The following is a 61,854-nucleotide window of genomic DNA, read 5'->3' as shown; positions in this document are numbered from 1 at the left end:
TGTGTGTGTGAGTGTGTGTGACTGAGTGTGACTCTGGGTGTGAGGCTGTGTGTGTGACTTGGTGAGTGTGACTGTGTGAGACTGTGTGTGAGTGTGACTGTGAGTGTGTCACTGTGAGTGTGAGTGTGTGTGAGTGTGCAGCCGTAGGTGCAAGAGCAGGGAGCATGTGACTATATGTGTGTGATTGTGTGAGTGTGTGTGACTGTGTGACTGTGTGTGAGTGTGACTGTGTGAGTGTGTGTGACTGTGTGACTGCGTGTGTATGTGTGTGTGACTGTGTGTGAGTGTGTGTGACTGTGTGACTCTGGGTGTGAGGCTGTGTGTGAGACTGTGTGTGAGTGAGTGTGACTGTGTGACTCTGTGTGTGAGTGTGTGTGACTGAGTGTGACTCTGGGTGTGAGGCTGTGTGTGTGACTTGGTGAGTGTGACTGTGTGAGACTGTGTGTGAGTGAGTGTGACTGTGTGTGAGTGTGTCACTGTGAGTGTGAGTGTGTCACTGTGAGTGTGAATGTGTGTGAGTGTGCAGCCGTAGGTGCGAGAGCAGGGAGCATGTGACTATGTGTGTGTGATTGTGTGAGTGTGTGTGACTGTGTGACTGTGAGTGTGACTGTGTGAGTGTGTGTGTGACTGTGTGACTGCGTGTGTATGTGTGTGTGAGTGTGTGGCCTGGGTGCAAGAGCCAGGGAGCATGTGACTGTGTGAGATTGTGTGTGTGACCGTGTGAGACTGTGTGAGTGTGAGTGTGTGTGACTGTGTGTGAGTGTGTCACTGTGAGTGTGAATGTATGTGAGTGTGCGGCCGTAGGTGCGAGAGCAGGGAGCATGTGACTATGTGTGTGTGACTGTGTGACTGTGTGTGTGTGAGACTGTGTGTGTGACTGTGTGAATGTGTATGTGACTGTGTGTGACTGTGACTATGTGTGTGTGACTGTGTGTGTGTGTGAGTGTGCGGCCGTGGGTGCGAGAGGCAGAGAGCATGTGACTGTGTGTGTGACTGCGTGTGTGAGTGTGACTGTGTGTGTGAGACTGTGTGTGTGACTGTGAGTGTGTGTGTGACTGTGACTGTGTGACTCTGTGTGTGTGTGTGAGAGTGTGCGGCCGTGGGTGTGAGAGCCAGGGAGCATGTGACTGTGTGTGTGACTGTGTGTGTGAGTGTGACTGTGTGAGTGTGACTGTGTGTGTGTGACTGTGTGACTGCGTGTGTATGTGTGTGTGAGTGTGCGGCCGTGGGTGCGAGAGCCAGGGAGCATGTGACTATGTGTGTGTGACTGTGTGACTGTGTGTGTGTGAGACTGTGTGTGTGACTGTGTGTGACTGTGACTGTGTGTGTGTGAGTGTGCGGCCGTGGGTGCGAGAGCCAGGGAGCATGTGACTGTGTGACTGTGTGACTGTGTGACTGTGTGAGTGTGTGGCTCAGTCAGTGTCTGCGTCCTGGAGCCTGAGGGAGGGGACAGAGGAAGCCACGCCCTCCTCCCCGCCCCCTGCACAGCCGCCTTGGCCCCGCCCTGACTTAGGGACACAAATTCTGGCGGAGGTGGGCTCCGGCCTCGCCCCTGAGGACCCAGGTCCCGGGGTTTGAATCCCAGTTCCAGCTGCTGCACCCACGTGGGACACTGGGTGGAGCCGGGGCTCCTGGCGTGGGCCTGGCCCCGTGGGGCCACCGCAGGGGCCTGGGGGTGAACCAGCGATGGGAGTTCTCTCTCCCTCTCTTAAATAAATATTGAAAACTAATTCGCATATCAGAACTGTGAAACGGTGGTGAGGGACCTGTAACGCCGGTGCCGTGCGGCCCCCAGCCCCTTCCTGACCCCACGGACGGACGTGGCCCCTGGCGTGGCACAGGGCGTCCAGGCTCCCCGTGCCCTCTCTGGGCCTCTGCGGCCTGTGGCCCGCTTGCGTTTGGGGGAGAACGAGGAAAACCGCAGCCCTGGGGTAACCCTGCCCCCCCACAGCCAGAGGACTGCATGGCCCAGTGGTCAGCCCGACAGAACCAGGGCCCGGAGCCGCAGGACGAGGGGGACGAGGGGTGTGCCCTCCACCCTGGACGTTTCTGGAATGTCCCAGTGAAGCCACGGGGCACACCTGCCCCCCCAGAGCCCCTGCTCAGTCACACCCCGGGAGTGCCAGACGGACAGAGGTCTTCCATGCGCGGGCTCGCTCCCCAGATGGCCGCAGCGGTGGGAGCCGGGCCAGTCCGAAGCCAGGAGCCCGGAGCTCCGCCGGGGCTCCGCCGGGGGCCAGGGTGCTGGGGCCCAGGCGCCTGTCTGCTGCTTCGGCAGGCCTGGGGCGCAGCCCACGCGCGTCCGGGAGCCCGGGCCCAGCACAGCGCCGGCTCCCATCGCTCAGCAAAATGAAACGCAGACCCCGTGTCAGTGCATGTGGGCAGGGCAGACCAGCACTCCGCCGCAGGCGTCCCGGGCCCCCAAGGAGTCGCCCCCGTCCCAATTTCCTCACCGCCTGGATTTATATTTCAGTAGAAACTGAGCGCCCACCGTGGGCCGGCCGCGGTACGCTCTCGGGTGTCTAGGGGAGCTCCGGGCCGGGCAACCCTGGGCCCCACACCTGGCAGGCAGGCGAGCACCGCACAGGCCAGGGGCAACCCGACGGCGCCTGCACCGCCCCCTCCGCCGCCCGGCGCAGGCGCGGGAAGCGGTGCTGCGCTCAGCTCGCCGGCAGAGGGCGCGCGTGCGCTGCGGGGCTGCTTTCCGGCAGCGTGGCGGAAACACCCTAGCCGTGTGGCGCCCTTTGACGACCGTTCGCGCGTCGCCTGGCGGCAGTGTGGCTATCATGGCGTCGCCCTTTAGCGGGGTCCTGCAACTCACGGATCTAGATGACTTCATCGGGCCGTCTCAGGTGGGCCCGGCGGGCGGCGGCGGGGCCAGGCCCTGAGAAACGAAGTCCGCGCGCCCCCGCCAGTGCCGGCTCCCTACCCGCGGCGGCCGAGGGCGGGGGCCCGGCTTCCCCGCGCGCTCACGGCCGCGGCGTGGGGGCTCCTCCCGCTGCAGGACTGCGTCAAGCCCGTGAAGGTGGACGCGAGGCCGGGGCGCGGCGGGGCCAAGATCCAGGTCGGGGACGACGGCAGCTACTTCCAGGTCCATCAGGTGAGGTGGGCCCGGCGCCGGAGGTGCGCAGGGGGACCCTGGGCGGCCGGCCACTCCTGAGCTATGGCTTCTGCGGCCCCGCGGTCCCAGCCTGGCTCCCCTGGCCTGGCGCGGGCGGGGGGCGCAGGGGGACCCTGGGCGGCCGGCCACTCCTGAGCTATGGCCTCTGCGGCCCCGCGGTCCCAGCCTGGCTCCCCTGGCCTGGCGCGGGCGGGGGGCGCAGGGGGACCCTGGGCGGCCGGCCACTCCTGAGCTATGGCCTCTGCGGCCCCGCGGTCCCAGCCTGGCTCCCCTGGCCTGGCGCGGGCGGGGGGCGCAGGGGGACCCTGGGCGGCCGGCCACTCCTGAGCTATGGCCTCTGCGGCCCCGCGGTCCCAGCCTGGCTCCCCTGGCCTGGCGCGGGCGGGGGGCGCACGGCGGGAGCTCACAGTGAGGGGAGGGTCCCGCTGCCCCGCTCCGGCCGCTCGCTGCTCCGGAGCTTGGTGGCGGGGGCCACGGGAGCAGCGCGGGGCTCAGCCGGGCTGGTCCCGGCGGCGTGTGAGCCGGGCGTGCTGCCCCGCAGGACGGCGGCGCGCGGAGGCTGGAGCGAGCCAGGGTCTCGCTGGACGACTGCCTGGCCTGCAGCGGCTGCGTCACGTCGGCGGAGACCGTGCTCATCGCGCAGCAGAGCCACGAGGAGCTGCGGAAGGTTCTGGACGCCAACCAGGTAGCGGGTCCGGCGGGCGCCCCGCGGGGCCCGGGCGGCGGGGCCCGGCTGACGCGCGCCCCCCGGCCTTGCAGACGGCGGCGCCCGCGAGGCCCAGGCTGGTGGTGGTGTCGCTGTCGCCGCAGTCCACAGCGTCGCTGGCCGCCCGGCTCCAGCTGCCTGCCGCAGACACGGCCAAGAGGCTCGCCTCGTTCTTCCGGAGCATAGGTAGGTGGGCGCCGGGGGCGAGGGGCGTCCACGCGCGGACCCCGAGTGACCGCAGCTCCGAGCGAGCCTGGAGGACGCGCCGTGCCCGGCGTGCTTTCCTGCTTTGTGAGGTTTATTACTTATTTAAAAGGTGGAGTTACAGAGAGGGGGACACAGACAGGTCTTCCGCCCGCGGGTTCGCTGAGTTCAGCTCGGGTTGGAGGGGCCGAGCGGCCGCCACGGTGGGAGGCCGGGTCCCGGGCGCACGGCAGCCGCTGAACGATGCCCCTCGAGGGCCCTGGGAGGCGGGGTCCCTATCAGAGGCGTGGCGGGCCCCGCCCACGTGCCATGAGCTCTGGGAGGCGGGGTCCCGCTCTGGGGGCGTGGCTGGCCCCCAGCCCTGCTGCCCTGGCAGGTGCAGCTCACGCGGGTCGCCCCGCAGGCGTGCACTACGTCTTCGACGCGGCCTTCTCCAGGAGCTTCAGCCTCCTCGAGAGCCAGCGCGAGTTTGTGGAGCGATTCCAAAGCCAGGCGCTGCCCGTGCTCACTTCCGCCTGCCCAGGTGCGTGCGTGGGGGGGGGCGTGGCACCGCGGGGGGTCATCTGTGGTCATTTCCGTTCCCCTGAAGTCATCAGCTGGATTCTGAGAGCCCCTGGGGGGGAGGGCAGGGGGGGTCACTGAGCCCTGGGGGGAAGGCAGGGCAGGGGGGTCACTGAGCTCTGGGGGGGAGGGCAGGGCAGGGGGCTCACTGAGCCTTGGGGGGGAGGGCAGGACGGGGGTCACCCTGAGGGGTGAGGGCAGGACAGGGGGCTCACTGAGCCCTGGGAGGAGGGCAGGACGGGGGTCACCCTGAGGGGTGAGGGCAGGACAGGGGGGTTCACTGAGCTCTGGGGGGAAGGCAGGGCAGGGGGGTCACTGAGCCCTGGGGGGAGGGCAGGGAGGGAGCTCACTGAGCCCTGGGAGGAGGGCAGGGCGGGGGGTCACTGAGCCCTGGGGGGAGGGCAGGGCGGGGGTCACCCTGAGGAGTGAGGGCAGGAGGGGTGAGGGCAGGGCGGGCGACCCCGGCCGGTCCTGCGAGCTGTGTGTCCCGGCTGCCCAGGCTGGATCTGCTACGCCGAGAAGACGCACGGCAGCTTCCTGCTCCCCTACATCAGCACCGCCCGCTCCCCGCAGCAGGTCATGGGCTCCTTGGTCAAGGACTTCTTCGCCCAGCAGCAGGTACTGCGTCCACCAGCCCAGGCTCGGTGAGGGGCGGGGGCCTGGCTCCCAGAGAAGTCTGTGCTGTGCGGGGTCCGCCCTGGGAGACGCCGCCCAAAGCGTGGGTCGGGTGCGACCGTGTGTCCGCGTCTCACAGCACGTGACCCCCGACAAGATCTACCACGTCACCGTGATGCCCTGCTATGACAAGAAGCTGGAGGCGTCCAGGCCCGACTTCTTCAACCAGGAGCACCAGACCCGGGAGGTGGACTGCGTGCTCACCACCGGTGCGCGCCAGGCCCTACCCCGCCCCGGGCTCCACCCCCTCCCAGGCCCCGCCCATGCCCTGTGCAGCACAGGTTGGGGGGTGGACTGCGTGCTCACCAAGGTGCCCGCCCCCACGTCTCCCCAGGCTCCACTCAGCCTCCTCCACCCAGAGGCGCCGGTCCTGCCTCTCGGAGGTCCCGGTTTCTCTGCCTTAAGCAGGTTCTTGTTTTTAATGTGTGCCACTCATTTTTATTTACTTGCAAGGCAGAGTGACGTAGAGAGCTCCCATCCGCTGGTCCACTCCCCCAGTGCCCACAGCAGCCAGGGCTGGGCCAGGCAGAAGCCAGAGCCCAGGAGCCCAGGAGCCGATGCTGGACTCCCAGGCGGTCCCCAGGGTGCTGGGGGTGGAGCTGCCACTCACAGCCGCACTCTGCGTGGGGCGCCAGCCTCCCAAGCAGCACCCTAACCACTGCGCCAAACAGCCGCCCCCGGGTGGAGCAGCCCCTGCCTCTCCCACACGCTCATGCGTGTTCCCCGGCTGGACAGGGCAAGGCACAGCCGAGTCCCCTCCCCGTCGCTGGCCGGGTGGCGGCCGGGGCCTGGGACCCTGGCTCAGGGCGCCGTGTGTGTTGCAGGAGAGGTCTTCAAGCTGTTGGAGGAGGAGGGGGTCTCGCTGCTGGAGCTGGAGCCCACCCCTCTGGACAGCCTGTGAGTCGGAGGGCGAGGGCACCCGGGACCTGCACTCGGGCCTCGGCGCGCTGCCCGCCCCCCGGGGCTTCACAGAGAGGGGGCGAGGCGGGGGTGGGCTGGCGCTGCAGCAGCACTGACCTGCCCCTCCCGCAGGTCCAGTAGCTGCTCCGCCCAGGAGCCCACCAGCCACCCGGGTGGGGGCTCGGGGGGCTACCTGGAGCACGTGTTCCGGCACGCGGCCCGGGAGCTCTTCGGGATCCAGGTCGCCGAGGTCACTTACAGACCCCTGAGGTCAGTGGCTGGGCCTGCCGCCCCCCCCACCCCGAGGCTACAGCTGCACCTCGGGGCCTCCAGCTGAGCTGGGCTCCGGGGAGGGGCGCTCTGGGCATGGGCTGGACCCCCTGGGGGGCCCCTGGCCCGCGACTTCTGCCTCTGCTCGGTCACCGGCCAGCGGGCCTTGTGCGTCCCCAGGAACAAGGACTTCCAGGAGGTGACCCTGGAGCGGGAGGGCCGGGTGCTGCTGCGCTTCGCCCTGGCCTACGGCTTCCGCAACATCCAGAACCTGGTGCAGAAGCTCAAGCGCGGCCGCTGCCCCTACCACTACGTGGAGGTCATGGCCTGCCCCTCAGGTAGCTCCGCCCCCGGCCGGGGTGGGGGCGGGGCGAGGCGAGGCGCCGCCCGCGTGCCGACCCCGCCCCTCTGCTGCAGGCTGCCTGAACGGCGGAGGGCAGCTGCGCGCCCCAGACGGCCACGGCCGGGAGCTGCTGCAACAGGTGGAGCGGCGCTACGGCGAGCTCGGGGCGCAGGCGCCCGAGGACGTGCCCGGCGTGCGGCTCCTGTACGCGCAGTGGCTGCAGGGTCAGGGCTCGGAGCGGGCCGGCCGCCTGCTGCACACGCGGTACCACGCCGTGGAGAAGGCCGGCTCCGGCCTCAGCATCAGGTGGTAGGAGACGCCCGCCCGCACCGGGACCTCCAGGACCGTCCCCGGCGCGAGCCGCGGCGACGGCAGAAGCCGTGCAGCAGCAGGGCCCTGGGCCCCCGCCTCTGCGGAGGCATGAGGGGCCGAAGGGGAGGCCGGAGCTGGCCCAGACCAGGGCCCACATGCGCCGGGCAGGTGTGTGAAGGCTCCGGCTGGGCCTGGGGCGCCGAGGCAGAACCGAGTGGGTTCCCCACCCCTTGTGGAGCGTGCAGGGGGTGGTGGCAGTTGGCGGAGCTGGACCGCGGGCACAGCCGGTGCTGTACCCGGGCCCTCTGAAGGCCCGTGCAGCCCCCTGGGCCGTGCCGGACGCCCTGGGCCGGGAAGCACCCGCTCACCAGCTGGACAGGGCTTCAGAGGCGGGCTCCGAGTCAGCTGACCAGCACGGGAGGGGACGTGGAAGCTGGTCCCTGAGCTATGCCTCCCCCACCCCACACGGTGCCCCCCAGACCTGGCCAGCACTGGCCTGGCCCCTCTCCCAGGGAGTCAGTGACTGCCCGAGGTTGGGAGGGCACTGGCTGGAAGGCCCCCAAGGACCTGCCTGGACCACACAAGGCCCCACAGATATTCCAGCGGGGCTGGCGCTGTGGCTTAGCAGGTAAAGCCGCCACCGGAGATGCTGGCTGGAGACCCGGCTGCTCCTCTCTGCTATGGCCTGGGAAGCAGTGGAATATGGCCCAAGTCCTTGGGTCCCTGTACTGGCATAGGAGACCTGGAGGAGGCTCCTGGCTTCAGATCTGCCCAGCTCCGGCCATTGCAGCCATTGGAAGTGAACCAGTGGGTGGAAGACCTGTTTGTGCCTCTGTAACTCTGCCTTTCAAATAAATAAATATCAAAACAAACCAAACCCACTCCGGAGCCACCTCCCAGCCTCCCAGGTGCCGGAGCTCCACAGGCCAGGGCCCTGGGCAACGCGCACAGCTGTGCAGGGGCTCCTGGGCCTCCCTGGGCAGCAGGGCCAGTGGCCCGCGAGTACTGACCCCTTGGCCCAAACCACAACCGCCGCCGTCGCACGCGGCAGGGCTCACGCGAGCTCCACTCCCCCGAACCCCAGGAAACGAGGCGCTCACCTGGCCTGGCCGCCCTGCACGGCGCCGCGGCACGCCATGCCGGCGCTCCTCCTCCCGGGAGCCTCCCGCAGACCCGAACGCCCCCTGTTGGGCAGGCTTGCGAAGTCCGGCCGGTGAGCCCACCTGCCCCGGGCAGCGCACGACGCGAGCCCACGCCAAGCATACACGAAGCGTGCATGGGCTTGCGGCCCAGGAAGGACGTGGGGCCCTCGAGGGCGGGGCCCGGGAGTCTCCTGGGACAACAGTGGCCTTGGCAATGCCACACAGCGTCGTGACAACAGCCGCCGAGCAGGCGGGGAGCCGGGCCTTCCTCCGAGTCATGGAGTCGAGTTCAACCACAGGCCCCCCGCCAGGGGTCCCGCCTCGGGCCACGGACACTGTGAGTGCCCCCAGGGTCCCCACATACTGGGTGGGTGCATGGCTGCTGAAGCCATGGGAGCCGGCACCCACCTGGAGGATGGGTGGCCGTGCCTCCCCAGGTCGCCCCAGGAGCTGAGGGCTGGCCGCCAGGAGTCCCTGGGGGCGCCCCCACCTGGGCGTCCCCCCTCCAGCCAGAGCCCCCACCAGACCTGCAGCTCGGCGAGGAGCAGTGGCTGCAGGTGGGTGCCGGGCCTGGGGTGCGGGCAGGAGGAGGGTCCTGGCAGGGCCCAGCTGCCTGCCCCCGCCCCCCCAGATTTCCAAGGACCTGGTCGGCCTCGAGGTCAGGATCCTTGGCCTGCGGGAGCAGCACGAGGCCGAAGTCTTCCAGCTGCGGAGTGAGGTGGGCAGTCCCAGAGCCCACGCGTGCCAGCCAGAGTGCACGCCGGGGACAGTGTGGCAGCGTGGCCCCGTGCCCACAGGTCCTGCGGCTGGAGAGCCGGGTGCTGCAGCTGGAGCTGCATGGAGACAGCGCCCACCAGGGACGCGCCGGCCCAGAGCAGCCCCAGGGGCCCGGACCGTCTGGCTGCCACAGACTCCAGGTCACATTGAGCCCATGCAGGGCCTGGCTAGGGACCTCAGCCAAGTGACATTGGGACCTGCTCACCTGGTCCCCTTCCTGCAGGTGCAGCCCGGGGACGTCCAGAGAACAAGCAGTCAGCAGGGGAGCGGCGGGAACACCACCTGGCCTGGGGGCCCTGTCCGTCCAGCCCCGTGTACCCCACAGGGGGGCAGTGTGACCCCACCTGGCCTGGGGTCCTGTCCGTCCAGCCCCGTGTACCCCACAGGGGGGCAGTGTGACCCCACCTGGCCTGGGGGTCCTGTCTGCCCAGCCCTGTGCACCCCACAGGGGGGCAGTGTGACCCCACCTGACCTGGGGGTCCTGTCCGCCCAGCCCTGTGCACCCCACAAGGGGGCAGTGTGACCCCACCTGGTCTGGGGGCCCCGTCCATCCAGCCCCGTGCACCCCACAGGGGGGCAGTGTGACCCCACCTGGCCTGGGGGTCCTGTCTGCCCAGCCCCGTGCACCCCACAGGGGGGCACTGTGACCCCACCTGGCCTGGGGGCCCCGTCCATCCAGCCCCGTGCACCCCACAGGGGGGCAGTGTGACCCCACCTGGCCTGGGGGTCCTGTCTGCCCAGCCCCGTGCACCCCACAGGGGGGCAGTGTGACCCCACCTGGCCTGGGGGCCCCGTCCATCCAGCCCCGTGCACCCCACAGGGGGGCAGTGTGACCCCACCTGGCCTGGGGGTCCTGTCCGCCCAGCCCCGTGCACCCCACAGGGGGGCAGTGTGACCCCACCTGGTCTGGGGTCCTGTCTGTGCAGCCCCGTGTACCCCACAGCTCCTGGGCGGCCCGGAGCAGCTGCAGGGAGCAGCGGGGCAGGCGCTGGAGCAGCACGGGGCCCGGCAGCAGGCACTGGAGAGCCGTGTGTGAGTGGCGCCTGGGCCAGTCCTCAGCAGCTGTGCCCTCGCCCTGGCCCGGGCTCAGCCGCGCACCCGTGTCCACAGGGCAGCCCTGGGCCAACAGCTACAGGAAGCCCGCGAGGAAGCCCGGGCAGCTGGGCAGCACCTGGCCACGCAAGCTGTGGTGAGCTCCCCCCCCGCGTCACCATCGGCTGGTGAGCCTCCCGAGAGCGGAGTGCGAGGGCCACCTCCCCCGCAGGCGCTGCGGCAGGCCCAGGCCGAGAACGCGCGGCTGCAGCTGCAGCTGAAGCAGCAGACGGAGGAGCACGTGGCCCGGCTGCAGCGCTGCGCCCGGCAGGCGGTGGTGGGTGCGGGCGGGGGGGGGGGGCAGAGCCCGCCTCCCTGTCCCATCTGCTGGGGGCCAGGGCCCAACCAAGCCCCAGCTGCCTCGCCCCGCAGGCAGGCCCCGAGCCTGAGGCCGTGGCCCTGCGCCCGTTCCTGGAGGCCACTCTGCAGGACATCCGGGCGGCGCACCGAAGCCGAGAGCAGCAGCTGGCCCGGGCCGCCCGCACCTTCCAGAAACGCCTGGCAGACCTGAGCCACAGGCACGAGGAGCTGCTGGCCACCCACAGGTGGGCCACGCCGACTCAGGACCCGGAACAGTGACCCTCGCTGGCCTGGGGCAGCAGGGGCAGCCCCTCCCACCTGGAGCCCCACAAGGCACCTCAGGCCCCTAGCACAGCCCCAGGCCAGAGGCCTCTGAGCAGGCAATGGAGGAAAACCTTCCACGCTTTACAAAGTGGGCTTGGGGTGCAGCTGCTGAGCCCCAGCAGGTGCCTGGGGGCGCGCGGGGGGCTGGGGAGACTTAGCTCCTGCCAAGTGCCCAGCAAGTGGGGACCCCACCTTGGCCGGGGAGGGCCGGGGAGCCTGCGGGGCCGGCCGATGGAGGTGGCCCGCTGACCGGGGCCTCCCAGTTCCCAGCTCTGGGGTCTGCCCCTACGGACACTGGCCTGGTGGCGTAGCCCCCACGGCCAGACGGCGGCACACGTCGAGGCCGGGAGTCACGGGTCAGCCCCTGGGCTGCCAGCCAGGCCTTCCAGACCACAGCTCCCTCCCACAGGGGCATGGATGCCGCGTCCTGGGCCCAGACCTACCAGAAGCTCTGGGACTTCTCCCATGGCACCCAGGTAGTGGACAGAGCCGGCCAGGGATCCCCCACACTGTACCCTGGCGCATGCCCCCACAGGGCCCCCCCCCCCGCACCCTAGCGCACGCCCCCCCACAGAGCCCCCCCCCGCACCCTGGCGCACGCCCCCCCCAGAGACCCCCCCACATGGCCCCCCCTGGCGCACCCCCGCCGCACCCTGGCACATGCCCCCCACTGCGCCCTGGCGCCCCCCCACAGGGCCCCCCCTGGCGCACCGCCCCCCCGCAGGCGGAGCTGGAGCGGGAGCGGGCGCAGCTGCTGGGCCGGGCCGGAGTCGCGGAGCAGCAGCTTTCTTGGCTGCAGGAGTACGTGGACCAGCACCTGGGCAGGTGGGCGCCGCAGGGTCTGAGCCGGCCGAGCACCGCCTGTCCCTGGCCGGGCGGTGCCTTCACCCTGGGCCCTCCCCGCAGGTACAAGCAGGAAATCCTGAGGCTGAGGCAGCTGCTGGGCGCGGGGCAGCCCCGTGAAGCGGGGGCCGCACTTGGGGCTGAGCTCCAAGGCCCCGGGACCCGCAGCCGCTGGCCGGCCTGGCCAGCACAGAGCCTGCCGCACGGGCTGCCCCGGCGGGAGCCGCCCCCCTGAGCTCTGCGCCAAACAGGAGTCGGGACAGAGCCCCTGCGTCTTTATTGCGCCCCACTGTCAGCCGGGCCGGGGCCGGGGGCTCCAGGGACGTCATAGGCCCAGACGCGGTCCGGGCCCTCCCCTAGCACGGCCACAGGCTGCCAGGTGGGGAGGGGGAACCGTCCAGACACCACGCGGGCCCCGGCGGGCAGCTCCGCCTGCAGCTTCTCCTCCAGCAGGGCGAGCTGTGGGGGCGGCAGGAGCAGGTGTGGGCGGGCCCGGCGCCCCCACCCCGGTGGCGCTCCCCCCCCCCCCGGGTGGCGCCGCCAAACCTACCACGCTGGGGGCCAGGAACACCGACACGTTGTGGCAGTCGCTGAGGCTCACCTGCGGGAGGGAGAGCGCCCAGCGGGCGAGTGGGCGAGTGGGCGGGAGTGGGCGGGCGTGCGCGGCGTGCGCGGCGTGCGCGGCGGGGCCGGGCCGCGGTTACCTTCCAGAGGTCCTCCCGGCGGTAGCGGACGGCGCCGGCGCAGCCCGCCCTCCACGCGTGCAGCCGCGACAGCCCCAGCAGCCACGGGTTCAGCTCATAGCCCACGGCCGGGCGCAGGCCGCACCTGTGCGCCGCCAGCACCTGTGGACAGCGAGCAGCGGGCCGGGCTGCGGCGGGGGAACGCGCGGCCGCCCGCGCCCCGCGCCCGCGCCCGCCGGGGCCTTACGATCCTGCCGTCGCCGGAACCCAGGTCCACCGTCTTCCCGGGGCGGCCCCGCAGCAGCGACAGCACGTGCTCCACCTGGCGCGCGCTCGCGCCCACGTACGGCACCTGCGGGGGCGCGGGGCGGTCAGGGCGGCCGGGGCGGCCAGGGCGCGGGGCGGTCAGGGCGGCCGGGGCGGCCAGGGCGCGGGGCGGTCAGGGCGGCCGGGGCGGTCAGGGCGGCCAGGGCGCGGGGCGGTCAGGGCGCGGGGCGGTCAGGGCGGCCAGGGCGCGGGGCGGCCGGGGCGGTCAGGGCGGCCGGGGTTGCCAGGGCGCGGGGCGGTCAGGGCGGCCAGGGCGCGGGGCGGCCGGGGCGGTCAGGGCGCGGGGCGGCCAGGGCGGCCAGGGCGCTCGCGGGCCCGGCCGCTCCCCGCACCTGCAGCCGCAGCGGGACGCGGCGGAAGCCGGGCTGCAGCAGCAGCGCCCACACGGCGTAGGCCGCCAGCCCCGAGCCCGCCGCCGCCTGCAGCAGCTCCCGCGCGCTCAGCCGCCGCTGCCGCAGCTCCGCCAGCGCCTCGGCCGCGTCGTCCGGCTCCATGGCGCTCGGAGGCTGCGGGGCGGGCCCTCGGCGGCGCCGGAAGTGGCTCGCGGAGCCGGTCCGTCGCGGTTTCCGCTCCGGCCGGGCCCCGCGGACGGCCACCAGGGGTCCGCGGGAGGACCTCGCCCCGTGGGACGCACGGCCCGGCGCGGGGCCCCGGGCGCCCCCCTGAGCATGGGGCCTGGCCCAGACGCCCCTGGGGGGAGGGGAGCCCAGCATGGCTGAGCCCAGGGAGCCCGCAGTTGGGATCCCGGCGGGGAAGGGGCTCAGCAGGGGTGGGGCGGCGTGCAGACCCTGGGGGTCTTGGGTCCCCCCGCGGGGCAGCCCTGCAGCGGGGGACATGGGGGGTGTGCGGCCTGGGCCGAGGCTTGTCTGCACAGGGGACCCTGGCCCCGCCCCTTCTGGGGTGTTCGTGTCCCTGGTGCGGCAGGGATGGTGGCTGCTCCTAGACCAAGGGGTGTCCAAGGCCACTGCCTGCAGAGGGACTCCCGTGCCTGCCACACATGGGCCCCAGCCTGACCAGCCCCGGAAGACAGGTGCGGGGGCCTAAGTCACACCTGTGTTCCCCTCAGCGTCGACAACAGGGCACCTGAAAGGCACGCAGTACGCTCACGTTGAAGGAACAGGCGCAGTGGTCCCAGTGCCCCCCCACACCCGGTGGCCAGTGCACACCTGCGCGAGTCGGCACACACAGGACCCCCAGCCCCAATGCCCAGCCCCTGTCCCCAGCAGAGCCGGAGGCCCCAGGCCCAAGCCCCCAGGACACATCACGAGGGGCTCCCGTGACCGTGCTAGCCACAAGCAGTTTTGCCCCAGGAGGGTGTGTGGGTGGGAGGCCGGGCACTGCCCAGGACAGGTGAGTTGGGGCTAGGGGGTGGCCTAGTGTGGCTGGAGAGGTGGACCAGCAGGCAGCAGGGCCCCCACTGGCTATGGCCGACAGGAGAGGCCGGGGCCGCTCAGAGAACCAGCGGTGACTGGGGACCTGTCTGGACAGAGGGGGGCTCCCCAGACAGCAGGAATGGGGACGCACCAGAGGCTGACCGTCGAGGGCCCTCTGAGTGCTGCTGGGGACTCGGGGGGGGGGGGCGTGTTCGTAAGTAGAGGTGAGGATTCGCCCCGTGTTTGGGAGTTGGGAGAGATGAGAGGCAGGAGCCAGAGGCGGCCCAGGGGCTGCTGTCCATGGAAGGCTGTGCCCCAACTTGTCCCTCCCAACCGCCCCCACGGACACCCTGGGCAGCCCCGGAGGTGACCCGTCACAGGCCTGCGCTGGGCACCCACGGCAGCTCAGCTGGGAGGGAGGCCCTCTCCCACTCCCACCTGAAGGATGAGGGGGGCTGTTTGCCTCCACTCCCAACCCTGTCCCCTCCCGCTAAGGGCAGCCAGACAAGGGCCCTGCCCAGGCCTCGGGCTGGGGTGACGGCCATCGGCCGCCCGGCTGGCCCTTTGTGCAGCTGCAGGAGGGAGGCAGGGCAGCGACCGTGGGGCCTTGGCGACAGACGGTCCTTAGAGCCCCCACGCGGGAAACGGGAGCCTGCAGCGGGGACCCCACTGCCCGCGGGCCCTGGCCAGTGTGCATGCTCACCACGTCCAGGCCCTCCGGACACAGTGGCCCATCCTTCCCAGAGGGCAGGCTGGGGCTCCGGCGAACCCAGAGGAGCTGGCACAGAGCCGAGCAGGGCACCAGCTACCCCCACCCGTCCAGGGGACCCCCCCACCTTGGGCTCCGGAATGACGGCCCCTTCCGCTCCCGCTCTGAGTCCCAGAAGCACCTGGCACGGGGTGGGGGGCAAAGAGGAGCCAGAGAGGAAGCAGGGGAGTGGCGCGGGGTAGCAGGGGCCTCAGCCCCCCCCCCCCCCCCCGGGCCCTGTGGAGGGAGCCCGGGCTGGGGAGGGTGCGGGAGGGAGGCGGGCCCAGGGCAGGACACCAGGTGCGCGGCAGCCAGTGTAGTCCTCGTCCTTCATGACGGCCCCGCCTCAGAAGCAGGGGTGCCAGGGTGTGGCTCCGCCCACCCCAGGCCCCTCAGTCCAGCGCCCGCCCACAGGGGAGGAGGTGGGCGGCACAGGCGGCAGGAAGGCTGGGAGCAACTCCTGCAGGCGGAGGGCGCAGCCCAGCCAGGCCCCCGGGACGGTGCAGCCCAGGAAGAGGAAGGGGCCGGGGCCGGGGCCGGGGCGGACGCCGCAGCGCAGGGCTGTTGGATGGAGGCTGGCCCGGCCCCGCACCCCGAGCAGGGGCAGCGTCTGGCGGAGGATGTCGGTGATGCCAGACTCCTGCAGCTCCATGTCGTGGGCGACCCCGCGGATGGTCCCCCGATCACTGGGGAGACACGGGGGCCAGTGGTGGGCGCTGGGTGGACAGGGTCCAGGCTGTCCCACTCCAGGCCGGCTGGCAGGGCACTCACCCAAGTCACTGGTGCAGGCGGCCAGGGGGAGCTCGGCCTCACTGCCGGGTCTGCAGGCATGGCACGGGGGGGGGGGGGCGTGAGACCTGTGGGGCTCCCAGCAGCAGCAGGAGCTGCACAGCCCCTCCCCCCAGCCCTCCCATCGCTGCCTCCTGGGACCCAAGAACAGCAGCCAGGCTAGGATGGCAGGAGGCCGCCGTGGGCTCAGGGGTCACTGGTGGGGTCACCGGCCACAGAGCAAGAGCCATCCGTGGGGTCAGGCTCCCAGCATGGTGCATGGTGAGCATGCACACTTGGGCCTGGTGCCCTGCGGGGAGCGGGGGCAGTGGCCATGGAAACTGGCAGGCACAGTGGACTTTTGTTGGTTGGGCTGGGGAGGGGGGAGAGAGGTCACTGCTGGGCCAGGGGGCTCTGGGCAGCTTGGGCCTCAGGCTTTGATCTCCTGCCCAGCCCCTCCCCTAAGGCTTCAGGGACGAGGCTGGCCTCCCCTTTTCTCCCTCTGCCCTGCTGGTGCTTGCCCTTAGCGCGCCGGCCCCCGTGTGTCCCGCCCCATCTGTGCTCACTCCCCACCGGCCCCTGTCCGGCCCCTGCCCAGCGCAGCCCTCACTGTCCACGCCAGGGCCGAGGGCCTGGGAGGCAGCTCTGGGCGCGCAGCTCCAAGCGGAAAGCGGCCACGCGGCGGCTGATGTCGCGGTGCGGGGTGGCCCGCAGGAAGAGGGCCTGGCGCTCGCGGGGCCCCGGCGCACGCAGCGGCTGCCGGCCGGGCGCGCACCCTCGGCCAGAAGCAACTCCAGGGTGCCGCCCGCGCGTTCCGCGAAGACCCGGCGGCCCGCGCAGGCCGGGGCCGCCCAGGCTGAGCGCAGCGCCCCGGCCGGGTACAGCCACTCGACCGCGCTGTCGGCGCAGGCCGGGGCCAGCTGCCCCACGCTGCCGGGCTCCTGCGACAGGCGCTGGGGACCGACGGGCGACGCTAAGCGGACGGGCGGCGGGCTGGGCCCGCGCCGCTACCCTGCCGCCGCCGCCGCCGCCACGGCTGTGCCCACTCGGAGGAGGGGGAAATGGAGGCCCTGCTCTCGCCACCCTTCCCGGCTCGCAGCGGCGCCCCCAGCCCCACCGGGCGCGTACCTGCCCCTCCGGCTGCAGCGGGGCGGGCGCCGGCGGCCGCCGCCAGGAACGCGCAGCCGAGCGCGAAGAGCAGTGCGGCCCGCATGGAGCGCCCGGGGCGCCCGGGCCTCGCGCCGGATGTCGGTGCTGCCCCGGCGGGGAGCGGGGCCGGGCGGCGGCGACAGCAGCCCAGGGCGCCGCCCGCCGCCCGCTCAGCCCCGCGCCCGGGTGAGGCGGGGCCGGCGCTCCCGGCCAATCGCGGCGCGGCCCCGGAACTTTCTTCCAATCGCAGCGGCGGCGGCGGGGCCGGCGGCGGGAGCGGCTCGGAGGCCGCAGGTGCCGGGGTCTCCGCCCGCGCCGCGCGTCCGCGGGAGCTGAGAGCCCTCTGCCCGGTGGGCGGCCCGCGTTGCGGAGCTGCGGGGTCTGGCCCCTTCTTGGCCTTCGAGGTCCTGTGCCCCTCCCCGGAGGCAGCTGGGATCCCGGCAAGACGCAGGGCGACCCAGGGCAGGGACAAGGGTCGAGCCCCCTGCGGTGAGGGTCGGTGGGGGCCCGAGCGGCCCGGGCGGTCCTGGACCCGTTCTGCAGCGCCCTTTCTCTCGGACCTGCGACGTGCACCCCGCGGTCGCCGCGGCGTGTGAATGCGGGAGACGCAGAGGCCCCCGCACGTATCCAGAGCCGCCAGGGCCGAAGGCAGGACTAGGGTGCTCTCGCCGAGGGGACTTGGCAGCTGTCCCTTGGGGGAAGTGTGGGGAGAGGCCGCGTACCCCCGACCGCAGCGCCTGCCCAGGCCGCACAGCGACCAGGCGGGCTCTGAGCGGTGCGCAGCCCCGTGCCCCGCCCTGCGGCAGGGTCTCCAGGGAAACAGGTGGGCTGCAAAGAGGAATGCGTGACCCCCTGTGGGTTTCCGAGGCGGGGAGGTGAGGACAGGGGCTGCGGCCAGGAGCCAGGGTTTGATGGGCATAGTTTGCTTGGTGGCACAAGGGTGCGGGTGTCCCCAATTAAAACCATGAGCTGCACACGGATGGTGCCCGTGCTCTCTTCTGTTATGCGCGTGCTACCGTCATTAAAAGGTTAAAAAAGCGAGTAGGGTGGACATGGCCTTGTGGGCACAGGCCGGCAAGCGAGCTTGGGGGCCGTGGGGGTCCTGGCCAGAGGCCTTGGAGGCAGACGTGGCCCTGGTGGTTGTGGGGAGGACCCACCCCAGCCCTTCCCTGGGGAGCTGGGGCCACTGACTTCCACCCTGACCGTCCCCCAGAAAAGCAGCAGGGCCCTGGGCTGGGGGAGGGTCCCACAGGACCTCGCCGCAGGAGAGACCAGCACAGAAGCCGCCCACAGCTCCTGGATCGGCCAGGGCCCCACTGGTCATCACAGCTCTGTGGTCCCCATACCAGGATCCCCGAGGCCCAGTCTGGGCTCTTGCCTGTGTCCAGGCCCCGCCACACCTGGGTGCAAGTGCTGGCTGCTCGTTACCTGGTTGTCAGCCAGTGGGTGGGGGTGGAGGGACGAGGAGCCGGCCTCCGGCGACCCCAAAGGAGCCCCTGTCTCACCAGGCCAGAGAGGAGCAGCAGGAGCCGCTCCCGTCAGACTGCGGGACTTCCTTCCAGGGGGCTGGGCCGCTCTGGGAGAGAATGTTTGTTCCCGAGAGGCCTTGGAGGTGCAGCGCGGGCCCTGGGGCTGGGGCAGTGGAGGCCTCACCTCTCAGGCCACCTCCTCTGGCCATTGCCAAGACATAGGTGTGGCCCGCTGAGGGTGCTGGTGCTGCACCGCGCCGAGCTGGGCCTGGACCGTGCCTGCAGCCAGCCACCAGACAGCAAGGGAGGAGGTGGACAGGCGGCGGCCCCTGGGGTGAGGGGCACAGCCTATATACTGGTGGCTGGTCCTGCTCCCAGGGGCGTGGCCTGGAGGGGCACAGAGAGTAGATGGGGCTCCCAGGAACCAGGAGCCACAGATGGTGGAAGGGGGCGGGGCCAGAGCCCGGCAGAAGACACAGGTCTCCCAATCACCAAGACTTCTGGCCTGGGTCTCAGCGTTCACCAGCAGTAGGGGGGCAGGGCAGCTATCCCCTCCAGTGTCCACCCAGAGCCCTGCAGCCAGCAATGGCCACAGGCGCTGGTCTGGCCCTGGCAGGGTGGCGCTGGGGGGGAGGGGCGGGACTGGACAGAGAGGGGTCCTTCCCACAACTGGGGGCACCGAGGCACAGGGAACCCACCACGCCCTGGGCCAGCCGGGGCTCTCACGGTGCCCACGCTGAGCCCTGGTGCTCAGACCTGGGGCTTCAGGGTGCAGGCAGGGGCGCCCAGGGGCTCAGGCAAGGAGGGGTCCCAGCTGCCAGCTCCCCCTCCCCTCTGCCCCGCCTCCCCTGGCGGCACCTAGGGCCAAGGCCCCCTCTGTCGCTGCCATGTTTTTCATCCACGCCCCACCCCCGCCTTGCAACTCCTCCTCCAGGAGCAGAAAATGCAGCCGAGCGCTAAAAATAACCGCCAGCTCCAGCCGGGAAAACATCCCATTGCTAGGAGACAACCGTTGCCAGGAGACCACATTGCTAGGTGACTCCGTTGCCATGGTGACAGCTGGGCCCTGAGTCATCCTCAGCCGGGAGGGGGGAGCGGGGAGAGAGAGCCCCCGCCCACGGCCCCCCAGGGCGAGGTGCCCGGGCTGGCCCTGGAGTGGCCAGAGCAGTCGGGCACCTGCTGACCCACGTGCCTCTCCCCAGGAGCCCGCAGCCTCTGCCTTGGAGGGGGGGCGGGGCTGGGGCAGAGGCGGGCCAGCACCCCTTCAGACCTGCCCCCTCCCCAGGAGGGGCCGGCACCCACCCCCCAGGGCTGGGGAGCTGCATGGCAGGACTAGGGGAAGGGCCGGGGGGCACAGGACGATACTTCTACCCCCTCAGGTCTCTGGCAAGACGCGCCGGCAGCCTCCGGTCCCCAGGGCCCCCAAATCAGCTCCAGCAGCCCACGCTTAGGAGACAGCTCCAGGCGCCCCGGAGCCTTCCCCTTGGCTCCCCAGGGCTGCCGGGGTGGGGGGGAGCAAGCCTCCTCACTGGCCAGGCAGCTCTGCATCCCGCAGGTGCGCGGGGGCCTGCCGACACCCACAGAGCCGGTTTCCAAAGGTGTCCTCCAGGGGGCGCCCTGCCGATCTGCTTGCTCCCCCCCCCCCCCCCCCACCTTGGTCAAGTTCCCACTACAGGCGGGCTCTGGGTGAGGTGCAGGCAGCCCGACCCTGGCCCTCAGCTCAGTCCAAGCACCCTGGAACACAGGCTGAGACGGGAGGCCCCTGGAGCCGCGGTGAGGACACGGACTGTGGTCCTCTTACCGGGAGACCAGCTGAGCCAGCACTGAGGGGCAGGCGGAGCCACCAGTGCAGGTGGTGAGGGCGCTTCAAGTGCGGGACTCCAGGTGGGGGCGTGAGGAAGGCCCATGTGACCACGGCTCCTGGGGCAGGCAAGGGCGAGGCCGCGGCCGCAGAGCGACACCTGGGGCCCGCAGTCCGCAGCCACGGGTGGGCAGAGCCCTGGGGGGCACTGGGCGTGGGGGAGTGAGAGCCCAGGAGGGTGGGTGATGGGGAGACGCGGGTGGGCCCCGGCGCCAGCGTCCGTCCGAGCAGCCCTCTCGGGTGTTCTGATCCTGCAAAGGCAGCGCACAACCCAGCGCCACTGTGTCTCGGCCTCCCCATGCCCAGCACGGGAACTGCGGCCTCCCCACGCTGTCAGGGTGGACCTCGAACCGAGGCCACAGCAGCCCCGCCTGGGGCTCAGCCTGTCCACTCCGCTCCCGGCCACCTCTGGTCACTCTCGGAACAAGACCCCTGTCCATCCCACGCGTGAACCACACTCCTCCAGCTGCAGGAGGCTGGACCCAGTGCCCACTCCCATGCCCCTGTGCCCGCTGAAACCCACCAGTGTCCAGCCAGCCTCACCCTGGCCGCGGAGGTGGGGCGTTTGCCATCCAAACGCAGCCAACGCCAGCTGCTCCTGTCTAAGACGACCTGGACCCGGGTCCCACTCTGCTCCCCACACCTGGCCTCTCCTGCAGCCCCCTTCTTCTCGCGGAACCCCCACGCCCCATCTTTGCCCGGCCTCCAGTCCACTTGGCAGGGAAACCGCGCCTCCTTCAGGCCCTTGGACCGTGGCGCCACCCGCGTGCGGCCACTTCTCCCTCTCACCCTTGTCAGCCCGGGGGACGTCCGCGGGTCCTGCACTCGGCGCCGCGCTCTGAGCGCTCTGTTTAGCTCTGCAGCTGCGCGAGCGCATCCCGGGCCTGCATCGCAGCAGGTGCACTCGGCCTGCGCGGGCCGGGCGGGAGGGTCCTGGCGCTGGGACCGTCTCCCCTGCTACGGCCCAGCCTCGCTGCCCTGCCCGCGGCACGCGCGGGGCCGGCCCCCGGGCCGACCGCACGCGCCAGGGGCCCGGGTCCTCGTGCGGCCGCGGGGTCGGCGCGCCCCGGGCCCGCCCGGCAGCTGCACGCCTTGGCCCCCGCCCGCCAGCCCTCCGGGATCCGCCGGGCGCCGGGCTTCGTGGAGGTGCGCGAGCCCAGGCCCAGGCGGGGCGCGTGCCCGGCGGCGCCGCGCGGGGGGCGGGCCGGGGCGGGGCTCCGCGTCCTCCGCGCCTCCGCCGGGCTCGCTGCCCCGGATTGGTTCCCGCGCCGGGAGCGCGCGAGGGCGCGGCGCTCAGGGCCGGGCGGGGGGCGCGCGCGGCGCCGCCGGCTCCCTGCACAGCGGCCTTATTTATCCGGGCTCAGCCTCGGCCTCCCCGCTGGGAGGCTCGGGGAGGCCGACCCTCCCCCACCGGGAGCTCGCATTCGGGCGCCGCCGCGGGGGCCCGGCCCGGCCAGGGAGCGGGGCGCGGCCGGGCCCTGCCGGCCAGTGCAGCCCCTGCCCGCCTCCGCGCTCGCCGGCGCCCTGCTGGGCTCCCCATGACGCGAGGCCGCCCGGCGGACAGCGTGGCATGAGCCAGGAGCCCGGGCCGAGGTAGGGCGGATGCGCGGGGCCCGGGGCGGGGAGGGGCCTGGCCCGCCGCGACGGCGGCCACAATGAGGAGGGGGCTGGGGGGGGGGCTTGGGACCGCGCCGCCGCCGAAGAGCGGCTTACGTAACGGCCGCCCCTTCCCCTCCTCGGCCTGCAGCCCTGCTGCCCGGGCGGCCGCTCCCGCTGGCAGCTCTGCCGGCGCTGTGGTTCGGTGGCCCCCGAACCGCCGACGCGAAGCGCTGTGTCCCCGGGCAAGGCAAAGGCAGCCCCCAGCTTCGGGTCGGCCTGGCGAAGCCGGGGCTCCCCACTGCAGCTCCTGGGGCCCCTGGGCGAACGTCACAGGTGTGAGACGATTATCAACTCCAGGGGGAGCCCCGTGGTTCGGTGGCCTGGCTCTGGCCCTCCCTCGGACCCCTTCTGGGCAGGAGCTGGGGCCCTGCCACCCCAGGGAGAGTGGGCATGGCCCTAGTGGGCCTCAGAAGGGGCCTGGCCATTCGGACACCTGCTGGGAGTCTGGGTGGTGGGCAGAGTGCCCCAGGAGGAGGGGCCCAGCTAGTGGAGTCTGGGGCCCAGCGGCGGCCTCTCCCCTCCCCTGCAGGCCTCTGAGCGGGCGGCCTGACCGCCACAGGGGGAGCAGGTGGCAGCAGCAGCAGTGTGGCCTCACTGGCCCTCCCGAGCCCCTCCTCCACACCCACAGTACCCCGGGGCCTGCTCTCCCAGCTCAGCCCTGGGCTGGGAGCCTGAGGGACCCCCACGACTTGGTTGCCTCCCCCCACACGTGGGCAAGGCCAGGAGCCCAGCACTGTCACCTGGGGATGGACGTGCAGGACCTGTGCGGCCGAGCGGGAGGACGCCTCCCGGGGGGGGGCAGCTGGGGCTGTTCTGCCACCTGCAGACCCCATCCCTCCCCTGTGGGAGACGGCCGCCTCACTGCTGGCCTGCCAGGGCTGGTGCCCAGGGAACCAGGCTCTGTGGGCTGGGCAGGAGGCCCAGGAAGACGGACAGGGGGGTGGGTGCTTGGCAGAAGGCGGGCTGCGAGACAACTCCCCCAGAGCACAGGTCCCAAGACCTCATGTCCTTCAGCCCAACGTCCACTCCCCAGGGTGCCCAGCGCACTTGGCTGGGCCGGCACAGGGTGGCCACAGGGCTTCTGTCTGCTGGGACATCAGCCCGGGGCTCCCCCAGTAGCACCTCCAGCTGGGGTGGGAAGGGAGCCTGTCTCTGTGACACGTGCAGGTGGCAGGGACGTGAGTGTGCCTGAGTCACGGGCCTGTCACGGCACGCGGCAGCCTCAGCCCCGGGGGCTGCCACTCGGGCTGAGCCTGCGTGAGGTCCCCCGGCACCAAGGCCCTCAGCAGGCAGGTCCCTGCAAGGCCAAGACCCCCACCCCTCCCTGTCCCAGGCACTCTGTCCTGGTCTGACGTTCAGAAATGGCACCAGCCGAGGTGAGTGATGAGGGAGATGTGAGAGGCCAGGGCCTGGTGGCACGGCGGGGTAAGGGCAGTGCCCAGTCCCCCAGCCTGGCCTGGGCCTACCTACATAGGCCACCTCTGGATCACTGTGCCCGGCCCAGCCCTGGGGACCGGATGAGCTAGGGTGCAGGGGTCAGTCACGCCGAGCTCAGGGAGCCCTGAGCCCTGCTGCTGGTCAGGCGGCCAGTGGCCAGCAATAGAGGACGAGGCGTGTGCTCGCTCTGGTGGCTCCTGGGCTCCTCCTCAGGGGCCAGGCCAGGGCACGGGGCGCTGCAGTGGGGGGCGCCGAGCCAGAAGAGACACAGCGCCTCTTCCCCACGACCTGCACATTCCAAGGCCCAGGCCACTCCCCAGGTCTCGGGAGCCCGCCCAGTGTTTGTGGCCTCGATCCTGAGGCCCCCCTCTCCTGTGGGCGCTGGCCACGGTCAGCACCGGGGCTTGCCTTTGAGCTACGCCTCCCGCTCTGGCCGGCCTCCGCCAGGCTGCGCAGTGGTCCTCGCTCACCCCTTCATCCACTCAGTACAGTGGGAGGCCAGCAGCCCCGGAGCCGTCTGTCCCCCAGGAGTCCCCAAGCTAGGGAAGGGGCAGAGGTGCTGGTCCCCTGTCCTCAAAGGTGCAGGAGCTCCCACTGAGAGGGAGGGCGAGGGCTGGAGGCTGCTGAGCGAGCTGGGGGCCAGGTGTGCCCAGGCAGAGAACGGTGGGCGAGGAGGAGTGAGGAGTGGACGCCAGCATGGCCATCTGAGGCCTGGACCTGGACCGAGCCAGTGCTGGGGCCCTCCCACGAGCCCTCGGGGAGAAAATGAGGGGGCCCTCCCCAAGGACACCCCGACCCAGTGGGCTCAGGCTAAGAGCGGTGGCTGGTGTCGCCCTTCTTCCCCGGTGAGCCTACCCCAGGAGGGGACCTCCCCCCACATTCCCACTCTGGACCCAGCATGCGTCAGGGGCTGGGGGCAGGCACAGGCCCGGGGGGGGGGGGTCACCCTCCAGCTTTCTGAGTTGGGCCAGGGCCTCTGATAAGAAGCCCCGTGTCCACCTGACCCCTGGTCCCAGGCATGGCTGTTTACATTTCTGAACATCAGGGTCACCTGGGGGAGTGTGAGGAACGAGCCGGGGGGGGGGGCCGCAGACTGGGGAGCAGGAGGGCTCAGCGAGGGGACTGCAGACGCATGCCCCTCCCTCCTGCGGGCTCCCCCAGGCAACCTTGGTTCTCCCTGCTCGACCCTGAGGCCTGGGGTGGGTGTGTGCAAATGAGAGCTCCGGTGGGGGCGCGGAAGGAGCCTGCAGAAGCCGGGGGTGTCCACGTGCGGCCCCCAGCCCGGCGCTCCACGTGCAGAACCAAAATCGGCAGCACGCCTCCGTTTCTTCCCCTGGCGCCACCTCCGCTGCCGCCTCCGGATCCCAGCCGAGCCTCTCCCCTCCCCCCTCCCGCGCCTCTGGGGCCCCTCCCCGCGGAGCTGGGCTTGCCGGGCGTCCCCCAACCGCATCCCCGTGGTCCCCACCGGGCCGCTGTCCGTGGTGGCGCCCGGCCGCGGGGGCGCCGCTGTCCATGGTGCTGCGCGGGCTCCGCGCCGGGACGCCAGGTCTGCCGGCAGCCACGGAGCCCCGCGGCTGGGCATCGGCACTGGGGATGCTGGGGTACTCAGGCTGGGACTGCCTCTACCCCCACACGCAGCTTTCAGAAGGGCCTGCTGGCACAGCAGTGGGGCAGCCGTGGGCGCTGCTGCCCCAGGACCCTCCTCGGGTAGCTGTGGACATGCTCCTCGGAGCCCTGGGTCCTGATCGGAAACCTGGGGTGAGGTCAGGGCCACCCCACACAGGGCTGCGGGCAGCTGGGCAGCCACAGAGTTGTGGTGGACAGCGCCGTCGGCCTGTCTGGGGCCCCTGCTTCCCAGTCACGAGGGGTGGGGGCCCTCCTGGCAGGGCCTGGGCCCACAAGTGACCCCTTCGGGGGGGAGGGGGTGGCACAGCCCTGAGCAGGGCTGAAGGGCAGGAGCAGGCTGGGCGGTCCCAGTGACCCCTGGCCCCAGCCCAGTGGACTCAAGGCTGGGGAGCAGTGAACTGACAGAAGGCATGGATGAGGGACCAAGGCAAGCTGTGCTGTCCAGGGCTTGGGGACGAGAGGGACAGGGCCTCCCGAGGTGGGACAGGGCGTGGGGAACCAGCTGCCACCCTCCCTGAGGGGAGGGCTCTCTGCTCCTCTCCCCAAGCTGTGCCTACCCCGAGGTCCACCCCAGGCTCTGGGAAGGTCTGGGGGGGCTTCTCGGACAGCCCCTGGCGGGACGCGGCCCACCCTGGCCAGTCGGGACTGGCCTTTACTCCTCCTTGGAGCCTGGGCAGGAAGGCAGGGATGGACACGCAGGCTCCAGGCTTGGTCTGGGAGCCTCCTACAGCCCAGGTCGAGGCCTGATTGCCCTCAGCTGTGGCTGGCGCGGGGGGAGGGCACAGGTAACCTGGCCGTTACTCTCAGAGGCCCCCCGCACACACCGCCCCGGGAAGCAGCGGCTTCAGGGTGAGGAGCAGGCTCAGAGAGGGGGAGCAGCTTGCAGGAGCTCGCACAGAGCCCGTGGGGACGGGGCCCTCACTGGATCCAGGGGTGCAGCGGGCGGGAGGTCTGCGTGTGGAGCCCCTCCCCGAACGGCAGTCAGCACCCAGGGCCCTGCACTGCCCACTCACAGCCACAGAGGGGGCCACTGAGGGCGCTGGGGGCGGGCTCGGCCCCATCCTGGGGGCAGAGGACCCTCTGGCTCCAGAGAATTCCGCACGGCCTTCGTCAGCCCGCTGCCACCCAAACTTCAGCTCCCACCACATAACTGCCGTGCTAAGCCGGGCCTCGGTCTCAGTCTTTCTCATCTACACAGTGGGCCCGGTCGTCACAGCACTGCTGGGTGGGGGACGCGCTGTGCTGGCACCGCGGTTGGCGGTCCTGGGGCGCACGCCTGCCTTCTCTCTGGGCTCGCTGTGGCTGTGGGGCACCAGAGCCGGCCCCTGGAGGGGAGGGGTCGGGGGCACCCAGCCTTTGCCCGGAGGGATGGGCCCCCCGCCCCCGCCTCTCCCGTGTAAAATGGGACCCAGCACCCAAGCGGCCCTGAGCAGTGCACACAGCAGGTGCTCAGCGAGCGCCCTCAGTGCTGCGTGCAGCCTGGAGGCAGAGGCACGCGCTGCTCTGCGGTGGCTCTGGGAGAGCCGTGGGAGGGGACACCCCGCCCCCCGGGCCCGGCACACTCACCCTCCTCCCTGGCTCTCTGCAGAACAGTGCGAGGAGGAAGATGTCGAGCCCGGGCGTCGATGGCGACCCCAAGCCTCCATGCCTGCCTCGGAACGGTCTGGTGAAGCTGCCCGGCCAGCCCAACGGCCTGGGCGCGGCCAGCATCACCAAGGGAACGCCGGCTGCCAAGAACCGCCCCTGCCCGCCCCCACCCCCTCCCACCCTCCCGCCACCCAGCCTGGCAGCCCCGCTGTCCCGGGCCGCTCTGGCTGGGGGCCCCTGTCCCCCGGCAGGTGGGCCGGCCTCAGCCCCCGTGCCCGGACCCCCAGCCGAGCGGCCGCCGCTGGCCACGGACGAGAAGATCCTCAATGGCCTCTTCTGGTACTTCTCGGCCTGCGAGAAGTGCGTGCTGGCCCAGGTGTGCAGGGCCTGGCGGAGGGTGCTGTACCAGCCCAAGTTCTGGGCAGGCCTCACGCCCGTGCTGCACGCCAAGGAGCTCTACAACGTGCTGCCCGGCGGGGAGAAGGAGTTCGTGAACATGCAGGGCTTTGCCGCCAGGGGCTTTGAGGGCTTCTGCCTGGTGGGTGTCTCGGACCTGGACATCTGCGAGTTCATCGACCACTACGCGCTCTCCAAGAAGGGGGTCACGGCCATGAGCCTCAAGCGCTCCACCATCACCGACGCCGGCCTCGAGGTGCACCCCCAGGCTGGCCGGGAGGGGTTGGGGCTGGGGCGGTGGCAGGCGGGCATGGGAGGGCGTGAAACCCGCGCCCCGGGCAGCTCAGGTGCAGCGGGGGGTGGTGCGGGTGGGCTGTGCCGCAGGGGAACCGTGGCTGCATGGTGTGCAGACGCACAGGCCCCCTGTTGGAGGATGAGGGCAGACTTCAAGGCTGCTACGGCAGCGGCGCAGTGAGCTGATCCTGGGGGGGGGGTCTGGGGACGGACCTGCCGCTCATCGCGCGGCTGCTCCCAGCACCGCTCTGGCCAGCCCCCACCCCCCCGCGCGCCCCCGCGCCCTGTGCTGCCGGACAGCACAGCCCCCTCCCCCCCGCCCCGGCGCCCTGTGCGGCTGGAGGAGCACCACAGCCCCCCCTCTCCGGCGCCCTGTGCGGCTGGAGGAGCACCACAGCCCCCCCCCCCGGCGCCCTGTGCGGCTGGAGGAGCACCACAGCCCCCCCCCCCGGCGCCCTGTGCGGCTGGAGGAGCACCACAGCCCCCCCCCCCCCCGGCGCCCTGTGCGGCCGGACGAGCACCACAGCCCCCCCCCCCCCGCCCCGGCGCCCTGTGCGGCCGGACGAGCACCACAGCCCCCCCCCCCGCCCCGGCGCCCTGTGCGGCCAGAGGAGCACCACAGCGCCACCACCCCCCCCCCCCCCCCCCCGCAGGTGATGCTGGAGCAGATGCAGGGCGTGGTGCGCCTGGAGCTGTCCGGCTGCAACGACTTCACAGAGGCGGGGCTGTGGTCCAGCCTCAGCGCGCGCATCACCTCGCTGAGCGTCAGCGACTGCATCAACGTGGCGGACGACGCCATCGCCGCCATCTCGCAGCTGCTGCCCAACCTGGCCGAGCTGAGCCTGCAGGCCTACCACGTGACGGACACGGCGCTGGCCTACTTCACGGCGCGCCAGGGCCACAGCACGCACACGCTGCGCCTGCTCTCCTGCTGGGAGATCACCAACCACGGCGTGGTCAACGTGGTGCACAGCCTGCCCAACCTCACGGCGCTCAGCCTGTCCGGCTGCTCCAAGGTCACGGACGACGGCGTGGAGCTCGTGGCCGAAAACCTGCGCAAGCTGCGCAGCCTCGACCTCTCGTGGTGCCCGCGCATCACCGACATGGCGCTGGAGTACGTGGCCTGCGACCTGCACCGCCTGGAGGAGCTGGTGCTGGACAGGTGCGCGCTGCGGGGGGGGCGGCGCGGGGCGGGGCCGCGCGGCGGGGGGGGCGCAGGGGCGGGGCGGGGCGCTGCGCCGGTAGGCAGGGCCCGTCTGGTGCACCCGCAGGTGCGTGCGCATCACGGACACCGGCCTCAGCTATCTGTCCACCATGTCGTCCCTCCGCAGCCTCTACCTGCGATGGTGCTGCCAGGTACCGTTCCCGCGCGCCTCTGGGGAGGTGGGGGCGCCGGGACGATCCGCTGACCTGCTCCGGGCCAGGGGCCTCTTGCGGGGACCTCCCGGTGTCTCCAGGCACACACCTGCCGGGTCCCTGGGCGCTGAGAAACTCCCGCTTGGAGCCCAGTCTCCTGCCCCTCCCGCGGCGCCCCTTCCCCGCCCCCGTGGGAGCCGAAGTGTGGTTTACCCGCCCCCGCCCCCGCCCCGCAGGTGCAGGACTTCGGGCTGAAGCACCTCCTGGCCATGAGGAGCCTGCGCCTCCTGTCTTTGGCAGGTGAGACCCCCCCCCCCCCCCCCGCGGGCCAGCCCCTCGCTCGTCCCCGCGCGTCGGGGGCCCTCTGCAGGCCGTGCGCGCTCCGCGCACTGAGCCGCCCGCCTCCGCCCGCCGCAGGCTGCCCGCTGCTCACCGCCGCGGGGCTGTCGGGCCTGGCGCAGCTGCAGGAGCTGGAGGAGCTGGAGCTGACCAACTGCCCTGGGGCCACGCCCGAGCTCTTCCAGTACTTCTCGCAGCACCTGCCCCGCTGCCTGGTCATCGAATAGCGCGGGCCCCGCCCCGGCCACGCGCCCCGCCCCGGGCAGGGGCGGCGGGCGGGGCCGCCCCACGCACGACGCTCGCTCGGGGACTTTGCATGCCCCTCGCGCCCGCACTGCACGCCCGCCCTGCTGCGCCCCCCTGCCCGCCCGCCCGCCCGCCTGGGGCGGGGCCCAGTCCTGGGGCGCTTTGAGCCCCGATCGCTGCCCTAATGCCTTTCTCCCCTCCCCCGCCGTCTCCCCGCTGTCCCCCAACCCCGGGCAGGGCCCAGGGGGACTGAGGGAGGCTGGGCTCCGTCACCTGGGGGCCCAGCGGAGCCCCGAGGGCTTCCTGCATCGTCACCGCACCGCCTGGAGCCCTCCGAGGGGTCGCGAGGGAACCAGGCCACCGCCAAAGCCATGGCCCGCGGGGGAGCCCCGCCCGGCCGCTCTCGCCCACCCGCGCAGGTCCGACCCCAGCGAGCCGCCTCCTGCGTGGCCCCCGCTGCCCGCACACGCGCCAGGCCTGCCGGGCCGGCATGGAGAGAGGGCCCGCCGGGAGCTAGCACCGGCAAGCTGGGCGGTGCCAGCGCCTGGACAGAGCCGGAGCAGCAGCTGCCCTGGGCCCCCAGTTCAGCCCTTGCCAGCGGCCGGGCTCTGGCCTTGGCTCCTCCTCCACTCTGGGCAGGTGTGGCCAGGTGGGATCTCAGCAGTGGGCCCGACCTGCGCCTCCCGTCTCCGGTGGCCGCCCCGGGAGGGAGGGCTCCCTCCTAGCCCCCACCCCACGCCCCAGCTTCCCAAGCTCTGCCATGTCCTGTTCCACCCAAGGCCTGCGGATGTCCGGGGGACGCTGGCGGAGGAGGGGGCTGGGACCCCTTCCCTGCGCATCCTTGAGCCCAGGAGAGTCTTGGGACCCCCCGATCTGGTTGGAAGAGAGTAACCAGTTTCCAGAGAGCCAGAGAGAGAGTGAGCGAGTGAGCGAGCGAGCGAGCGAGAGGCGCTGCTGTAGCAGAGCCGCCCAGCAGCCCAAAGATCCCCGCCCGAGCGGCCGAGCGGCCGGAGCCGGGCCAGCAGGGCGGCAGCTGTCCATTTGCCCAAAGTATTAACGCGACTGAAGCTGTGACTTCCCAACGACTGTAGGAGGAGACACTAAGGGGAGAGAGGAAACCAAACCCACCCACCCCGAAATCACTTTCTTATTGTACATACGACCTCATTCTCCTGTATATGCGGAAGATATAACCTTATATTTGGTAAGTGTTTCTTGTGCTATTTTATCACGTGACCTGTTTATAAAAATATATATTAAAAACGTTGTAAAAATGCGGGTCTGCGTGGTGTCCAGGTGGTCAGGCCGGGGCCCAGGAGGACAGGGGCGCATCAAAGGCCAGCGGCGGGGCGGACGCCCGGCGCGCGGGGCAGCGAGGTTCGCCGGCGCGGACGGGGCCAGAGCGGCCGCCGCCCAGGGGGAGGCGAGGGTGCACCTGCCCGCCCCGCCCGCCGTGAGCTGGGGAACCCCCCCCAGGTTGCACCCCTCGGTGCTGTGGGACCGGGGGGCTCACGCCCTCGCTTCCCGCCTGCCTGGGCCCCCTGCCTTCCTACCCAGTAGGCGCTCGCGGACGGCCACTCCCGGAACAGGCTGCGGCCCCGGCGTCGCGCGCAGGAACCGCCGGTCCAGCCGAGCTTAGCTCCCCGACCCGGAACCTTAGGCGGGAGCCCTGGCCCGCTTCCGGCGGGGGGCGGGATCAGGACGGGCTGCTTCCGGCGAGGGGCGGGATCAGGACGGGCCTCTTCCGGAGGGGCGGGGTCAGGAGGGCCGCTTCCGGCGAGGGGGCGGGAAAGACTGCTCGCTTCCGGCGTCGGTTCCGGACGGCCGTGCACCTTCTAGGAAATGCCAGGGGGCCTTCGCCGGCACCCCGCGCCGCCGACGTCGCTCCCCTCCGCCTCCGGCCCTGCCAGGCCCCCGCACAGCTCGCCGCGGAGGCCCCCCGGGCTCCTCGGTGGCGGCCACGCGTTGGCTGACCGGTGCCCCGAGAATGCCCGGCTGTGACTGAGGGAGGCCTGGCGAGGGGGCCCGGGCGGGGACTGGCCGGGTGAGGGCTCGGCGTGAAGGCGGACATGGTCCTGGCCGGCCGCGGAGCCTCCGGTGAGTCTGGACTTGCGCCTCGGGCGGCCCGGCCAACCCCGGCCCCGGCGGAGGGGCGGGTCCCCGCCTTGGCACAGGGTCTGCGCTGACCGGCGGCCCCCGCGCGGCCATGGAGAAGATGTCCCGCGTGACCACCGCCCTGGGCGGCGGCGTGCTGACCGGCCACACCATGCACTGCCACCTGGACGCGCCGGCCAACGCCATCAGCGTGTGCCGGGACGCGGCGCAGGTGGTCGTGGCCGGGCGCAGCATCTTCAAGATCTACGCCATCGAGGAGGAGCAGTTCGTGGAGAAGCTGAACCTGCGCGTGGGCCGCAAGCCCTCGCTCAACCTGAGCTGCGCAGACGTGGTCTGGCACCAGATGGACGAGAACCTGCTGGCGACGGCGGCCACCAACGGCGTGGTGGTCACCTGGAACCTGGGCCGGCCGTCGCGCAACAAGCAGGACCAGCTGTTCACGGAGCACAAGCGCACGGTGAACAAGGTGTGCTTCCACCCCACCGAGGCCCACGTGCTGCTCAGCGGCTCGCAGGACGGCTTCATGAAGTGCTTCGACCTGCGGCGCAAGGACTCGGTCAGCACCTTCTCGGGTGAGGCCCGAGGCCCCCGCGCGCCCTTCCCAGCGCCAGGCCCCGCCCTGCACGGCGCCCCGAGACACGGAGGAGTGGGGGGGGGCTGGCCACTGACCTCTCCAGGCAGCTCCAGCTCAGGGGACCTCAGGCCCCCTGGGGCTGCCACAGGGCCGCCGGATCCCCAGAGGGCTGTGTGGCCACTGTCGGGCCCTGTGGGCCGGCCGCGCTCACGGCGCCCCGCCCACCGCCCGCAGGCCAGTCTGAGAGCGTGCGTGACGTCCAGTTCAGCATCCGGGACTACTTCACCTTCGCGTCCACGTTTGAGAACGGCAACGTGCAGCTCTGGGACATCCGGCGCCCGGACCGGTGCGAGAGGATGTTCACGGCCCACCACGGCCCCGTCTTCTGCTGCGACTGGCACCCCGAGGACAGGTGCGGGGGGAGGGGCTGAGAAGGGGCGGAGCCCGCGGGAGCCGCACGGAGGCTGGCTGGCCCCCGGGGGGGGGGTGGGGGGTGGCGGCCGCGACGAGATGGGGACGATCTGGGACGGGACCACGTCCCGCACCACGGAGCGGGCGGCCATGGGGGTCCCCTCCCCGCCAGGGAGCGGCACTGAGGCCCGGGGCTCCCGCAGGGGCTGGCTGGCCACGGGCGGCCGGGACAAGATGGTGAAGGTCTGGGACATGACCACGCCTCGCGCCAAGGAGACGCACTGTGTGCAGACCATCGCCTCGGTGGCCCGCGTCAAGTGGCGGCCCGAGTGCCGCCACCACCTGGCCACCTGCTCCATGATGGTGGACCACAACATCTACGTGTGGGACGTGCGCCGGCCCTTCGTCCCGGCCGCCATGTTCGAGGAGCACCGCGACGTCACCACCGGCATCGCCTGGCGCCACCCGCACGACCCCTCCTTCCTGCTCTCGGGCTCCAAGGACAGCACGCTGTGCCAGCACCTGTTCCGTGACGCCAGCCAGCCCGTGGAGCACGCCAACCCCGAGGGCCTCTGCTATGGCCTCTTTGGGGACCTGGCCTTCGCTGCCAAGGAGAGCCTGGTGGCCGCCGAGGCCGGGCGCAAGCCCTATGCGGGCGACCGGCGCCACCCCATCTTCTTTAAGCGCAAGCTGGACCCGGCCGAGCCCTTCTCGGGCCTGGCCTCCAGCGCCCTCAGTGTCTTCGAGACGGAGCCGGGAGGGGGCGGCATGCGCTGGTTTGTGGACACGGCGGAGCGGTACGCCCTGGCCGGCCGGCCGCTGTCCGACCTCTGTGAGCACAACGCCAAGGTGGCTCGGGAGCTGGGCCGCAACCAGGTAGGTCGGGCTGGCCGCCCCAGAGCTGCGCCCCGCCCCCAGCCCTTGGCTCTGGCCGCCCCAGAGCTGCGCCCCGCCCCCAGCCCTTGGCTCCAGCCGGTCCCCATCACCAGCCCTTGCAGCAGGGACCGAGGGGCTGGGGTCTCGGCGTGGACCACCCGCAGGGCTGTGCCCTGGCTGAGCCCTCCCTGCCGGTGGTGGTGCGGCCTCTCCCCACGCCGGGCCCTCCGTCCGTCTGGGTCACAGTGGCCGAATGCGTGCAGGTGGCACAGACGTGGACCATGCTGCGCATCATCTACTGCAGCCCCGGCCTGGGGCCGGCCGCCGGCCTCGGCCACAGCCTGGGCAAGGGCGGCCCCTGCGGCCTGCCGCTCATGAACAGGTAGGCGGCGGCGGCCGGCCGGGAGGGTGGGCGGGGGGGGGGGGGGCGTGCGCGCGCGGCCTGCCCACCCCTCCGGCTCCCCTGCCCCCAGCTTCAGCCTGAAGGATATGGCCCCAGGGCTGGGCAGCGAGACGCGGCTGGACCGCAGCAAAGGGGATGCCCGGAGTGACGCAGCTCTGCTGGAGTCCTCGGCCACGCTGCTCACCAACGAGGGTAGGGGCGTGGGCTGCGGCGGGGCGCGGGGGGCGCTGGGGGGCAGCGCTGACGCGGGTGGGGCGCTCACGGGGGCTACCCACAGACAACGAGGAGACGGAGGGCAGCGACGTGCCCGCCGACTACCTGCTGGGCGACGCCGAGGGCGAGGAGGACGAGCTGTACCTGCTGGAGCCGGAGCACGCTGCCCGTGAGTGGGGGCCCCAGCTGCGGGCGGGGGCGGGGGCGAGGGCGGTGGCGGCGGCGGAGGCCCAGGCCCCAGCGCCGGCCCTGCCTCGCAGCCGAGGAGCCGGAGTACGTGCTGCCGCAGGAGGCCTTCCCGCTGCGCCACGAGATCGTGGACACGCCCCCCGGGCCCGAGCACCTGCAGGACAAGGCCGACTCTCCGCACGTGAGCGGCAGCGAGGCGGACGCGGCGTCGCTGGCGCCGGTGGACTCCGCCTTCTCGCTGCTGTCCGTGTCGCACGCGCTGCACGACAGCCGCCTGCCGCCCGACTTCTTCGGCGCGCTCGTGCGCGACATGCTGCACTTCTACGCCGAGCAGGGCGACGTGCAGATGGCCGTGTCCGTGCTCATCGTGCTGGGCGAGCGCGTGCGCAAGGACATCGACGAGCAGACGCAGGTGGGCGGCGCAGCCCCGGTGGGCGGGCCGTGCAGCCCCGGGCGCTCCGCGCGCTGAGCCGCCCCGCCGCCTCTGGTACCCCGCAGGAGCACTGGTACACGTCCTACATCGACCTGCTGCAGCGCTTCCGCCTCTGGAACGTGTCCAACGAGGTGGTGAAGCTGAGCACCAGCCGGGCGGTCAGCTGCCTCAACCAGGCGTCCACCACGCTGCACGTCAACTGCAGCCACTGCAAGCGGCCCATGAGCAGCCGCGGCTGGGTGTGCGACCGCTGCCGCCGCTGCGCCAGCGCCTGCGCCGTGTGCCACCACGTGGTCAAGGGGCTGTTCGTGTGGTGCCAGGGCTGCAGCCACGGCGGCCACCTGCAGCACGTCATGAAGTGGCTGGAGGGCAGCTCCCACTGCCCGGCCGGCTGCGGCCACCTGTGCGAGTACTCCTGACACCAATAAAGTGGGCGCGAGCGCGCCGTCTGTCGCTGCTGCGTCGCCAGTCTCTGCGCGCCGCCGCGGGGCAGCGTCGCCATGGCCACCGGCCGCCCCGCCCCCGGAAGCACTCCTGCCGAGGGGGCGGGCCGAGGGCGGCCGCTTCCGGGAGCCCGGCCGTCACTGTCGGCCAATGGCGGGCCGGGGCGCAGGGCCGGCCTCCCGGCGTGCTGCGCGGCGCGGTCGCGGCACGGGAGACGCCGGGCTCATGGCGCGGCCGGCGGGGTGGTCGCCGCTGCTGCTCTGTGCGCTGATGGCGCTGGCGGGGCCCAGCTCCGCCGAGGCAGGGGACGGGGGATGGTGAGCCGCGGGCGGCGGGCGGGCGGGGGCGGGCCGGGGCAGCGCGGACCGGCGCCGCTGACCGGATGTGCCGGCAGGCGGCGGGGCGGGCCGGGGCCGCCGGAGGAGGAGTTGTGCACCGTGGAGCGCCGGGCCGACCTCAGCTACGCCGAGTTCGTGCAGCGGTACGTGCGGGCGCGGGCGCGGGGGGCAGGCCGGGCCGGACCGACCTGACCGCGGGTCTCCCGCTCCCCAGCTACGCCTTCCAGAGACCCGTGGTCCTGCGAGGGCTCACGGACAACTCGGTGAGGGCGCGCGCCGGCGCGGAGGGTGGGGCCCTGGCGGGCAGGGCCCGTGCCGATCCGCTGTCCTGCCCCGCAGAGGTTCCGCGCCCTGTGCTCCCGCGAAAAGCTGCTGGCCTCGTTCGGGGGCCGTGTGGTCCGGCTGAGCACCGCCAACACCTACTCCTACCGGAAAGGTGAGCCGCCCCGCCCCTGGCCCCGAGCCCCGGCCGGCCGCCCGGTCGTGACCGGTCCCTCTCGCCCTCTCCCGCAGTGGACCTGCCCTTCCAGGAGTACGTGGAGCGGCTGCTGCGGCCCCAGGACCCCGCCTCCCTGGGCAATGGTGAGCCGGGCCCGGGGGGCCACGGGCGAGGGGCCGGCAGCGGTGCCCGGGGCTGACCCCGCCCCCCCCCCCCCCCCCCCCCCGCCGCAGACACTCTGTACTTCTTCGGCGACAACAACTTCACCGAGTGGGCGTCTCTGTTTGGGCACTACGCTCCGCCGCCCTACGGCCTGCTGGGGACGGCGCCCGCGCACAGCTTCGGCGTGGCAGGTGCTCCCGGGAGCCAGGGACTGGGGGCAGGGGCAGGGGGTGTGGTTCCTTGCGCTCACCCGCCAAACCCACAGGCGCGGGCACCGGGGTGCCCTTCCACTGGCACGGGCCCGGGTATTCGGAGGTGATCTACGGCCGCAAGGTCAGTGTCCTGGGCGGGGGCTGGGCGCACTGACCCACGGGCACAGGGTAATGTGCGTCGCCCCTCCCCCAGCGCTGGTTCCTGTACCCGCCCGAGAAGACGCCGCAGTTTCACCCCAACAAGACCACGCTGGCCTGGCTCCGGGACACGTACCCAGGCCTGGCCCCGGCCGCGCGGCCGCTGGAGTGCACCATCTCCGCGGGCGAGGTCCGTGGCGGGGCGGGAGCCGGGGACGAGGCCCCGCGGCGCCGCCCCGCTGACGCCCGCGCCGCCCTCCCGCAGGTGCTGTACTTCCCGGCCCGCTGGTGGCACGCCACGCTCAACCTGGACACGTGCGTGTTCATCTCCACCTTCCTCGGCTAGCGCTCGTGCTCACGGACTTTATTACAGGCCCCGTGGGGCAGGGGCGAGGGCGGGGTGGGGGCGGGGCCTCGCGGCGGGCTCAGTAGTCCTCCACCCAGCCGTTCTCCGAGATGAACGCATCGATGACCTCTTTCATGGCCAGGTTGGGGATGAGCTGTTCCTGGGTCAGGGGGCTCCGGGTCACAGGGTCAAAGTGGCCCACGCGCTGCGGGGACAGCGGGGTCAGCGGGCGCGGCGGGGCCAGTGACGCCCGGCCGGGCCCGCAGCCGGCACCCACCTGCAGGTGCTCCTCGATGTCCTTGCGGTCGTAGGTGATGCCGCTGGGGGTGATGCAGGGCTCCCGCATCAGCTCGAAGCTGATCTTGCCGCACAGGTAGTCGGGGACGTCGCGCCTCTGCACACAGGGCGCGCTCAGTGGGCGGCTGCGGCCGGCCCCGGCCCACGGGCCCCGCGGACAAGGCTCACCTTTCTCTTCTCGTCCACTTGCGAGAACAGCTCGTCCATGTCCGCCCTGTACTTGTCCTGGAAGAAGCGAGGGGGCTCTGCCCCGGGGCCGCACGCCGGCCCCCCCTCCCAGCCCCGCGCCGCCGGCCCCGCCGCCCCGCCGCCCCGCGCCCGCCCTCACGTGCTTGGCCTCAATGCAGGCCTGCTGGGCGCGGACGTGGCCGTCGTCCTCGGCCCCCTCGTGGCTCCGCTGGCACTCCTCCAGCTCCCTGCGGGCGAGCGGCCGCGCGTCAGGACCCCGGCCCGCCCCGCCCTCAATAAAGGCGCGCCGAGGGGCCCACCTCTCGCGCTCGGCCGCGATGAGCCTGGCGAGGTAGGCGTGCAGCTCGCTCTCCTGATGGATGCGCCGCTCCTCCAGGCTGTTCCAGCGCTTCTTCTTGGCGATGCGCAGCGCGCTGGGGATGTCGTCCCCGAAGTTGAGCCGCTGCTCCTTGGCCAGGCTGTAGGCTGCGGGCGCGGGGCGCGCGGTCAGCCCGGGCGCCCGCAGCCGCGCCGCGCGCCCCGCGCCGGCCGCCGCGCGCCCACCTCGCTGCAGGTTGGCGATGGCCTCGTCGTAGCTCTCCAGCTCCAGCTGGCACTGGCCCAGGAAGAAGTGCGCCTTCACCGACTGGCCGTCCAGCTCCAGCGCGCGCCGGCAGTCGGCCAGCGCCTGCTCGTGCTGCTGCATCTTGAGGTAGCACAGGGCGCGGTTGGTGTAGTACACCGCCACCAGCGGGTTGCGCGTCTGCGGAGAGCGGGCGGCCGCGCTGAGGGCGTGCGCTCGGGCTCCCGCCGCCGGGGCCGAGTCAGACGCCCCCACCCGGGGGGCCCAGCCCCGGAGGGCGACTCACGATGGCGCGGCCGTAGCAGGCCGCCGCCTCCGGGTACTTGCGGCCCACGAAGAGCCGGTTGCCCTGCTCCTTGAGCTCCTGCGCGCTCGGGCTCTTCTCGGGGCCGCCGCCGCCGCCGCCGCCGCCGCCCAGCCGCGCGCCGCCCTCCTTCTCCTCCTTGCCCTTCATGGCGCCGCGCGGCACGGCCTGGGCTCCGCTCGCGGGCTCCGCGCCCGGCCGCCCGCAGCCCGCGCCCCGCTCCGCCCGGCCCGGATCGCCGCCACCGGAACTTCCGGCCGCGGGGGCGGGGCCGCGCGTGCGCGCCGCGCCGGGGCGGGGCCCGCCGTGCAGCGCCTCCGCAGGACCGCCTCCCTGGGGCCGGGCTCCGCCCCCTCCGCGCACGCCCCGCCCCTCCGCGCGGTGGGGGTTGCGGGAGGCCGCGGCGTGCAGCGCGTGCGGGCCCCCCGGGGGGCCGGGCCTCGCCGGCGGAGACCCGGACCCGGGGCGCCCTGACTCGCCGCGGGGGGCCGGCGGAGGTAAGCCTGGGTGCGGGCGCCCGAGCGCGGCCCGTGAGGCGAGCCCGCTGGCGCCGCCCCCTCGGCATGGGCGGTGGGACCCCGTGCCCGCCCGGCCCCAGCCTGGGCCCTCCCCCACGGCGTGCAGGCCGAACTCGCCGGCCGGGACACCCACAGCCTGTCCCCTGGGGTCGCAGCCCAGCCCCTTCGTAGGTGGGAGGGCCCCGCACGGTCCGCGGGAAAGGTGGGGGGCAGAGACGCCTCCAGACCCCGGACAGCCACCTGCTGCCGAGCCAAATATTTATTCACTCTGCGACAGGCGCGGACCGCGGGTCGGGGCGGGGCCAGGGCCTCTCCGCCCACCACTGGAGCCGGGGCCGGCCGTGCCCAGGAGCGGTCAGGGCGGCGGGGGGACGTGGGCGCCCAGCAGGTCGTAGGCGAAGACGTTCCAGAAGATGGCGAAGAGCAGGAAGGTGCCGTAGGCCAGCAGGACCACCCACCAGCCGCACTGGTCCCGCAGGCGCTCCTCGTAGCTGCGCAGGATGGTGAGGCCCATGCTCACGCCCACCACGGCGCCCGCCAGGTGCGCCATGAAGCTGGGCTGCGGGCCCGCGGCGGGCAGCGGCGGCGAGAAGCGCAGCCACACGGCGCGGCCCACCTCCGAGCTCACTGCGGAGGGAGGCGGCAGGTGGGCGGCGCCCCGCCCGCGGGCCCGCCCCGCCCGGCCCGGCCCCTACTCACTGCACACCAGGGCCAGCACCATCCGCAGCAGCTTGTACGGGCACCGCATCCCAGCCCAGTTCTGCGGGGCGCGGGCGGAGAGGCCGTGAGACAGGCCCGCGGCCCCCGCCCCGCCCCCCGCGGGCGCCCATTACCATGACGACGTTGGCCAGGTGCGCCGAGCACAGGGCGTAGACCCCGCCGGAGCCCCCCACCACGGGGGCCCGCATGTCGGTGATGGACACGGTCAGGGAGCCTGCGGGCGAGGAGGGCAGGGGTGAGGGCCGGCGGGCGGCGCGGGGGTGGGCCGGGGGCGCGCGCCTCACCTGCCAGCACGCCGGCCAGGTACAGCAGGCTGATGCGCAGCAGGCCGTGCACCATCTCCAAGGGCACCCCGATCATCAGCTGCAGCAGGGCGTTGAACCCCAGCTGCTCCAGCCTGGCACACGGTAGGGGCGTCACCGTCTGGGCCGCCGGCGCCCCCCCCCCCGGCCCCGCCCCCGCCCCGCGGCCCCACTCACCCCACGTGCATGAACATGTAGGTGAGGAAGCACCAGGCGCGGGCCCGGTGCCCCGGGTGGTACACGAGGGGGCTCTTCATGTACTCGGGGTGGTAGGTCTGCAGCACCCACTTGTTGAGCCGCGCCCCATAGCACAGGAACACCACGATCTGGGGACACGACCGCTCAGGGCTGCGCCCGGCCGGCGGCCAGGGAGGTTGCGGGGCCCGGGGCGGGAGGCCCACCTGCGCCAGGGTGACGGAGGCCATGAACACGGGGGGCGGGCAGCTGCGGTGCCTGGAGAAGTACCAGCGGCGGTCCACCTCGCAGGGCAGGATCTCGTAGGCCACGTACCGCACGAAGCGCTTGTAGAAGCCCAGGCCGGGCTCGTCCAGCAGCCCGTCCCTGGGCAGCGCCCGCTGTCCATTGGCGATGGCCCGCTTGAAGCTGCTGGAGCGCTTGCTGCCGATCTGGGAGGCAGGGCCCGAGCGTGGCGGCCACGGCGCCGCCGTCCCCACACCCCCACCCACGGGTCCCGCCCCGCTGCCCAGGGGAGGGCCCCACCACTGACCAGGTCCACGAGCTCCTGGTAGCAGACCTGGCCCCGCTCGTTGCTCTGGGCCAGGGCCACCAGCATGTCCAGCTTGGCGGGGTCCAGAGGCAGCTCATGGCTGTGCACCAGACCAGCAAAGGTGTCCACGCCAATGAAGCCAGTGTTCTCGGGGTCCAGCTGCTGGGGTGGGAGAGCCACCGGCCAAGGCCTGAGGCTGGGCCCAAGCCCCGGACCTCGGGGCCGGGAGCAGCAGGCTGCCGGCCCTGGGAGGGGAGGGCCAGCCCGAGGGGAGCTGCAGCGCCTGCCTTCCCTTCCCAGAGCCGTGGTCCGGTCAGCCGGCCCCTGGGGGGGTGGGGGGAGATCTCAGGCCCGGGGGCCAAGGCCGTGCAAGCAAGGGGCTTGGGGGAGCATGCGCCCCCGCCCCCCAACTCTGGGCGCCTGGCCCCTCCATCCGGCCCCGGGGGCCCCGACGCACCTGCTCGTGGATGAGGTGCAGCAGCGAGCTCCTGTCCATAGAGCCAGGCGGGGCCGGGGGCCGGGGTCGGCGGCGGCCGGGAGGGGCTGCTCTGCGGACCGCGCCGCGCCGCCCCAGCCGCCCCAGCCGCCGCGCCGCTCCGCGCGCCGCACTCCAGCCGCGTCAGAGCCGCCAGCCCGCCCCGCGCGCCGCCGCCGCGGTTCGCGCGCCCTGCTCGGGCACGCGCAGCCTCAGGACACGCACCCTGGCCGCGAGCCCGCCCCAGCTCGCGCCCCGTCCTAGGGCCCTGCCCACCTGCACGCCGCGGGCGCCTGCCCTCCCCGAACAGAGCCGAAATCCGCTCCCCCCGCCCGGCCCCTCCGACCCCGCGCGAGCCGTCCGGTTCCCCGGCGGCCCCCCTCGCCTGTGCCTCGGCAGGGGCGCCTCCAGGAAGCCCTCCCCGGCCACCCCAGGCTGTGGCCCCCCCCCCTCCGCTGAGTGCCTCCACCCACAGCAGACCCGTGTGCCGCTCCGGGCTGCACCAATCCACCCTGCCCGCTCCTGCAGCTGGACACAGAGCCTCCAGCCCCAAGGTGCGAGAGCTGGGCACAAGGAGGGGGCATCCAGAGAAACCCAGAGGTGGCAGGAGAGCCCCAAAGGGCAGGGTGGGATGGAGAGGGACAGGCCAAGAGGCTCGGTGACCACAGGATAGCAGATGCCAGTGGGGTCATCGCCCCACAGCTGGGCCCCAGGATGCCCTGGGCTGGACATGCACCTGCCTGGCAGGAAGTGGGCAGCCACAGGGCAGGGGCTCCCGAGGCCCCACGCTGCAGCTCACTGCCGTGGGAGCCAGCCCCCGCTCAGGGGCAGGCACACGCCACACCCAGGTCCTAAGACGCTCGGCCAGGCTGACCACCCACAGGTGTGGGGAGTGCAGAAGCAGGGCCGGGAAGACTGCTGGGGGCATGGTCAGCCCATGGCGCCCAGGCCTCAGCCCAGGACCACTCAGCAGAGGCCCCGGCGAGGCCTCCGGGGCGAGGGGTCCAGGGGTAGGACGTGTTCCAGGGTCAGCTGTCACGAGAGACGGGCACCCGAGCGATGGGAGACACAGTGACGTTTAATCAGAAAAACCGACCTCCTGTCACCCTTGCCCACTGGCTGGCCGGGGCCAGGCCAAAGGGAGCCCTGAGAACCCGCGGCCGAGCTGCCGCCTCCCCAGCCCACGGGAGGCCCACTCGGCAGCCTGCGGGCCGCGGCCTGGCCCCACAGTCCTGCTGGGCCTCAGCGGGAGCCGAGCTCGGGTGGGGGCTCATCGGCTCCTGAGGACTCTGTACAGCGAGAAGCTGAGGATGGCGACCGCCGCAGCCCCGAGGGCGCCCAGCAAGCCCCGCAGCCAGGAGCAGGAGGGGCCCCGCTCTGCCTGGGCCAGGTGTCTGCGGGAGAGACCCAGACCTCAGGGCAGCGTCCAGCCAGAGCCCCCGCCCCCCGCCCCGGGGCCATGGCGTGGGTACCCACGGGAAGGTGGCCATGGTGGCGAGCTGAGTGTAGACCGAGGCTCGGGGCAGGGCGGGGCCGGTGCAGGAGAACCGGGCCGGGGCGGGCAGCCGGTGCCGCCCGGCAGAACTCGGCCGGGGACGGGCCGGGCGCAGCGGGGCCCTCGGGCAGGTCAGCCTTGGAGGAGACGAAGAGGCAGGGCGTCTGCCCGTCCACGTAGTGGCGCTGGGGGAGTGTGGGAGGAGCAGGTGAGGCAGGGCTCTGGCTCCAGCGCGCTGGTGCCCGCAGCCCCTGGGCGGGCACTTGCCTTGTAGATGCCGGCGCAGTGCAGGAAGGACTGGGGGTCGCTGCCGTCGAACAGGAGGCAGGCGACGTCGCAGCTGGCGTCCGGCGGCCCGGCGGTGCCCACCTCGCACAGCTGTGACAGACAGGGCCTTCAGTCGGGGCCCGGGGGCAGGGCCCCAGGGCCAGGCGTGGGCGCACCGGGACCGGCACTCACGATCAGGTACTTCTCCTGCCCACGGACGTGCACGGTGTTGATGGCGTGGGCGGGGGGCTCCGCGGGGGACTCCTGGTGCCGAGAGAGGGTGGCCCTGAGGCGAGGCGCCCCGGGGATGCCCCCTGCCCCGCCCCAGAGGCTGCAGGTGCCCAGGGCCACTCACCCCCAGGCCGCGGCCCAGGAAGGCCTGAAGGAAGGCGGACTTGCCCACGCCCGGGGCCCCCAGCACCTTGCACAGGAGCACGCGCCGCTGCGTCTGCCCCTTCTCCTGGTCCAGCCGCTTCTCACGGGTGACTGTGAACAGGGCCAGGTGAGGGCGGCCGCTGGCAGGGGGCTGAGGAGGGGCCGCCGGCGTGGGTGCCCACCTGTGATGGCCTGGGCCTGCGAGTCCTGGCCGCAGAGCGTGGGGTAGCCCAGGTAGCCGAGGTGCCCGAGGCAGCGCCGCACGTCCAGGTAGGCCAGCAGGCTGGGGCGGGGCAGGCACAGTGTGGGAATGCGGCAGGGGGTGAGGCAGGCGTGGTGTGGGAGGGGGCATGGGGAGTGGGGGCTGCACTCACGTCCACTGGCACAGGTAGCCGTGCAGTGGCAGCCGGCCGGCCTCGGTGGGCACCGTGCTCGGGAGCCCGGGCCCCCAGGGGGCTTCGGGGAACACGCTGAAGAGGCTGCGCAGCTCGGCGGGCGAGAGGGCGCCGTCCCGGTCCTGCGGCACAGGGGTCGGTGAAGGGGGCTGGGGGAGGGGGAGGGGGCGGGGGGCGGGGCTCGCACCTGGTCATGCTTCTCGAATGCTCTCTGCACAAACTGGTAGCCGAGATGGCTGAGCTCCGTGCTGCAGCCGGGGGGCACGTGCAGCCTGCGGGCGAGCCAGGGACCCGTGTGTGTCCGGCACCTGCCCACACAGGCCCGGCGGCCCCCAGGAGCCCCGCGCGCACACTCACGGCGGGGAGAGGTAGTCGGCCGTGAGCTCCAGGGTGTCACTGTAGCCGAAGCGGCGCAGGATGGCCCAGGTGGTCTCGTGGCGGCCACGCTGGATGAACAGGGTGTTGAGGAAGAGGAAGCCTGTGCAGAGAGGCGGAGCGGGGTAGGAGGGGCCGCTGGGGCGCGGCCCGGCCCCCCACACCCGGGGCGCGTGCAGGGCCCGTGCTCACCCTCCAGCGTCAGGCCATCCTCCCGCACGCCGCCTGCCACGTGCCTGCTCACCACCATTTTCACGTCCTCCAGGGCCTGTGGGGCCAGCGGCCGGCCGAAGCAGGACTCCTGCCTCCGGGGGGGACCCAGTCAGCCCTGCACCGGCACCAGGGCGGGGCCCCCACGGCCCAGGGGCCGGGCGCACCTGGAAGGCGTTGAGCTCCTGGTCGCTGAGCACCTGGTCCAGGTCCTGATCTGACAGCCTGAAGACGCGCGTGAGGGCCTGGGCGCATGCGGGCTGCAGCTGCGGGGACGGCAGGTCAGCACCTGGCAGCGCCGGCCCCACACCCCACCACCCGCCCGCCTGGCGTCCATGTCCTACAGCGGGGCCGTGGGGTGCGGGACGGCCTCCCCCGCCCCTCCCACCCCTATCGCCCACCTGCTTGGCCTCCGCGTCATAGAGTGGGGCCGTGGGGTGCAGGACGGCCTTCTGGGCGTAGTAGAACAGCTCGGAGACGTTCCGGAGGCTCTTGGCCGAGCACTGGGAGGCAGCAGGAGGGGACCTGGGCGGCGGCCCGGGAAGGACGGGCCCGGGGTGGGGGCCCGGGCGGGCACACCTGCCCACCTACCTCCACACAGGTCTCGATCTCAGCGAACTGGCTCATGATGGGCAGCACGGCCTCCAGGGAGCTCCCGGGCCGCAGGTCCGACTTGTTGCCCACCAGGATGATGGGCACCCTGGAGAGGCCGCGGTCAGCAGGCGGGAGGCGCGGCGGGGCCCGGCTCCCTCCCAACAGGGCGGCGCCGTCACCTGCGTCCAGCCTCCGCCCCTCCGTTCACCAGCGGGATCCATTTGGTCCAGATCTGGAGAGCAGCAGGGTGGGGAGGGGGCGCCTGGCTCAGGGTCGCTGGGCCGCGGTCCCCCTGGGCCCCGCCCCCCGGGCCGCCCACCTTCTCGATGGTGGCCTCCTCGGAGACGTCGTACACCACACACACCACGTTCGCCTGCGGGACGGCGGCCAGGCTCAGGCTGGGGCCGCGCGCCCCGGCCCGGGCGCACCGCGGGGACCAGGCCCGGCCCGCGCCCAGCGCACCTTGCGGATCTCGTCCTGCAGCTCGGCCGCCGTCTGCTCGGCTTCTGCACGGAGGGGGGGGGCGCTGAGCGAGGGGGGGGCGCCGAGGGCGGGGGGCGCTGAGTGAGGGGGGGGGCGCCGAGGGCGGGGGGCGCCGGCGGTGAGGGCGCGGGCAGGGCGGCGCGGGCGCTACCTGAGGAGTCCACGATGCGCGTGGGCACCTTCTCGGGGGTGACGTCCGCGGGGATCGTGATCTCCTCCGCCCGCGGAGGGACCTGCGAGAGGCCGGGCGCGGCTGACCGGGCGCCCGCGGGGCCCGCCCCGCCGCCCCGCCGCCCCGCGGCCCCGCACGCCCACCTCGTCCGGGAACGCCTCGCCCACCAGCGACAGGATCAGCGACGTCTTCCCCACCTGGGCTGCGCGCGACAGGGCGGTCAGCGCCGGGGCCGGGGCCAGCGCCGCGCCCCGCGCCCCGCGCCCCCCGGCCCGGCCGCCTACCCTCGCCCAGCAGCAGGATGCGCACGTCTCGCCTCATGGCCGCCGCGCAGGGCGGCGCGGACCCGCACCCCCGCACCCCCGCCCCGCGCCCGCAGGCCCCGCCAGCGCCGCGCCCCCGCCCCGCGCCCGCACTTCCTGCGTCCGCGCGCGCAGCCGCACCAGCGACGCGGCGGGGCCAGAGCGGCCGGGCCGCGCGCCGGAGCCGCCCCGTGGGCGCCGCGGGTACTGCAGGCAGCGCCGTGAGCCGGCCGGGCACCGCGGCGGCCAGAGGTGCCCGAGGACAAGGAGCAGGAATGAGCAAACGTCCACTTTATTTAAACTCTACAAGGCACAGACGGGGCCCCGACGGGCACGGGACCCTCCGCACACGCCAACGGCCGGTCCTGGCCGCGTGGCCGCAGCTCAGTGACCTCCCACACCAGGATCCGGTTGTAGGCCACGGTGAAGAGCATCCTGGAGGAGGGCGTGAACCTGCACAGGTGCAGCGAGTCGTCGTGGCCCGCGAAGTCCTGGCTGGTGCCCGAGGCACAGTCCACCAGCCTCAGGGCGCACCCTGTGGGCAGACAGCACAGGCCAGCCCTGGCAGCGTCCCTGCACGGAGGCCTCCCAGGGCAGGTGTCCAGGGTGCAGGGGTGAGCCCTCACCAGTGAGGCCGATGGCCATGAGCTGGGCCGCGGGGGATAGGCTCAGGGACACGGCGGAGCACGGCAGCGGGATCTTGTCCAGCACCTGCGAGCGGAGAGCGTGAGGCTTCCAGGCCTCGGCGCTGTCCGTCGGGGCCCCCTCCCAGGCCGCAGCGAGGTGTACCTGCTTCTGACGGAGGCTGTACAGCATCACCTCCTTGCGTGAGCCGAGGCCCACACACACCAGCAGCGCCCGGTCCCAGGGGCAGAAGGCAGCAAGACAGGGCGGCGGGCGGCCTGGGGCCTGTGCAGGGGCGAGGCGTGCTGTGGCCGACGAGCCCACAAACCCCCACCCCCCAGGCGCCCCCAGGGCTCCCTCACCTCCAGGGCGGCCGGCGCTGGAAAGCTCAGCCAGTCCACGGGCTCACAGTGGTCCCGCAGCCAGTCGGAGGCCCAGACACTGACCCGCTGGTCCCCGCTGGCCGCCAGCCACAGGTCCGTGCCCTCCGCCCCCACGTCTCCACACTGCAGGGAGGGGGTGTGGGTGCGGGTGCCTCCTGCCCGGGCCACGCCCACCCCCGGCTGTCCAGGCCGCCTCACCTGACGGCTGGTGCTCTGGAGGACAGAGATCGGGGCTCCCTGATGGTCACTCAGCACGCGGAACGTCAGCCCCGCGTGGGGGCGGCTCACGGCCACAAGCCCGAGCTCGTCTCCGGAGAGGATGGTCTGACCTGTAGGTGGGACGAGGCCACGTCAGGCCACAGGCCCCCAGCACCCGGCCCGGCGCCCAGCGGCCTGCCGCCCCGGCTCTCACCGTCCGTGGAGAAGGCCACGGCCGTCAGCGCGGCCCAGTGGGGACGCATCTTGAGCTCCAAGGCCGTGCGGGCAAGCCTGAACACCCGCAGTGTGCCGTCGCCATAGCCCGCCACCACCCGCTGCTGCTCCGCCCGTGCACAGGATGGGGGGCTCCACGCCAGGCACAGGCAGCTCTGGGGACCCCCGCGGGGACGTCACAGCACAGGCAGAGGTGAGGGCGGCGCCCTCCGGACAGGGCCCCACCCCCTCGGGCGCCCCGGGTACCTGGTTCAGCACTTGGAACTGGATCACCAGCTCCATGGTGGCCAGGGACCACACCCGCACACTGCCATCCTCACTGCACGTGGCGCAGTGGGGCCCGCTGGGGCTGAAGACCACCTCGTTCACCTGCAGGACCGGGGCTGGGCTGAGCCCCAGGATGCTGCCCAGGCCCACGCAGCCCTGGGCAAGAAGAGGGACCAGCCTCCAGGGCCGGCTGTCATGGGACCACGTCTCCCGCCGGCCCAGTCCCCGCCCACTCCACCTGGGGAAGACACACAGCCCTGCCCCCCTGCCAGGCCAGGGGCAGCGCAGACCCGGCTACCAGCCAGGGCCTCAGGGGACAGAGTGGCCGCAGAGTCCTGCCAGGCCTGGCCACCAGCCGGGGGCCTCGGGGGACAGAGTGGTCGCAGTCCCAGGCGCCCAGGCAGGCTGACCCTGCGGCTGCAGTGGCGTCGGGCACAGGGGGTCTGCGGTTCAGGAGAAAGGAGCCGCAGGCGCCTCGGCCGGGGAGGACAAGGGACATGTGGGTGGGACTCGGACCACGGCTGCCAGGTCCGGGTGTCCCTTCTTGCCCCCAGGAGGCCCCCGGGGTCCTAGGGGGGAGGAACGTGGGGCACCCACGGCGCAGCAGCGTCTGTCGGAGAGCAGCGTGGCCGTGGCACGCGTTGCCGCAGAGAAGCCAGCGAACACCGCTCGGGGCCGAGGCTGTGCCAGGCGGGTAAAGCCACCACCTGCTAAGCCGGCTTCCCACGTGGGTGCTCCGCTTTCGATCCAGCTCCCGGCACCCTCGCGGGCGACCTGGCAGAAGCTCCTGGCTCTGGCCTGGCCTGGCTCTGGCCGTTGCGGCCATCTGGAGAGTGAACCAGCGGATGGAGATTCTCTGTGTCTCAGTAACTGCTTTCCAAATAGGCACATTTTGTTTAAGGACTCAGTGGGAGGAGCCTCGCGCCCGCACGTTCATGCAGGATCCTGACGGCTACGTCCAGACAGTGGCACAATGGCTACGAGGGACCCGGGCAGGACTGCCTGGGGACAATACCAGCACTGACACTGCTGGCTGTGGAGTGCTGGACAGACAGGTGTTTGCGGGTGAAGCGAGGGGGTGTTGCTGCAGCCAGTCCATCTCACTCCATCTTGCTCCTGCTCTGCCTTTAACAGGATGACGACTCCGCCTTCAACACAGCACGGAGCCCACCCAGCGGGGAACACGGTACGAGCCCTGACCTCACACGTCTGCTCCACCACACACAGCACGGAGCCCACACCCAGCGGGGAACACGGTACGAGCCCTGACCTCACACGTCTGCTCCACCACACACGGCACGGAGCCCACACCCAGCGGGGAACACGGTACGAGCCCTGACCTCACACGTCTGCTCCACCACACACAGCACGGAGCCCACACCCAGCGGGGAACACGGTACGAGCCCTGACCTCACACCCTCACACGTCTGCTCCACCACACACAGCACGGAGCCCACACCCAGCGGGGAACACGGTACGAGCCCTGACCTCACACGTCTGCTCCACCACACACAGCACGGAGCCCACACCCAGCGGGGAACACGGTACGAGCCCTGACCTCACACGTCTGCTCCACCACACACAGCACGGAGCCCACACCCAGCGGGGAACACGGTACGAGCCCTGACCTCACACGTCTGCTCTACCACACACAGCACGGAGCCCACACCCAGCGGGGAACACGGTACGAGCCCTGACCTCACACGTCTGCTCTACCACACACAGCACGGAGCCCACACCCAGCGGGGAACACGGTACGAGCCCTGACCTCACACGTCTGCTCTACCACACACAGCACGGAGCCCACACCCAGCGGGGAACACGGTACGAGCCCTGACCTCACACGTCTGCTCTACCACACACAGCACGGAGCCGACACCCAGCGGGGAACACGGTACGAGCCCTGACCTTGCACCCTCACACGTCTGCTCCACCACACACAGCACGGAGCCCACACCCCGCGGGGAACACGGTACGAGCCCTGACCTCGCACGTCTGCTGCATAAGAACTCCTGCCCACGGCAGACCCAGCGTCCACACCCACACACACACCCCGGACGCACGCTCGTCCAGAGCCCAACACCCGCTGGCCACCGACTCCGACGCTGGAAACCTGCAGTGACCACCATCTGCCCTGGAGCCTGCGGCCGGCCACGGCCACATGGCGACTCCAGGAGGCTAAGCTGGCCCTGATCGACCCTGCCGTGTCGCTGCCCTGCCTCGTCTCTGTCCAGGTGGACACCCCACTGCTGTCTCCTCAAACAGCTGGCCAGCTCACCTTCTCCCTGTGGCCGCTGACGAGCCGGGTGCTGGTGCCCTCGGCCCAGCCGACGTACCAGAGCGTGCCCGCCGTGGTGCCCACGACCCCCATGTCCATGCTGTCGTCGAAGCTGGCAGTCACCACAGCCCCGTCCAGGGTCAGCTCGTGCTCCAGGAACACAGAAGTGGACCTGGGGGAGGGGCAGGACACAGGCTGAGGGGGCTCCGGGTGTGACCTGGGGCAGCCTTCCCCAGAGCCGCCTGGGGAGCACCGGCTGGCGCAGGGCGCACGCTGCTCACCTGGCCCCCGAGCCCTTGCGTCTCAGCTCCGGCACGGCCCCCACGGCCCACAGGCGCAGCCGCTTCGCGTGGCTGCCGCTGAGCAGCCTGGAGCCCGAGCACAGCAGCACTCCTAGAGGCGGGAGGGGGTGAGCCGGCGGCCTCCGGTCAGCCCGGCGGCCCCAGGCTCCAGGCCGGCACCCACCGATCTCGCTGTCGTCCGCCTCCCAGGCCAGGAAGCAACGGCCGACGTGCGTGTCCCAAACACAGACCAGGCCACAGCTGGAGCCACAGTAGAGCAGGGGTACGGCCCCGTAGCAGAGCGAGGTGAGCTCCTCCACGCCCACCTCTTCTGGGACCGGATCTCTGCGAGCCTGGTAGGGCAGGAAGGCAGGTCAGACCCATCCCCAATTCAGCTCCGAGCCCCAGCACTCGGGCCAGCAGCCTGGCACCTGAAGGCTGACGTCTGTCCCGTGCTGCCGCAGGAGCCAGGAGGTGACCGTGCCTGGGCCCACACCCGCGAGCTCGCCGGCACCCCAGGGGCTGAAGGCCACAGCATGCACCGGCTCCAGGAGGCGCGTGGACAGCAGGAGCTCATAGGTGGCTGTGCTCCACAGGGCCAGGGCGCCGTCGCCACAGTCCCCTGGAGAGGCGAGGGGATGCCAGGTCAGTGCTAGCATCCCAGGGAGGCGCCTGCTGTCCTCGCGCCCCCGCCCCACCCCGTCCCCTGACCCAGGGTGACGAGGAGCCTGTCATCCGGCGAGAAGGCCAGGGCGCGCACGGCTGAGTGGGGGGAGGACAGGAGCTGCTGGCAGAGGCCCGCGGGCACGTCCCAGATGCGAATCTGACAGGCGGCGGCTGTGCCGCCACGGCCTGAGGCAGAGGCCAGGACCTGGGGTGGGAGGGGAAGGGCGGCGGTGAGCAGAGGGGGGCTAAGACAGCCAGCGCTGCCAGCCAGGCCCGGACAGGAGCCAGGGGGTGGGGCGGCACCTGGGCATCGTGGCTGAGGGCCAGTGTGGCGACGTCCTCGGGGTGGCCTCGCCAGTGCTGCTGGGCACCGGAGTGCAGGTCCTCCACCACCACCAGGCGGCCACACGTGTAGGCGAAGAAGCCTGCAGGCAAGGAGGGGGGACAGGAGCCCCGGTCACGGCACCCCGGGCACCTGCCGTCCCCGCAGCAGTCGCCGGGGCCAGCAGGGTCCCAGGGACGCAGGCCGGAGTGCCAGTGGTGTTGCGAGAACAGGACGCCCCACCTCCTGCCCCTCAGCCTGGCTGGGTGCAGGCCGGGCCCGGCCCTACCTGTGTCGGGCCTCCAGACCACGCTGGCCTGCCCGTTCCCACTGTAGCCCACGACGGCCTTCAGGTGCAGCTGCTTGCTCCCGGCAGGCGGGGGGAGGCGCTGTGAGGAAGCAGAGATGGCACTCATGGCACAGCTGCCGGCCCCCGAAGCCTGCATCCGGGGCGGAGCCGGGAGCATGGGGAGCTGGGGCCCGTGGGGCTCTCAGGGAGGGCTGCCGGGCTCAGCAGGACTGCCAGGCCCGGTCTGTGCCCTGGACGACACTGAGTGCAGGATGGAGGGGTGCCCCTGGGGGCAGCAGGTCCCCAAGGCCCAAATCACTGCCAGCCCACGGAGGCCCTGGGGAGCCCACTGGGGAGAGGCAGGCTCCCACAAACCCACAAACCTCGGCAGACTGGGGTTCGTGGACAACCCTGGCCAGCCTGGAGGCCTCGCACAGAGGCGTGGAGTGCGTGCAGGAATCTGGGCGCGCTGTCCAGGTGCTCTGGGCACCTGCTGTGGAGAAGGAGCCATGTGACCTCGGCACAGAGTCCCCGCCCTGACGGACAGTGGGAGCTGTACCAGGCGGCCACAGGCTCGGCTCATCCATGCAGGGGTGTGCCTGACCACCCTTACGCCACCTGCACCTCATCCCTGCCCATCCAGCCAGCCACACCACTTACTGAGTTGGCTGTGGGGACAGGGGGAGTCCTTCGTAGCCTCCACAGCCCCGTCACCAGCCCCGCCGGCCTCCTCTTCTGCCAGCACAGGTGAGCCTGGGGTCTTGGGTGGCCCCTCAGCATGCCGGCTCTCGTCATCCAAGGCAGGGCACATGCCTGGGGAGCAGGGGAGAGAAGCCGCGCTCCCTGGCCCTGCGCCACCCAAGGCCATCCACTTGAGCACCTGCTGCGAGGGCCCTGCGCAGTGGACCCTCCCAAGGCTGGCCAGGACCCCTGCCCCCTAAGCAGCACCACACTCGGGGAGCTCCGCGGATGTCCAGCCACAGCAGGATGCCCGAGACGGCACAAGCGCCTCCTGCCAGGGGTGCCAACAGGCGCCAGACACCGCGCCCTGCCGCGGCCTGGGCCTGGACTCGGGGACGCCGCGCCCTGCCGCGGCCTGGGCCTGGACTCGGGGACGCCGCGCCCTGCCGCGGCCTGGGCCTGGACTCGGGGACGCCGCGCCCTGCCGCGGCCTGGGCCTGGACTCGGGGACGCCGCGCCCTGCAGCGGCCTGGGCCTGGGCCAGGGGACAGAGGGAGTGGCACGGCATTGCAGACCTGACAGGGTGTGCGGGGGGGGGGGGCAGCCGGTGGGACAGCAGCTCCACGCCCACCCCCACCAGGCACTCACCGGCCTCACGGGCTGCCGGTGTCCTGAGCAGGCCTGGGCTGCTGCAGGAGGAAGCACAGGTGTGAGGCGGGCCGGTGCGTGGCCGGGACGCACACGGCTGAGGGCAGACACTTGCCTGGGGGGGGCTGCCAGCACATCCCACAGGAACACGGTGTCCCCTATGCTGAGCACCTGCTGCTGGTCGGGGGTGAAGGCCACGGCCTGCACGGGTTCCGAGTGGCCAACGTACACCTAGGAGGGGTGGCCGTCACTCTTGGGGACCCCGCGAGGCTCCCAATCCCCCGGCCCCCTGGGCTTGAGGCCCTGGCAGACACACCCTGGCCAGGGTTCCCCACCACCTCTGACCTCCCCCACGTCCTACCCCACCCCACCACTTGGGCCTCCAGGGGGCTCCCCAGCAGCCCAGGAGACCCGCACGGCTGAGGCCTCCGCCTGTCCACACCACCCACCTGGCAGTCAGGGCCGGCCTGGGTGTAGTCCCACACCTTGACTGCCCGGCCAGCGGCCATCAGCAGGAAGCGGGCATCCTCACTGAGGGCCAGGGAGGGACAGGCCACGGGGTGGACGCCACACAGCTGCAACAGAGCGCTCCTGGGAGATGCTGCCTTCGGCGGAGCGCCCCCGGCTGTGGGGTGTCCTGGCCTGCAGCCCCAGGCCTCACCTTCCTGAGGGTGCGGCCTGACGTGGCATCCAGCACGATGACCTTGCTGGAAGACGTGGACACCAGCAGGTGGCCTGAGGGGACGGGGCCGAAGCAGACGGCCACAGCTGAGTCCAGGCGACTGCCGGCCGGGTCCAGGGCACTGATGTCAACCCGCAGCAGCTGGGGAGAAGCGGCAGTGGCCATGGGCCTCAACCCATGCGGAGCCAAGGGAGGCGGCCGTCGGGAGCAGCCCAACGCCCCTCCCCTGCCCTGTGGGAGCCAGCGCACCCCAGGAGCACACGTGCCCCTCCTCCGGTCTGCCCAGGGCCCTGAGACTCCACCCCGGGCCCACCCAGTGGAGCCAAGGGAGGCGGCCGTCGGGAGCAGCCCAACGCCCCTCCCCTGCCCTGTGGGAGCCAGCGCACCCCAGGAGCAGATGTGCCCCTCCTCCGGTCTGCCCAGGGCCCTGAGACTCCACCCCGGGCCCACCCATGCGGAGCCAAGGGCGCTGGATTGCAGCCAGGAGCCTGCCGACGCACCTCGTCCAGGGAGGCCGAGTCCATGACGGTCACTGCGTGCTTGGAGGGGCCCACAAAAGCCAGCAGGTGGCTGTCCCCGCTGACCACCAGGGTGCTGGGGCTTGGGCGGGCGTCTGGGCACACCACGTTTGCTGTGGCAGCGGGGGCAGGGGTCAGAGCACACACAGGGTGGGGCTGAGGAGGCCCCTGTGGGGAGCGCCAGCCCAGGGAGGTGGCCCCTCGCCATCAGAGCCACAATGCCGGTGGGCGCCCAGCACTTCCGGGGGAGCTGGGACTTCTCCAGGGCTGGGGTGACCAAGCGATTGCTCAATCGGCCTGGGCTCTGGTGGCCCCAGGAAGGGGGCGGAGGCCCTGTGTCCAGGCAGCCCATCTCCTGGAGCAGAGGGCACAGCCCCGGCTGGCCCCTGGCTTTGGGGGCTGTCTCCCCGGGGCCCTGGACAGCAAGGCCTCTTACACGGCCACGCGCGGGGCTGCAAATGGGGCCCCAGTGTGAGGGTGCGGCCTGCTGTCTTGGGGGCCTGACCTGCCACTCGGAGGACGCAGCACCGGGGGACAGCACAGCTGTACTGGGTGAGGGTGCCACGGGCGCAGGCGCTGAACAGGAGGCTGCCGTCGGGCGTGACGGCCAGGCCGGTGACAGCTCCGCGGTGATGCCTGTGCCACACACAGCAGCCCACTGACGCTGGGCTGGGGAGGCAGCCCCGGGAGGACACCGTCCCCGACCCCACGCGCACGGCAGCCCGGCAGCTCCCTGCAGCCGCCCAGGACCTACGTGTGCTCCATGAGGACCTCGGGGCCCTCCAGGCTGAAGGCGCGCACGGCCCCACTGCAGAACCCGCAGAAGAAGGTCGGCCAGGCAGGGTGGAAGGCCACGGTGCACGGGGCCTCGCCGCTCGACGTGAAGTCATACAGCTGTGGGCGGGGCCACGGTGAAGGACCTCGACGGGCAAGAGGTCTCCAAGTGGCCAGGACGTACCCGGGGCCCCCACTGGGCCCACACACCGCCACCCCTCACCTGCCGCAGAGTGGCCAGGTCCCAGATGCGGACAGTGTGGTCCACCGACACGGTGGCCAGCTGGCCCCGGCTGCGCTCCGTGGATAAGCCCCGCACCGAGGCCACGTGGGAGCGCACCAGCACCGTGTACTCCTGGGCCGGGATGTCGAGGAAGCCCAGGTGGCCCGAGGACGTGGTGGACAGCACGCGCAGGCCATTGGGGCTGACACGCACCGAGCTGACCGGGCCCTCGTGCTCTGCGCAAAGGGCATGGCCAGCTGGGCACCCGCTGCTCAGCTTCCACCTGAGACAGCCCAGTGCTGCCTGCCCAGAGCCCTGGGCTCCCTGCCGGCCCCACCCCTCGTGTGAGCAGCCCCGGGCTCCCTGCCGGCCCCACCCCGCGTGTGAGCAGCCCCGGCACTGGCGCACCCCAGGGCTCCAGAGGCACCTGCTGTCCAGTGCAGGCATGGTGCTGCCCGTGCCGGGGCCCCAGGCCCAGCCTCCCTCCCCCTGCCCGCCCTGGGCTGGCCGTGGGTGCTCACGCTCACCCGCTTCCAGGAGCACCGAGGAGAAGTCCCGGGGCCAGAGCCGCAGGTAGCCGTCCTCGGAGCCCACAGCACATGCGGCGGCGGAGACACTGACGCTGCTGAGAGCGATCCCGGGGCCTGGGGGCCGGGGCGTCAGCACCACAGCCTCAAAGCCGCTCCCCCAGCACAGCGGACGCCCCCTACCTGAGCCGAAGGGCTGCTTCCGGGAGCGGGGGCCGCCGGGCATGTGTGTGGGCAGCAGGCGGCGGGCACGCCGCACGGCCAGGCGCTGGAGGTCCACTTCTAGGAGGTGGCCGCTGCGGCTGCACACGTAGCTGCCCCGGGAGGGGACGGGAGAGGTGAGCCGTGGGCTCGGGCGCTGGGGCCCCACCCAGGCCAGGCAAGGGAAGGGCAGCGCTCACAGGGTGCGGGCCGTGGGCTCTCGGCTGCTGTCCTGGGCCTGCTCGAAGGCCAGGTCCGTGAAGTCCAGCGAGTGGTGCTCCCCCAGGTCCACCGGGCAGGAGCGCAGCGCCCCGCCACGCAGCCGCCACAGCCGCACGCTGCCCCGCCCGCACGAGGCCATCCTGCCGGGCATGGAGGTGTGGGCCCACGCTCGCACACGCAGACGCCACACGTGCACCGACAGGGGCACCCACACACCCCATACAGACACCCACTGTGCACCCACACACGGGCACCCACACACCCCATAGACACCCACTATGCACCCACACACGGGCACCCACACACCCCATACAGACACCCACACAGGGCACCCACACACGCCATAGACACCCACCGTGCACCCACACAGGGCACCCACACACCCCATAGATACCCACTGTGCACCCACACACTGGCATCCACACACCCCACAGACACCCACTGTGCACCCACACACCCCACAGACACCCACCGTGCACCCACACAGGGCACCCACACACCCCATAGACACCCACTGTGCACCTACACACGGGCACCCACACACCCCATAGACACCCACTGTGCACCCACACACCCCATAGACACCCACTGTGCACCCACACAGGGGCACCCACACACCCCATACAGACACCCACTGTGCACCTACACACGGGCACCCACACACCCCACAGACACCCACTGTGCACCTACACACAGGCACCCACACACCTCATAGACAGACACCCACTGTGCACCCACACACGGGCACCCACACACCCCACAGACACCCACTGTGCACCCACACAGGGGCACCCACACACCCCACGGACACCCACTGTGCACCCACACACGGGCACCCACACACCTCATAGACACCCACTGTGCACCTACACAGGGGCACCCACACACCCCACAGACACCCACTGTGCACCCACACAGGGGCACCCACACACCCCACAGACACCCACTGTGCACCCACACAGGGGCACCCACACACCCCACGGACACCCACTGTGCACCCACACACGGGCACCCACACACCCCACAGACACCCACTGTGCACCCACACATGGGTACCCACACACCCCACAGACACCCACTGTGCACCCACACAAAGGCACTCACACACCCCATAGACACCCACTGTGCACCCACACACGGGCACCCACACACCCCATAGACACCCACTGTGCACCCACACACGCCATAGACACCCACCGTGCACCCACACAGGGGCACCCACACACCCCATACAGACACCCACTGTGCACCTACACACGGGCACCCACACACCCCACAGACACCCACTGTGCACCCACACACCCCATAGACACCCACTGTGCACCCACACACGGGCACCCACACACCTCATAGACACCCACTGTGCACCCACACATGGGTACCCACACACCCCACAGACACCCACTGTGCACCCACACACGGGCACCCACACACCTCATAGACACCCACTGTGCACCCACACACGGGCACCCACACACCTCATAGACACCCACTGTGCACCCACACACGGGCACCCACACACCTCATAGACAGACACCCACTGTGCACCCACACACGGGCACCCACACACCCCATAGACACCCACTGTGCACCCACACACGGGCACCCACACACCTCATAGACACCCACTGTGCACCCACACACGGGCACCCACACACCCCATAGACACCCACTGTGCACCCACACACGGGCACCCACACACCCCACGGACACCCACCGTGCAGTCACACACGTGCACACACACACCCCATGGACACCCACCGTGCAGTCACACACGTGCACCCACACACCTCATAGACACCCACTGTGCACCCACACACGGGCACCCACACACCCCATAGACACCCACCGTGCACCCACACACGTGCACCCACACACCTCATAGACACCCACTGTGCACCCACACACGGGCACCCACACACCCCATAGACACCCACTGTGCACCCACACACGGGCACCCACACACCCCACGGACACCCACCGTGCAGTCACACACGTGCACCCACACACCTCATAGACACCCACTGTGCACCCACACACGGGCACCCACACACCCCATAGACACCCACCGTGCACCCACACACGTGCACCCACACACCTCATAGACACCCACTGTGCACCCACACACGGGCACCCACACACCCCATAGACACCCACTGTGCACCCACACACGGGCACCCACACACCCCACGGACACCCACCGTGCAGTCACACACGTGCACACACACACCCCATGGACACCCACCGTGCAGTCACACACGTGCACCCACACACCTCATAGACACCCACTGTGCACCCACACACAGGCACCCACACACCCCATAGACACCCACCGTGCACCCACACACGGGCACCCACACACCCCACAGACACCCACTGTGCACCCACACACTGGCATCCACACACCCCACAGACACCCACTGTGCACCCACACACAGGCACCCACACACCCCACGGACACCCACTGTGCACCCACACAGGGCACCCACACACCTCATAGACACCCACCGTGCACCCACACACAGGCACCCACACACCCCATAGACACCCACCGTGCACCCACACACAGGCACCCACACACCCCATAGACACCCACCGTGCACCCACACACTGGCACCCACACACCCCACGGACACCCACTGTGCACCCACACACGGGCACCCACACACCCCACAGACACCCACCGTGCAGTCACACACGTGCACACACACACCCCACGGACACCCACCGTGCAGTCACACACGTGCATACACACACCCCACGGACACCCACCGTGCAGTCACACACGTGCACACACACACCCCACGGACACCCACCGTGCAGTCACACACGTGCACACACACACCCCACGGACACCCACCGTGCAGTCACACACGTGCACACACACACCCGTACTCACGCCCCCACTCCCGCACACACAGACCAGGAACAAGGGCTCAGCCCGGGCCACAGCACCGGGCGGGGGTGGGGGCTGCCACTCACCGGGCTTCATCCAGAGGGGCGACGTGGAAGGCCTGGATGTCGAAGTCGGTGTGCGCCTTTGCCAGAACAACCACGTCACCACCGAGGCTCACCTGGGCCGTGCCCCAGGCCACCACCACCTGCAACAGGCCCCCGAGGTCCTGGGCGGCTGCCGTGGCTCCGGGAGACCCTGCTGGGTCCCCTCAGACGGCCCTGAGCCAACAGTGCCCGACTCTGAGTGCGAGGCGGCGCGGGGTCCCGGGGCGGACAGCGGAAGGAGTGACGTGTGGCTGAGGCGATGCCCCCGCACAGGCAGAGCCGCCTCCCAGGCTCCGCCCACTGAGTGGACACCAGCACGTGGGGCCCGGGATCCCCATCAGGAAGGGGGCGTGGCAGGGCACCACCACTTTCTAAGCTGTTTGGGGCTTTTTAAAAAAACTTCACTCTTCTCCTTTAAGTCTATTTGTTTACTTGAGAGGCAGAGTTACAGGAGAGAGAGAGAGAGACCTTCCACCGGCTGGTTCACTCCCCAGATAGCCACCACGGCCAGCGCTGGCCAGGCGCTTTAGGTCTCGCACGTGGGCGCAGGGCCCAGGCACTTGGGCCGTCTTCCACGGCTTCCCCAGGCCACAGAGGGAGCTGGGTCAGGAGCGGGGCAGCCAGCGCACGGCCAGGCGCCCACAGGCTGCCAGCGTCCCAGGCGGCGGCTTTATCCACGCCTGCCCTGTAACTGTGACTTTCAAACAGATGAATTTTTTTCTAAAAAGTTTAAATTCACTGAGACAGGTGGAGGAAGACAGAGTTCCCACCCACCAGGGCGCACACCGGCAGGAAGCTGGAGCCAAAAGCCAGAGCCGGGCACCGCCAGGACGCTGAGACAGAGGCTGCGCACCCACCCACGTCTTCCTCCTCCCCAACAGAAACAGCACCGGGGGAGCCCACCGCCTGCCCACCACCACGGCCGGGCCGCCCTCACCGTTCTCCCGTGGCAGTCCTTGCCCACACCACAGAGGAGGGCCCCGCTCTGGGAGAAGCTGCAAGGGATCGTCAGGCGTCAGCACCCGGGCCGGCCCGCCCCCCCACCCCCACCCCCCGCGCCCCCCAGGCCCACCTGAGGGAGCAGGTGCTGTGCACGGGGCTCTGCAGCAGGGACAGGCACCCCCCGGCCTGGAAGTCCCAGAGCCGCACCGCGCCGGGCTGCACCTGGGCCGAGGCCAGCAGCGAGTCCTCCTTGTCCAGCGCCAGGGCGGAGACCTGGGGAGGCAGACCGTGGAGGAGGGGGCCGCAGCAGCGCCTGGGCCAGCCGGGCCGCGGCGGCACCCACCTTGTCCGTGTGGCCCAGGAAGAAGCGCTGCTCCATGGTGTGGACATGCAGGACGACGATGACCGCGTGGCAGGGGTACACGACAGCCGCCCCGTCCCTGGTCCACAGGGCCTGGCACACGGAGCCAGGGGCTGGCACCGGCAGCACCCCCACCCCCCGGGCCTGCCAGACCAGCGGGAGGAGCAGGCCCAGCTCCCACCGAGGGCAGCACACACACGGGAGACCCAGGAGACCCCGCCTCACCCACACCTACAGCTTCCGCAAGCACTTTGCCCCTTTGACCCAGTCAGGCCTCCCAGGCTGGGCCCAGTGGGCAGGGCACAGCCGTGCGCTCAGACAAAAGCCCGCTGTGTCCAAGAAGCAGGGAGAAGGCGGGGCAGGGCATGAGCGCCACAGGGAAGCCCCGTGCCTCCCCGGGGACACGGCCCTTCCCCCACAGCAGGACAGTCTTGGAAGCGGACAGGGGACCCCTCACCCATCTGGTGCTGTGGCCCCCGAAGCCGACGACACCCCTGAGCCTCAGGACCGGGTCTGGAAGGGATCGCTGCAACGGAACCCACGGTGAGCAGGACCCGGCCGCGGTGGCAGGGCCTCCAGGGACCCAGGGCGTGCTGGGAGGGAGGCCGCCCAGGGTGGACGCAGGTGCAGCGGCCCCGCCCGCTGGGAGGGTGCTCACTTCTCCGGAGCTGGCGTCCTGGGCGGCCGTGGGCTCCGCAGCCGACGCGGCGGCACATGGGCGGCCGTCACCGGGGACCGCGTGCAGGTCGGCAGCCTCCGCGGAGGCCGAGGGCTCAGGGCTACTGACAGCGGACACCTCCGAGCATCTGCAGGACGAGCTGTGCTCTGGCAGGCGGCCGGGCGCTGAGGGTGCCCGGCGGGGCTGCGGGGGGACACCAGCGCCCGTCAGGAGCTGGGCTGCCAGGTCCCCGCCCTGGCTCGGGGGCGACAAGCACTCACAGCTGCGGGGCTGGGTCTCTGCACCACAGGGGACGGGGACGCGCTGTCTTGCACGGGTTTGCCGAGGCCCCCCAGGCGAGGGAACGGCTGCGGCACAGGCCCCAGGGTCGCTGCAAGGAAGCAGACGCCCGGGGGGCGGGCAGCAGGCTGGCCGAAGCCACACCACCACTGTCGCCCCAGACCCCAGCACTCCCCACGGAGGCCGGGAGGCCTGGGGCCGCCCCCGGGGTTCTGGAAGCCCAGACACGAGTGCGGCTCCTGACCCCCGCACCTGCCGGCTGCCTGCTCGGCACCGGGCCCCCACCTGGCTCTGCCCTGTCCCCACGAGGCCCACCTGCCTCGGGAGGGGAGCAGCTTATCCGAGGCGGCTCGGAGGGCCCTGCGGGGCGGTCACTTGGAAACCTAGGCGGGCAGGAAGGCGCTCAGCGCGGGGCCGTGGCCGCCTGCCCGCCCGCCGCCAGGGGCCGCCGCGGCTCACCGGATGTGCAGGTAGCGGTCGTGCCAGCTCTCCCCCTTTGGCACCGGGAAAGCCATTTCCCGAGGCACGGGGGTGACGGGCAGCTTCGCCCGCCGGGCCTCGGCGACGGTCACAGCTACGGGGAAGAGCGGCCGGGGTCAGCGCCCCGCCCAGCCCGTGGTGCCCGTGCGGCGGCCTCCAGGCGGGCAGCGCTCACCCGGGTCGAAGCACAGGTCGCTGGTGTAGAGGTTCCTGACCAGCAGGCTGGCGCACAGCCGGACGCCCCGGAGGTGGCCGTAGCGGCGGCGCCCGTGGAGCAGCAGCGTGTCCCGCAGGTCCAGCTGCAGGCAGGTCCAGCGCGCGCCGGCGCCCGCCGCCCCGAAGGCGAAGGGGAACTGCAGCCACGACGCCGTGCACCTGAACTCCTTGAAGAGGCTGGAGAGAGACACGCGGACGACCTGGCCGTCCTGCGCGGGCGGGCGCGGCGGTGAGCGGCGGCGCGCGCGGGGCAGCGGGCGCGCGGCCCCGGGCCCGGCCCCGCACCTCGGTGGACACGTCCAGGTGGATGGCGAAGTGGCTGGCGGGCAGCGGCCGGAACAGCACGTACAGGTACCGCCCGGTGAGCCCGAGCGGCTGCGCGCCGGCGCGGGGCAGCTGGATGTAGCTGCGGGCGGCCGCCGCGCCGCGGATGCGGTAGACCGCGCCCCTCAGGGTCTTGTCCTGCGGGCGGCAGGCGGCGTCCGGCTCAGGCCCCGCGCGCCCAGGAGCGCGCCGGGCCCCCGCGGCCGCCGCCCGCGCCTACCGTCACCACGGCCACGTCGCCCTCCTTGGCCGCCCGCCTCCACTCGTCCACCCTGAAGTGCCTGAAGACGTTGAGGAACGGGCGCTGCCAGGCTGCGGGCGCGCGCGGGGCCCGCGGAGAAGACCCGCCGGGCCCGGGGCCCATGGCGCCGCCGCTCGCACTTCCCGCCTCGGCCCGCGCGCCCGACGCACGGCACGCACGGCGCGCCTGGCAACGGTTGCCCGGCAACGGCGCGCCCCTCCCGCCGGCCCCGCCCCGCGGCGGGCGCCTGCTCCGGCCACGCCCCCCTGCGCGGTCGCTGGCGGGCGGCCAGCCCAGCGCGGACCGGGGCCCGGCGCGCCTCGGGCGCGCACTGGGCAGGAGCTGCTGAGGCCCGAACGCCCCGCTCGGCC

The 61,854-nt window shown here is 71.9% G+C and overlaps 11 protein-coding genes across 13 annotated transcripts; 5 read left to right on the top strand and 6 right to left on the bottom strand.

Annotated features, from left to right (window-relative positions):
• Positions 1-2,729: 2,729 nt before the first annotated feature.
• CIAO3 (cytosolic iron-sulfur assembly component 3) lies at positions 2,730-7,966 on the top strand. The gene is made up of 11 exons (XM_062185586.1): positions 2,730-2,852; positions 3,005-3,100; positions 3,663-3,806; positions 3,881-4,013; positions 4,435-4,554; positions 5,092-5,210; positions 5,347-5,476; positions 6,092-6,164; positions 6,300-6,437; positions 6,618-6,775; positions 6,855-7,966. Exons 1-11 carry the CDS (start codon positions 2,787-2,789, stop codon positions 7,091-7,093), a joined length of 1,416 nt encoding a protein of 471 aa, XP_062041570.1. The 5' UTR covers positions 2,730-2,786; the 3' UTR covers positions 7,094-7,966.
• A 482-nt stretch (positions 7,967-8,448) lies between these two features.
• CCDC78 (coiled-coil domain containing 78) lies at positions 8,449-11,805 on the top strand. Its single transcript, XM_062185589.1, has 13 exons — positions 8,449-8,571; positions 8,672-8,791; positions 8,866-8,952; positions 9,032-9,129; positions 9,235-9,325; positions 9,955-10,043; positions 10,122-10,204; positions 10,259-10,386; positions 10,476-10,648; positions 10,706-10,815; positions 11,052-11,203; positions 11,452-11,552; positions 11,634-11,805. The coding sequence occupies exons 1-13, from the start codon at positions 8,449-8,451 to the stop codon at positions 11,803-11,805; spliced, it is 1,527 nt and encodes a 508-aa protein (XP_062041573.1).
• A 19-nt stretch (positions 11,806-11,824) lies between these two features.
• On the bottom strand, positions 11,825-13,091 carry ANTKMT (adenine nucleotide translocase lysine methyltransferase). The gene is made up of 5 exons (XM_062185587.1): positions 12,913-13,091; positions 12,501-12,605; positions 12,275-12,415; positions 12,121-12,171; positions 11,825-12,029 (listed from the first exon to the last, which is right to left on the bottom strand). Exons 1-5 carry the CDS (start codon positions 13,072-13,074, stop codon positions 11,847-11,849), a joined length of 642 nt encoding a protein of 213 aa, XP_062041571.1. The 5' UTR covers positions 13,075-13,091; the 3' UTR covers positions 11,825-11,846.
• Positions 13,092-13,261: 170 nt separating this feature from the next.
• Positions 13,262-16,682, bottom strand: METRN (meteorin, glial cell differentiation regulator). Its single transcript, XM_062185588.1, is given in 7 exon segments — positions 13,262-13,663; positions 14,657-15,387; positions 15,469-15,532; positions 15,916-15,960; positions 16,114-16,212; positions 16,215-16,442; positions 16,598-16,682. Coding segments are annotated over 6 exon segments (861 nt in total). The 3' UTR covers positions 13,262-13,663; positions 14,657-15,047.
• A 4,767-nt stretch (positions 16,683-21,449) lies between these two features.
• FBXL16 (F-box and leucine rich repeat protein 16) lies at positions 21,450-28,869 on the top strand. Its single transcript, XM_062185590.1, has 6 exons — positions 21,450-21,541; positions 26,259-26,909; positions 27,601-28,109; positions 28,219-28,303; positions 28,540-28,603; positions 28,721-28,869. Exons 2-6 carry the CDS (start codon positions 26,277-26,279, stop codon positions 28,867-28,869), a joined length of 1,440 nt encoding a protein of 479 aa, XP_062041574.1. The 5' UTR covers positions 21,450-21,541; positions 26,259-26,276.
• Positions 28,870-30,682: 1,813 nt separating this feature from the next.
• Positions 30,683-34,555, top strand: WDR24 (WD repeat domain 24). Its single transcript, XM_062185598.1, has 8 exons — positions 30,683-31,575; positions 31,812-31,989; positions 32,192-32,864; positions 33,128-33,246; positions 33,338-33,459; positions 33,545-33,649; positions 33,741-34,081; positions 34,168-34,555. Exons 1-8 carry the CDS (start codon positions 31,095-31,097, stop codon positions 34,519-34,521), a joined length of 2,373 nt encoding a protein of 790 aa, XP_062041582.1. The 5' UTR covers positions 30,683-31,094; the 3' UTR covers positions 34,522-34,555.
• A 212-nt stretch (positions 34,556-34,767) lies between these two features.
• Positions 34,768-36,189, top strand: JMJD8 (jumonji domain containing 8). 2 transcript variants are annotated; one of them, XM_062185595.1, is made up of 9 exons: positions 34,768-34,863; positions 34,941-35,027; positions 35,099-35,147; positions 35,224-35,320; positions 35,398-35,466; positions 35,557-35,676; positions 35,751-35,818; positions 35,891-36,025; positions 36,101-36,189. In XM_062185595.1, exons 1-9 carry the CDS (start codon positions 34,772-34,774, stop codon positions 36,179-36,181), a joined length of 798 nt encoding a protein of 265 aa, XP_062041579.1. In that variant the 5' UTR covers positions 34,768-34,771; the 3' UTR covers positions 36,182-36,189. The 2 variants fall into 2 exon arrangements, with proteins under 2 accessions (XP_062041579.1, XP_062041581.1); XM_062185597.1 differs by lacking the exon at positions 35,099-35,147 and having other exon boundaries at positions 34,798-34,863.
• Positions 36,190-36,260: 71 nt separating this feature from the next.
• STUB1 (STIP1 homology and U-box containing protein 1) lies at positions 36,261-37,743 on the bottom strand. Its single transcript, XM_062185594.1, has 7 exons — positions 37,516-37,743; positions 37,211-37,409; positions 36,967-37,132; positions 36,807-36,894; positions 36,647-36,703; positions 36,459-36,575; positions 36,261-36,386 (listed from the first exon to the last, which is right to left on the bottom strand). The coding sequence occupies exons 1-7, from the start codon at positions 37,681-37,683 to the stop codon at positions 36,261-36,263; spliced, it is 921 nt and encodes a 306-aa protein (XP_062041578.1). The 5' UTR covers positions 37,684-37,743.
• A 615-nt stretch (positions 37,744-38,358) lies between these two features.
• Positions 38,359-40,324, bottom strand: RHBDL1 (rhomboid like 1). Of its 2 annotated transcripts, none has more exons than XM_062185592.1 (8): positions 40,258-40,324; positions 39,801-39,959; positions 39,475-39,699; positions 39,251-39,399; positions 39,056-39,168; positions 38,885-38,985; positions 38,751-38,811; positions 38,359-38,678 (listed from the first exon to the last, which is right to left on the bottom strand). In XM_062185592.1, the coding sequence occupies exons 1-8, from the start codon at positions 40,294-40,296 to the stop codon at positions 38,407-38,409; spliced, it is 1,119 nt and encodes a 372-aa protein (XP_062041576.1). In that variant the 5' UTR covers positions 40,297-40,324; the 3' UTR covers positions 38,359-38,406. The 2 variants fall into 2 exon arrangements, with proteins under 2 accessions (XP_062041576.1, XP_062041575.1); XM_062185591.1 differs by having other exon boundaries at positions 39,801-39,962; positions 40,258-40,323.
• Positions 40,325-41,455: 1,131 nt separating this feature from the next.
• Positions 41,456-45,025, bottom strand: RHOT2 (ras homolog family member T2). Its single transcript, XM_062185593.1, is given in 20 exon segments — positions 41,456-41,669; positions 41,752-41,849; positions 41,851-41,955; positions 42,038-42,148; positions 42,230-42,301; positions 42,393-42,523; positions 42,595-42,695; positions 42,787-42,929; positions 42,995-43,079; positions 43,165-43,285; positions 43,375-43,483; positions 43,560-43,658; positions 43,794-43,895; positions 43,984-44,092; positions 44,166-44,218; positions 44,306-44,359; positions 44,449-44,492; positions 44,621-44,702; positions 44,785-44,843; positions 44,926-45,025. Coding segments are annotated over 20 exon segments (1,839 nt in total). The 5' UTR covers positions 44,963-45,025; the 3' UTR covers positions 41,456-41,545.
• A 180-nt stretch (positions 45,026-45,205) lies between these two features.
• WDR90 (WD repeat domain 90) lies at positions 45,206-61,606 on the bottom strand. Its single transcript, XM_062185585.1, has 39 exons — positions 61,463-61,606; positions 61,204-61,380; positions 60,878-61,127; positions 60,682-60,796; positions 60,538-60,605; positions 60,204-60,313; positions 59,923-60,126; positions 59,722-59,790; positions 59,247-59,357; positions 59,034-59,176; positions 58,899-58,956; positions 57,944-58,062; positions 54,940-55,101; positions 54,722-54,852; positions 54,539-54,655; positions 54,012-54,247; positions 53,769-53,908; positions 53,520-53,650; positions 52,997-53,127; positions 52,476-52,637; positions 52,264-52,389; positions 51,930-52,045; positions 51,815-51,855; positions 51,146-51,298; positions 50,869-50,978; positions 50,486-50,585; positions 50,178-50,299; positions 49,920-50,079; positions 49,640-49,830; positions 49,393-49,561; positions 49,209-49,320; positions 48,928-49,099; positions 46,629-46,751; positions 46,363-46,537; positions 46,149-46,279; positions 45,930-46,073; positions 45,733-45,852; positions 45,570-45,654; positions 45,206-45,478 (listed from the first exon to the last, which is right to left on the bottom strand). The coding sequence occupies exons 1-39, from the start codon at positions 61,604-61,606 to the stop codon at positions 45,240-45,242; spliced, it is 5,367 nt and encodes a 1,788-aa protein (XP_062041569.1). The 3' UTR covers positions 45,206-45,239.
• Positions 61,607-61,854: the final 248 nt, after the last annotated feature.

The sequence above is a fragment of the Lepus europaeus genome, unplaced genomic scaffold (genome assembly GCF_033115175.1).
Source record: "Lepus europaeus isolate LE1 unplaced genomic scaffold, mLepTim1.pri SCAFFOLD_503, whole genome shotgun sequence".
Taxonomy (NCBI): domain Eukaryota; kingdom Metazoa; phylum Chordata; class Mammalia; order Lagomorpha; family Leporidae; genus Lepus; species Lepus europaeus.
Note: the sequence above shows the minus strand (reverse complement) of the source record. Positions and strands in the feature narration are given on the sequence as shown.

Bases quoted from the DNA above. Each gene is read 5' to 3' on its own strand.
- CIAO3 (XM_062185586.1), top strand. From the start codon at position 2,787: ATGGCGTCGCCCTTTAGCGGGGTCCTGCAACTCACGGATCTAGATGAC. The intron at 3,101-3,662 runs GTGAGGTGGGCC...GCTGCCCCGCAG, and splicing joins GCTACTTCCAGGTCCATCAG to GACGGCGGCGCGCGGAGGCT. The intron at 5,211-5,346 runs GTACTGCGTCCA...CGCGTCTCACAG, and splicing joins ACTTCTTCGCCCAGCAGCAG to CACGTGACCCCCGACAAGAT.
- CCDC78 (XM_062185589.1), top strand. From the start codon at position 8,449: ATGCCACACAGCGTCGTGACAACAGCCGCCGAGCAGGCGGGGAGCCGG. The intron at 10,649-10,705 runs GTGGGCCACGCC...CTGGGGCAGCAG, and splicing joins GAGCTGCTGGCCACCCACAG to GGGCAGCCCCTCCCACCTGG. The intron at 10,816-11,051 runs GTGGGCTTGGGG...CCCCACGGCCAG, and splicing joins AACCTTCCACGCTTTACAAA to ACGGCGGCACACGTCGAGGC.
- ANTKMT (XM_062185587.1), bottom strand. From the start codon at position 13,074: ATGGAGCCGGACGACGCGGCCGAGGCGCTGGCGGAGCTGCGGCAGCGG. The intron at 12,606-12,912 runs GTGCGGGGAGCG...GCGCCCCCGCAG, and splicing joins GCGTCCCGCTGCGGCTGCAG to GTGCCGTACGTGGGCGCGAG. The intron at 12,416-12,500 runs GTAAGGCCCCGG...CGCTGTCCACAG, and splicing joins GTTCCGGCGACGGCAGGATC to GTGCTGGCGGCGCACAGGTG.
- FBXL16 (XM_062185590.1), top strand. From the start codon at position 26,277: ATGTCGAGCCCGGGCGTCGATGGCGACCCCAAGCCTCCATGCCTGCCT. The intron at 26,910-27,600 runs GTGCACCCCCAG...CCCCCCCCGCAG, and splicing joins TCACCGACGCCGGCCTCGAG to GTGATGCTGGAGCAGATGCA. The intron at 28,304-28,539 runs GTACCGTTCCCG...CCCGCCCCGCAG, and splicing joins ACCTGCGATGGTGCTGCCAG to GTGCAGGACTTCGGGCTGAA.
- WDR24 (XM_062185598.1), top strand. From the start codon at position 31,095: ATGGAGAAGATGTCCCGCGTGACCACCGCCCTGGGCGGCGGCGTGCTG. The intron at 31,576-31,811 runs GTGAGGCCCGAG...CACCGCCCGCAG, and splicing joins CTCGGTCAGCACCTTCTCGG to GCCAGTCTGAGAGCGTGCGT. The intron at 33,247-33,337 runs GTAGGCGGCGGC...CCCTGCCCCCAG, and splicing joins GGCCTGCCGCTCATGAACAG to CTTCAGCCTGAAGGATATGG.
- JMJD8 (XM_062185595.1), top strand. From the start codon at position 34,772: ATGGCGCGGCCGGCGGGGTGGTCGCCGCTGCTGCTCTGTGCGCTGATG. The intron at 35,028-35,098 runs GTACGTGCGGGC...CCCGCTCCCCAG, and splicing joins TACGCCGAGTTCGTGCAGCG to CTACGCCTTCCAGAGACCCG. The intron at 35,148-35,223 runs GTGAGGGCGCGC...CCTGCCCCGCAG, and splicing joins GAGGGCTCACGGACAACTCG to AGGTTCCGCGCCCTGTGCTC.
- STUB1 (XM_062185594.1), bottom strand. From the start codon at position 37,683: ATGAAGGGCAAGGAGGAGAAGGAGGGCGGCGCGCGGCTGGGCGGCGGC. The intron at 37,133-37,210 runs GTGGGCGCGCGG...CCGCGCCCGCAG, and splicing joins CATCGCCAACCTGCAGCGAG to CCTACAGCCTGGCCAAGGAG. The intron at 36,387-36,458 runs GTGGGTGCCGGC...CTGTCCCCGCAG, and splicing joins ACATCGAGGAGCACCTGCAG to CGCGTGGGCCACTTTGACCC.
- RHBDL1 (XM_062185591.1), bottom strand. From the start codon at position 40,296: ATGGACAGGAGCTCGCTGCTGCACCTCATCCACGAGCAG. The intron at 39,963-40,257 runs GTGCGTCGGGGC...CTCCCACCCCAG, and splicing joins TGCACCTCATCCACGAGCAG to CAGCTGGACCCCGAGAACAC. The intron at 38,812-38,884 runs GTAATGGGCGCC...CGCGCCCCGCAG, and splicing joins ACCTGGCCAACGTCGTCATG to AACTGGGCTGGGATGCGGTG.
- WDR90 (XM_062185585.1), bottom strand. From the start codon at position 61,606: ATGGGCCCCGGGCCCGGCGGGTCTTCTCCGCGGGCCCCGCGCGCGCCC. The intron at 50,080-50,177 runs GTGCCGCCCCAC...CTCCCACCCCAG, and splicing joins CCCTCAGCCACGATGCCCAG to GTCCTGGCCTCTGCCTCAGG. The intron at 49,562-49,639 runs GTGCCAGGCTGC...CTGCCCTACCAG, and splicing joins GGACAGACGTCAGCCTTCAG to GCTCGCAGAGATCCGGTCCC.